Source organism: Glycine soja, chromosome 1, assembly GCF_004193775.1.
Source record: "Glycine soja cultivar W05 chromosome 1, ASM419377v2, whole genome shotgun sequence".
In the NCBI taxonomy this organism is placed as follows: domain Eukaryota; kingdom Viridiplantae; phylum Streptophyta; class Magnoliopsida; order Fabales; family Fabaceae; genus Glycine; species Glycine soja.
In genome coordinates this window covers 3,885,789-3,956,523 of record NC_041002.1, presented here as the reverse complement: position 1 = coordinate 3,956,523, position 70,735 = coordinate 3,885,789, and the positions used below count along the sequence as shown (strand labels likewise).

The 70,735-nt window shown below is 29.0% G+C and overlaps 4 protein-coding genes and 2 long non-coding RNA genes across 6 annotated transcripts; 5 read left to right on the top strand and 1 right to left on the bottom strand.

Annotated features, from left to right (window-relative positions):
- Positions 1-12,983: 12,983 nt before the first annotated feature.
- On the bottom strand, positions 12,984-14,146 carry LOC114410389 (metalloendoproteinase 5-MMP-like). The gene has a single exon (XM_028374324.1). It carries the CDS (start codon positions 14,083-14,085, stop codon positions 13,063-13,065), a length of 1,023 nt encoding a protein of 340 aa, XP_028230125.1. The 5' UTR covers positions 14,086-14,146; the 3' UTR covers positions 12,984-13,062.
- An 8,278-nt stretch (positions 14,147-22,424) lies between these two features.
- On the top strand, positions 22,425-23,836 carry LOC114410382 (metalloendoproteinase 5-MMP-like). The gene has a single exon (XM_028374311.1). The coding sequence runs from the start codon at positions 22,577-22,579 to the stop codon at positions 23,648-23,650; it is 1,074 nt and encodes a 357-aa protein (XP_028230112.1). The 5' UTR covers positions 22,425-22,576; the 3' UTR covers positions 23,651-23,836.
- A 4,379-nt stretch (positions 23,837-28,215) lies between these two features.
- LOC114410373 (protein JINGUBANG-like) lies at positions 28,216-29,772 on the top strand. The gene has a single exon (XM_028374300.1). It carries the CDS (start codon positions 28,273-28,275, stop codon positions 29,572-29,574), a length of 1,302 nt encoding a protein of 433 aa, XP_028230101.1. The 5' UTR covers positions 28,216-28,272; the 3' UTR covers positions 29,575-29,772.
- A 26,979-nt stretch (positions 29,773-56,751) lies between these two features.
- Positions 56,752-57,138, top strand: LOC114401353. The gene is made up of 3 exons (XR_003664261.1): positions 56,752-56,794; positions 56,939-56,983; positions 57,059-57,138. It is a non-coding gene; the product is annotated as an uncharacterized LOC114401353 (long non-coding RNA).
- Positions 57,139-63,663: 6,525 nt separating this feature from the next.
- On the top strand, positions 63,664-64,464 carry LOC114406513. The gene is made up of 3 exons (XM_028369232.1): positions 63,664-63,799; positions 63,891-63,965; positions 64,136-64,464. Exons 1-3 carry the CDS (start codon positions 63,664-63,666, stop codon positions 64,387-64,389), a joined length of 465 nt encoding a protein of 154 aa, XP_028225033.1. The 3' UTR covers positions 64,390-64,464.
- A 162-nt stretch (positions 64,465-64,626) lies between these two features.
- LOC114406073 lies at positions 64,627-65,050 on the top strand. Its single transcript, XR_003665357.1, has 3 exons — positions 64,627-64,698; positions 64,794-64,886; positions 64,962-65,050. It is a non-coding gene; the product is annotated as an uncharacterized LOC114406073 (long non-coding RNA).
- The last annotated feature ends 5,685 nt before the right edge of the window (positions 65,051-70,735 follow it).

The window sequence follows — 70,735 nt, the reverse complement described above, 5'->3', positions numbered from 1 at the left end:
TTCTTGATTGAAAAAAAAAGAAGGGAGAAAAAATAGATGCTTAAGATTTAGAGAATTATAAAAATGAATTGCAAAAACATGGTTTATGTTTTTATATAAAAGTGCATTTGTGTAATAAAAATATAAAAAGAGGTATATCTAGCAATTATGGGAGGCACAAATAACATTTGCCATAAAAATTATCCAAAACTAGGATGCATAAATCCAATTACAACGAGAAAATGAAAAAAAAAATAATCCAAAGGAAAACAAACACAAAGTTAATATTTGGATACTTTAATAGAATAATGATAGTAAATCACTCTTTATTTTAAACATTCTACCTACATTTTTCATTTTTTTTATCTCTTATATCATAAATTTTATCATACTTATATTTTCGTTCTATTATTTTCTCTGTCTAAGTATTGGATAGCACACATTCGTGTTTACAATATAAGGTCAATGTATTGTTGCCGATTGGTGAGCAGCTGGTCCTCATTCAAGTTATCATACGATTAAGTGACTAACATTTGTTGATAAAAAAAGCTACATTAAACCTATTGGAAGGAATTCCAAATAGCATGAAACTTATTTGAGGGGATGCTTCTTGATTGGGAAAAAAGGAGGGGAGAGAAAATAGGTGCAAAGGTTTAGAATTTAGAGAGCTATAAAAGTAAATTACAAAAGCAGGGTTTATGTTTTTATGTGAAAGTGCATTTGTGTAATAGAAATATAAAAAGAGGTATATCTAACAATTTGGGAAGTACAAATAGCATTAGCTATAAAAGTTATCCAAACTAGGCTGCATGAATCCAATTATGGGCTCATTATTATATGGCCCATGAGATACTTGAGCATTCGGAGTTGAACTCAGAAGTCAGAACATTGGGTTGGCGCTTATAAGATTATTAGTGTACGATCATGTGAGATTTTTTTTTTTAAGTGGAAAGGATTTTTGTTTGACTGTTGCAATATAATTAACAAACAAGGAAAATAGAATAAAATAGTAAAATAAAAATTTGATTGATAAAATAAAAAATAATAAACAAAAGAAATCAAAATATTTTAAATCTGTATACATAATCCAAATTTATGTTAAACGTACTAATTCTAAGATAATCCATATAAAAATGTAAAATAAAATATTTCACAATTGATCAAAACCCAATAATTAATAATAATGAAGAAATAAATTTTCAATAAAAGGGTCAACTAGGTCCGACGTTTTTTTATCTTTAAAACTTTTTGGGACAACTTATTAATATGATGATAAGCCCAAAACTTCTTTTAGTCATAAACAATAATAAAATGAAAATCATTTTTATGAATTTATTAATATTATTGAAAATAATAAAATAATAAAATTATATTAAAAATAATCCAAATTGTACATTTGGTTTTTTCTTATCTTATTTTTAGATTCAATGTGGTCCTTTATCTTTTTTAAAAAATAATTTAGTCCCATTTGTTGTAAATTTGGATCAATTTACGTGTACAGTATATAAATAACATTCATCAAGGTCTAATCAAATTTTAAGTATTTGATTATTTTCTTTAATGATTTTCTATATTATTGAACACTAATTTTATTTATTAAGAGACTTAATTATTTTAAATTATTTATTTGTATTGATTATTAGCTTTTCGATATGTGAGTGTTGACTGATTTTGATTTATGAAACATAAATAACTATATCAAATGCAAATATCCATATTAATCTTCAAGTTAAAAAAAAAAACTATTCAGTCGTATTATCGAGTTAGGGTATGGCCACTATTGCTTGTTAAAAAACAAGTTCAAGTTTTTTTCTTTTTTAAGTTCAAGTTTGTCAGAAGGGGAGATATTTAAATTTAAATTTACATAGTTTTGAAAAAAAATAAAAAATCTACAAAGCCATTAATTCAAAATAAATTTTATTTATGAAATACTTTAACTGAAATCGATAATAAAAACACTTATCTTTTTAATATTTTTTTTACTCATTCTCTCACTATAACTAAATCCTAAAAAGATAATTAAAAGATGATTCAAGTGTTCCATTCTAAGAAATTAAGCACCACAAATTTTTTTTCTCTGGCTGAAATGAAGTAATGAACAACAGAGTACTTGGTTAGCAGTTTATGACAAACCAGACCAAAAAAAAATAAAAATTAAGAAATAATAAATGATACGTCTCACCAATCTGATTCGAAATGCTTCCCACTATCACCTTTGATATTTCAAAACTAAGAAAGTTTCTACGTTTAATTATCTCTTCAATTTCTGATCATTTAATTCCAAATTTTAACTTTTTTAATCACCAGCGGCAATGTCGCTGTGAAGGAGGTCATGTTCAACTATCAAAGTATTTTTTTTTTTGTTTTAATATTCTGAAGAAAGAAAGATATTCTAATTAATTTAGTTTGATCGAAAAATAAATATATAAAATTCAATTAATAATTATTTTTGTCAAAAATTGAATTACTTTTTGCACATTAATCAGTATAAAATCACTTGAATAACTTCTAGTGTGTTTTTTAATAGCGAATCAACTATGCCCAATGATAATATTTTTTATATAAGCTAAAATAACTTTGCCAATAAGAAAATCAGGCTTAAATTTAAGTACAAGATATGCCCACTCAAAACCCAAATGAATGTTTTGATTCATACAAATTGCACCGGCCAACAGTAACATAAATAACCCACCCCATTTTTTTAATTTTCATGAATGCATGACTTTGCAAGTAGACAATGTTGAAATAAAACTCACAGAAATCCAAAGTGTAACATCAGCAACAAAACAAAAGTCCCACTCCCAACAAAATGGAATCTGTGTTTTTCCTATAGAAATTGCCAAATGAAATAGATGGAGGCACCTTATTGATGAATAGACAATCGATATTAGGTATACCGCAGCATCATTCTTCACTTTTTTTTTTTGGTAATGGAGAGAAAAACAAAGCAAGAAAAGCAAATTACAATCTCATTAAAGGGCCCTTCATAACATCCGCAAGAAGAAGCTGATGCATCTCTAGGTGGTTGCTGTAACTCGACAAACCAAACCATTCACCAGGAAATCTGTACAATTAAGTATATATTTCCCTCTCTAAAGGAGTGAACAAACTTCAGCTCTTCCAGCATGAAATCCCAGATGCTCCTAACAATGGAAGCATGCTTATGACAATCACTCACACCCTCCTTCACAAGCTTGATAGCATTGAGGGAATTTATATTAGTATGTCTCATTATCAGCTTTTCTTTTTTATTATTATTGTTGTTCAGTTTTCTCGATGATTATTGGAAAGTTTTAGGGCGGGGATGAGCCACGACGTATAATATCTCTCATTTTTAAGCTATATTTTGTTTCAAATTATTCTCATTTTAGATTATTAATAACATTAAACGTATTCATTATTACTCTAGCTATAATTTTACCTTACCGATTAATTTCGTCTCATCTTTAATATAAAATATGTTAAGTATTTTTTTCCTGAAAGATTTAATTAATTCAACATTTCAACCACATTAGTTCATTTATTTACAACCAAGGAGTTTGGATTTAATAAAAGAAATTAGTCTCCTAGAATATAACATATATCAAGATACAAATCTTCACTAAAATATATGTATTTACATATCTAATATGTGACAATACTCGTTAGAAGAAGTGTCCACATATTTAGTGTCTCACTTATATAATGTCTTGGATATGATTTTTTTTTTGTAAGGAAGGATTCCTGTGCTGAACCAAAAAACTTCATTTTTTACAATTTTTATTTCTTCCCTCATGTCACTTCTTAACCTATTGAATTTTCCCATTGCTTAAATGTCAATCCTAGCAACATGTACGTGTATGCTGCATGCTCCAAGGCAAGTGAAGTAACAAAAGGATCACCAGCTAAATATTTAATGGTAATCTGTTGCTATAAAAGCTAGAACAAATATTCAAACTGAACACTAGAAGGGTAGAGTATGCGTTAGTCGAGACAACTGGTAAAAACGTAAAATATGAAAGTTTAAACTGACTTTTAAGGTGTTAATACAATAAGTTTAAGCTATATTTTGAACTTATTATTACTTATTCTCTATTTCCTATAGAAAACCTTAAAAATTGATGGGTTTTTTTTTGAGTAATTTGAGTTTGTTTGAAAATATAAATTATTAAGACAAATTTCTTTTAAAAAAAATACGTGATTACTCTTAATTTTCATTACATGTTATACATATGCATAAACAATTTTTCTGTCGATCAAGCCGTAATTTTTTTATTGTTCTATATTTTATAAATATTAATTTTTTGCTTTACCCTTATTTTCTATTATAATTTTAAATAATATATGGTTTGAGCTTCTTGATATTTGATTATTTGTCATAATTTTTATTATTTTATGACTTGGATTTAATGTGTATGAATAATGATAAAGAGCAACACTAAACTATGATGTGTCATTCATATTTTGTGACAATTATTTTTTTGACCGTTCTAAAATTGTCAGAAATTGCTAAACTTAAATGTTTGATAAGTACTAAAAAAAATTTATGCATAGACATTCTTATTCTTTAAATTTCAATTGTTATTTTCTTCAACTTTAATATTTTTATTGTCTATGTGAGTTTCAAAAAATTTAGGAGTATATTTCATTAGGATTTCAAAGAATTTTAAAAGATTTTCTATAAAAGAATATTATTTTTTTAATAAAAAAAGAAATAAATTAATAAAGACCAAATGGCATATAAGTGTCGAAGTTTGACAAAAAAGATACAAGGGAACATATAAAGAAACATGAAAATCCATAGTAACAAAAATCCTCTCGTACATGAATCCACTTGTTTAATGTGCAATAAAAAAAAAACTACCACCTTATATGTGCCCATCATTCACACCATTAGTCTCGCTTCTTGTAAATTGTAGTCTTCATGTTATCTTCTTCAACATTCCTTCTTTTCATAATTTCTTTGAGTCTCCTAAACACTTTTTGTGCCAAACATTTATCCTAATAAACATTGACACAACATGTGTACTCTCAAAACATTCCTTGTGCCAAACATGTAGAGGTAGCCCTTCAATTTTAACCCAAACTAACCTATTGCTTGAAAATAAATCCAGTGACCACTGTTCAATGGAATCAAAGACTTCCTTAAACCACTCCTTAGAATAGTTGGAACCAAGCTGAGATCACGAATCCTTGCCACTCCATATTATATTGATTCACTTTTATCTCCTGGCCATTCCACCCCTCATCCCCACCCTTACCTTGTTCTTTTATCCACTATTTCCCCCTAGGAACATTTATACTCTTACCATGTGAGAATATGAAGAGTGTTGTCTCATTTCTTTACCTTCTGCATATTCGTTTGTTTGTCTCGTACCGACCTCATGGTGACTTCGTTGACTCCCTATAGCCCTATGATCTTCAAACTTTCTTGACCTTTGAAACCTAGGAAAATTGACGTGCAGCTTCATGAACCTATAAAAATGTTGTCCAGTTCCCTCTCCAACCATTCTGAGTCTTGTACTCTTGTAAATCTCACGAAGCCATATCTCACCCAACTCTTGCTCTTCCTTGGTGCAATAAAGACTTCATTTTTTTTCTCCATCTTGCAAAGATTCTCAATATATTCTGTTGTCACTACTAAAAATATTGGTTTTTACGACACACTAACCACATCGGTTCTCCTAAACTGATGTGGTATAATAAGCAGTGACAATTTGGTAATTATAAAGTTAGCAAACAAAGACAGTGGTTTGGATATCTGTCTTTGAATTTTGGAAACATTACTTCGATGACGTTGGTTTGGTGAACACCGTTGTCGTTGGTACAACATTATAGTCACGTGTCTCGAACAACACTCTCATAACCTCTGAAGACTGAGTTGCGTTTGTATTGTATCTGCTTCCGTTAGTCACTTGCTGAAGTTAATGTTGTGAAACCGTTATTCTAATATAGGTGAAGGCTTTAGAAGGGAAGTTTTCGAGTGAAACTGTGGCGGTTAAGTTGTCCTGGCATTTGAAACATAACATAAATGATGAGATCTTGCAGAGACTAAGGAGCTTGAATTCCAGTAGAACATATATTGCTAAGGAACGAGGTAAATGTGAATGCATGTTTGTGAATTTGCTGATAAGAATCTCTATGAGCATTGTTAAGCATCTTGTGTATTGACATTGTGTTTACATTCAAGCTAAGCTAACATAGGGTAAGATATGATTTGTATTGTTACTCTAGCATTTGGCTTTTCAGTAATAAAAATGTGTTATCCGTCACCTTACCATAATTTTTAGCTTTGCAACCAACTGCTAGTGTCAGCCTTTGGGTGCTCATCTCATTACTATCACAAAGTGCACCTACTGCTGGTTTTATAGTTGTGTCTAAGATTTTATTCCTGATTGAGTTTGATGATAAGGAATTTCGTTTAAGTTCTTGTTGTTTTCTCATTAATCTAGATCGGTCCATATCATGTGTTAGTATCCAATTGTAAGGTATGATGCTTGAGTCCCACCCTGGAAGTATGAGATTTTAGTGTGGGGTTTACAAGGTTTTGTGCTCTCCAACTACATCAAGTAATTTTTGTGGTGAAAGTTATGTGGAAAGTTGGAAAAATAAAATGTTGTAGTTTGTTCACAACTTGGATCCTGTCTATCCCTCTGTTTCCTAAACACCTTCCATCCCTCATCCTCACCATGTTTCTCCTTCTCTCTATCTAACTTTTTCTCTTCCCTCATCATCTAACCCCTTTGAAAGAGAATTTTTAATCTCTATATCATTTTTTTTTCAAGTGGAGTGACTATAAAAAATTAGGGCTAATTAAGTTTTTAATTCTTCAATTTTTTTATATTATGATTTTCAGTCTCTCATTTTTTTTTTATAAATTTTAGTCATTCATTAATTTTTCGTCATTATTTTTTGTTTTTCTAAATTTTTTTGTCCATTTTTACTTCCTTATTTGTTTTTATTGCTAAAAAACAGTTCCAAATATAAAATAAATAAGAAAATAAAAATTTATAAAATAATAAATAATTTTGAGCAATAAAAACAAAAAAAAGGAACTAAAAATTTTAGAATGACTAAAATTATTGACATAAAATTAATGAATGAATAAAAATTATATAAAAAAAATTTAGGGACTAAAATTTGAAATTTAGAAAAATTCAGGGTCTAAAAACTTAATTGACCCCAAAAAAATATTATGTTATTCATTCAAGACTTTTAATTGATAGACATAAGTCATTGGATTAAGATTTTCAGGATTTTTTTTTAAGGAGTACAATAAAATTTGTTGGTATTCCATTAAGATTTTTTTATAACTCATAAAAAGTCTTTTTAAATATATTAAAAAAGTTATAAGAGAACATAAAATTAGAATCAATTCATTATTAAAATATTAAAAAATTGCATTGATCTTGATTTTAAGTTTCTTTATTCAAACCTTATCATTTATTTGTTTTTTATTATTAATTCTTATAATTTTAAATGTTTACTAACAAAAGTTATGGAGTTATTTAAAATCTTGTAATCCTTCTAAATCTTATAAAATCCTTTAAAATATTATGAATTGATATGCTATAAATCAAAACTATAAAATCTTAATCATCAAAATCTTTTTGAAAAATCTTGTGGTTAGGATAAGATAAAATCAAGACCATTATGTTTGTCACGAGACTTTAGTATGTATTGTTATGTGTTCTTGTCTAGTTTACGATGGATATGTACTCTAGTTTTAGAATAATAATGATCAGTGTACGATGTTTATTTAGGGAATAAATGAGTAGTTTACGATGGATATGTACTCTAGTTTTAGAATAATAATTTTTGTTAAGAAATTAAAAGGTAATTTCATCAAATTAGTATTGTAATAAAAAATGAAAGGAATAAATGTGAGCTAAGATTGTAAGAGGATTTGTTATTGACCTATTTGATTGAAGTTCAAAAGATTTTCATAAATTGATTTTTGCAAGTGATTGAAATCAATAAAGTTTAAATACTAAAAAAATGATACTTTAATAATAAATTGTGCAACAAAATGTACAACTAGCTAGAGTAGAAAGAAATGTAAATACAAAATATAATATTATATATAAATTATTGTATGTGTATTACATCAACTAGCTAGAGTAGAAAGAAATGTAAATACAAAATATAATATTATATATAAATTATTGTATGTGTATTACATCTCTAAATATCATGCATTCTTTCGAATAAGCATATTCTTATTTACACTTGATGAAAACGAGACCTTTTAACCATTATGGTAATAAATAAAAACTAATTACCAAACTAAAATACAAAACAAAAAAAATTACTTGGAGTGGGTGCTTTTGGACAAGTAAGAATAGTAATTAAAGAGTCATTACATAATTTACATTTTACAAAAAAGACAAATTCGTTCCCTAACCATTTGAGGTTTGCATGTTTATTTATTTATTTTTTAAATAGTTAATGTATGACGTCAACGCTCTTAACTCTTTCAATCTTAAGAGAGTAACTTTTAGTATAACACACACATACACATGTATATAGGTTTCGATATAGGTTTTTCCTAGGACTTGGAAGACCTAAACATAATTATTCAAGTGTGTTATTGTTTGCAAACTCCTCCTTTAATCGACATATATTCATTCATGCCAAATGTGTGACTATGATATTATTGAAGTGTAGTTTCCCAATATTATCCCTTAGTCGACATCTCCAAAAATATGTACACCCTAGGCAATTGCACATGCAACATGTGATTTAATTGACCTTGTGGCACAACTAGAGCATTGTCTCAAGTTGACCATTATTATTCTAGAAAAGTTGGTAAATTATCGAGTGCCTAATTGGTCAACAATCAAACAACTCAGTAAATATATGATTGAGAAGGTACATAGTCTCTCGTCTTCAAGAGTGATAGTTTGAGGAGACTTAAAAGACTAATTAAATTCAATTGACACACGACCAAGTTGGTACATATATAGCTCCTCAACCTCAAGTGTGGTAGTGCAAAAAGGGTTAAAAGACTAAATTTGATTAGCACACAACCTAAAGGGTACAATATATAAGACAACCATTTATATGAACTAAACAAGTACAAGCACTCCTAGGAAAAGACAATTTAGCAACAAAAAGTATCAACCGAAAATATTCAATTGTTATTAGGGACCGAAAAGTTTGTCGCTAATTGCGACGTCATTTGCGATCGAATTGCTTCAGCGATCGCTTGCGCAACCAAAATGAAGCGTCACCGAAACACGATCGCTACTTCGATCGCGATACTTACATCAATGCAAAAGCACTGTAGACACGGATTTACCAACCGAAGTGGACTTGAAGTTAGCGATCGCATAGTATTCGGTCGCTATACTATACCAATAGCGACAAAATTTTTCGGTCGCTATTAGACATTTATTTTGAGACTAGCCACCGAATGTATTTTTCTAGAAAAATTAAGCTTAATTTTTAATTTTTTATAAATCATAATAAATATATAATATTCTTAAATATGTTTTATAATTGAAAAGTATTGAAATTAATATATTAGTAATATTTTTAAATTAACAAATCAATATTTTCATTATTTTGTAAATCATAATAATTATATAATATTTTAAATTATGCTTTGATGATTTATAATAAAATTAAAAGACCAATATTTACATTATTTGATTAAGATAAATAAATCATGGTTATCATTAGTCTTATAATTTGTGCTTTGTACAAAATAATTTTATTTTTTTATAATTATTTAATAATTATAATAAATATATATCCTTTATATTATGAAAATATGTCATAATCAAATTTTGTGAAATTAAGTATTTTAAATTACTAAGCATAAGTGTAGCACTAATAATTCATTAAGGTTCAATATGATGTAAGTGAAAATTTATGCATTAATGAAGACCTAATAAGATGCAATGGGTAATTTATGCATTCACTAAAAGTCCAAATTGACTTTAATTTAAGGCTAAATTACAAAAAAAATAGGTAAAGTTTGAAGAAGGACTAGAACCATAGTTCTTGAAGGACGAAACACACTCATTTACACTACACCCAAATACTTATTTGAATGTTTGGCACAAAATATAGTATTAATATAAGTTTTATGCGAAAATAATTCAAAATTTAAAGTTTATTCTTTTTAATTTATTATATTTTTACAGTCTTATATATTATCATTTAAAATATAATATAAAATAAAGCTTATATAAGTATACATATTTCAATTTATGTAAAAATAAAATTTAGTATTATATATCATATTTTAAAGATAATATATAAGAGTATAAAAATAGAATAAACTAAATTTTAAATTATTTTAGCATAAAACTTATATTAGTAATATATTTTACACCAAATATTCAAATGGTTACATGGTTCTAATGATAAAAGAGTGTGTCATTCACTCCAAGGACCATGGTTCTAGTCCTTTCAAGCATTTTTTTAAATTTCTTATTTTTTAAGAAAATATTTGTCAACTTTCTAGTATAGTCAACATTTAAGAGAATATTGGTCAACTTTCTAGTACAGTCAACGTTTAAAATTTAATAATGAATGGTTAATCAACAGTTAAAATGAGAACTAAGATAGTAAATTTTGAAATATAGGTAGGGGGACTAATTTGGTGAAATAAGGAATTTTGTAATTAAGTCTTCAATTAACATATTCATCAACCAATGTCCAATAATGATTTATTAAGGTTTAATGTGAGCAATTGCTTCGTGCATTCAACATTTTTCTTGTGCACCCAACAATTTTTTTAAATTCTAAAAGTACCCTTGCTAAAAAACATACGGATTACGAATCGATAAGCTTACTCTAATTAATTATTAGATCAAAATTAATTGTCAGCAAATTATATAGGTAAATAAATTAATTATTAGATAAAAAATTAATTGTCGCAAAATTTATTATGTAAATTTACATGTGCATTTAATATACATTAAAAATTTTAGTGTTATATATAGCGACATTAATTTTTTTATAACATGATTATCCTATTACCTTAGTTGGTTAGATTGTTGTGCTAATAATGTAAAAGTCATATGTTCGAATCCTGTATGGGCCATTAATTTTAAATTAATTTGTAAAATATTTTTTTAAAAAAATTTCTTTAAAAGAAACTATAATCCGTATGAACATACAGATTATCAATTCGTAAACGGATTACGTGTTATGGATTATGAATTTGTAAGTCTCTTTCGAATTACGAATCCGTAAGCTTACTCTGACGGATTACGAATTCGTATGTTTATTAGCAGTGGTGCTTTTGGACTTTACAATAATTTACTGGGTGCACAAGAAAAATGTTAGGTGCACGAAACAATTGCCTTCAATGTGTAACTTATGCATTCACCACTTTCCAATATGACTTTAGTGTAACATATGCACTAATGATTGATTGAAACCCAATAAGACTCAATCAAAGCCTAATATCACTTTAGTGTAATTGAAACTCAATAAGACCCAAGTATATTAGTGTAACATATCCATATGCACTAATGATGGTCCAATCAAGGCTCAGTATCACTTTAGTGTAACACATGCACTAATGATTGATTGAAACCTAATCTAGGCCCAATATATGTCATTAGGGTAACATATGCACTAATAATTGATTGAAACCTAATAAGGCCCAATCAAGGCCTAATATATGACTTTAGGCCAAAAAAATACAATAACCAAAGCTTAACAATTAATTAAAAGTTACTAGTGCATGTTTGATGCACAACTTAACCACTTATTTTTTCTTTTTTTGAGATACCACTCTCACTTGATTATTTAAAAGAGTCAAGTTTAATTTTTAATTTCATATAATACATTTTAAGCTCAATTTTTTAATTATCTTGTACAAAAATAATTATTAAATATTATATTGATAAAGTTATAAAAAATTTAAAAATTAATAAATATAATTGAGTTATAATTAAGTTAAGAAAATTTAATAAAAATAATTAAATTATAATTTTAGGTTAGGGGACTGAAATAACCTTAGGTTTTGTTTGGTCCAACTCAATCGGTGTTATATAATTGTTAAATTTTTTAGGTTCTAAATTCATAAAATAATATTTAGGATTCAATATTGGTTAATTATCGAGTACCTTATGGACCTGACTATCAAGCAACTCAATCGATATAAAAGCGAGATGATACAAAGCCCCTCATCTACAAACACAATTGCTTGTGAGGATACTTAAAAGACTAATTAAATTCAATCGACGCACAATGAAGATGATACATATATATCTCCTCATGATTAGCCTCAAGTGTCATAACACAAAAAACTTTAAAAGACTAAATTCGATTAACACACAAGCCAAAGGGTAATATATATATATATATATATATATCATGATTTTAAAAGTAGTAAAATAGTGTCAACCATCAATAATCTCCACAAAATTTAAAATATGAATATTTCTTTTAACAACTTAAACTTTCTAAATCAATAACACAACATTATTACCAATTAAGTTCAGTAATTACTTAAGGAGTGAGAGCATATAAAGAAACTCGTTTCTACGGGTTTTTTTTTAACCATTACGGTAATAAAAAAACTAATTGTCAAACTAAGAAAGCTATTTACTTAGTGTAACCAGGTGGTTTTGGACACAATCATTGTTAAAAAAAAGTTATATAAGAAACTTATTTTAAATTAATTATTTCAAAAGTTAACAAAAAAAACTAACATTTTTAATAAAAAACAAAAAAAAATATCAAAATAAAACTTTCAAAAACACAAAGAAATAAAATAAAACTTAAACTCAATGTTTCAAAACAAATAAATAAATAAAATATAAAAGATCAAAGGAGACATTTAACCAATAACTTAACATCCAACAATTTTTTACTACTATATAATTCATTTTTATGTGGAACAAGCCAAACATAAGAGTAGACTTGGTGTATATTTAGATTAAAGTTGATAATTTTAATTTTATAACTTCAAGAAGGACTTTGGCCTTGCTTCTTTTGGAAATTTGATTTCGGATAAAATATATAAGCATGCAAACATACTTTCAAAGATAATTATAACATACCATACGAAATGAAAATGAGTTTATGCTCCAAACTGAGTTTGAAACACCAAAACAAAATCCAAACATGTTGATGTTCCTAATAGCCTAATACAAAAAAAGCAAATCCAAGAGACAAAATGGTAAATAAAAGCACTCCCCAGCGCCCACCGTGGCCTGAGTTGCCATTAGCATACTGTTGTAGAATGTTGTCCTTGTCAGAAACCGAAAGCTCCACCTTCCGTTTCTGTGAGGGCAACATGTAAGGGTACATAACAGAGTCCTCTTTGTTAGAGTGGTCAAGCCCTAGAAGATGCCCTATCTGATGCATCGCCGCACTCTCCAAGTCCAAAACACCATCCTGTGACAGCATATCCTCCTCTCTAGGCAGGGCCCATAAATCGGTAAGGTCGAGACGAATCTCACCTGTGGTGACATTAGAATCAGGTTGATATCTGATAACGCTGCCACCAAACAACAAATTCTTAAAGCGGCCATCGAATCTATAGAACCCAACCTTGATGTCGGCGTTGTCATAGGTTGTCTCCGTGAGTTTCAAAACTCCAGCTGTGGCACGCACCCAGCGCGTGAAGGCATCTGTGAACACCTTCTTCATTTCGGCTGTCATTTCATTCATGGGTTGAAAACCGTAGGTGAGGAGGCTCTTGCCCATGGGGAACCACTGGTTCCCGGCTTTGGGCCACGACTTGAGGTCGGTGAAGTTGTAGTAGAAATTCATGTCGGGAACAGCACATCGTGGTAGTAAGATTTGATGAAGTGTCTCGTTGTTTATGTTACCAGTAGGTTGAAGATTGAAATATTGCTGGTAGGTCTTAATAGCTGTTATGGTTTCCTCGTCCAAATAATCGTTGAATGGCTCGGAGGATTGAAGGTAGCCGAAGTTAGATAAGTAGTCTTTCAAGAAAGATAGGCCTTCGATTTGCTTCGGTGGTGAGTTTGGCTGTTGGGGAGAGAACTTTTGTTTGGCATTGTCCAATGAATTCTCACCAATCTTCTTGAATATTACTTTGGTTGAAGAAGGAGGGACACGTGAAGAGATGGATTTATCAACAAGCTTAAGGAGGAGAAGGAATAATAGGAATGCAGAAAGGTATGATTTCATCTTAATTCTGAGAAATTGAGTCTAAGTATTGAGAAATAGTAATATATAGAGGAAAGTGAGGGTTAACTTGCGAGCAATATAATTCCAAGAGGGAGGAGAGTGCGGGTTGGTTGAGTATGTATTAACTTTCTGGGTTTATAAAGAGTCAATCTAATATTTAAGATACAATTAATTACAATGGTTATTGTGTCTTAACATGGTGATGAGAGTATTTCCTCGTTTCATGGCCGGCAATGGTAACGCCTACGTACCTAGCCCAATAATTAATACTCCCACTATGATACAATAAGGTATATGTGACTTTACAATATTATGGTTCATATATGCTCAAGGTTTTGGAGTTTTAAATTTTAACGGATATGCTCAATTAATTAGTTAAATTATTAGAATACAGTAGTACAATTCTACAGCCTTTGAAATGCCAATAAATATACTCAATTATGAACCACATTATTCCGAATAAGGTAAAAGACAAATGCATTGATTAATGGCGGTGCCCTCTATATGCAATATCTGAGTTCAAAATCTTACGGTATGTTTCGTTTGGAAGAGGATGGAAATAGAATTAATGAAAATAGAATATTTTTTTAAATTAAAATAGAGGATAAAGAGTGTGCGTTTCACATGCGAATTACAATTTTTTTTTTCCTATTTTTCTCCTTCTAAACACAACCAAACACACCCTTAGAGATGTTTAAAATCAGTAAATCTTGCCTGGTTGATCAAATTATAATAAAATTAAGGTTTAATTGTTGTTTTAGCCTTAAGTACTTCTTACATTTTGGTGAATTTTGCTATCAACAATTTATTTGACGTATTTTAGTCAACATTCTATAAAACTTGCTAATTTTCTCTCTTCATTGAGCTCACTTGACATGTTGATATAAGCATAAATATTAAACGTAAAATTCTCCAATTTTTTTTTTTAAAAAAAACCTTAAGATAAAACTCACTAAAAAGTGAAAAAAATTGGAATAAAATTCATCAAAAAAGTAAAAAGTTGAGTATAAAAAATTCAATTATTTTAGAGTGTCAGGTCAATTCAATGACAAAAGATAAAAAATTTCAAGTTTTTTTTTATAAAAAAATTAGTGATAAAATACGCAAAATTAATTATTAAGGATAAAATTTACCAAAAAAATAAAAGAACAATTAGGCCAAAAATTAAATGGTGTAATTAAAATTCTATTAACAATCATATATGGCAACAAAAAAAAATGAAATCAGATACCGTTAGAAATTTTAATACATTGATGTGTTTAAATTATGTATGCCAAATTCTGTTTCCAAAAATGTATGTAAAAATGGATTAGGACATGTTCGAATGAGCTTATCTAGAAATACTTTTACAAAAAAGAAAATAAGAATAAAAAATAAAATGAGTTTTTCTACAAGTTCAAATTAATTTATGCATAAAATAATTTATAGAAATATTTTTTTTATCTTTTAAAGGAAATTATACAAGAAATTTTTTATAAATTAATAAGTTAATATTAATTTAGAAGAAATTTCTTTCATTTTTCTTCTTATTTCTTTATCAAATTAAGTATTCCTAAATATGCTTACTCAAACAAGTTATTAGTCGGGCAACACTCTTCTCTGGTCCAAGTAATTATAATCTTTATATACAAATAGAATTTAATAAGATACATGCTAATGGCCTAATGTTATATATATATATATATATATATATATATATATATATATATATATATATATATATATATATATATATATATATATATATCTATCATCTTATAAAGAAAAACGTATATTACATGATAATGTAATTTCAAGTCGGTATATTATATATGAAGCATTAGTTTATTCAATTTGTAAAGATTTTTGGTTGATCACATATATCGTGAGGGTAATAATTGTGTAAACAATCTAGCCTCACATGATATTAGTTTTAATTATTCAGGATTTTGTTTGGTGCGGGATCTTGTTTTATTGAAGGAAGCTTTTGCTCACAATATATAGCTAATTTAAGGTTCAAATAGGCTCTTCTATCATGAGTTTTGTTTGGGCCCGTTGTAATTTATGTAACATCCTTTTCTTTCAATATATATTGGTGTGCGGTTGTTAATTAACATTTGTGATGTTCACTTTGTTGGAATCACTTCTATTTTCGTCATGCAGTAGCATATCTTTGGGCCTTCTAAAAGAATTGATAAATATTATTTTAATCATAATATATTGTTGGAGATAAGACATATTTTTACCACACAAATAAATCAGTGTTTGCACTCAACCTCACTGTATTTAACACTCAATAAAAAAAAAATCTCAATTTAAGAATCAAACTCTAGATACAGTTCGAAATATTTTATAAAATAAAATATAAAAATAGAAAGAACTTACAGAGAAAATAGCGAAATTAACAATGAAAAGAATAACCATTAAAATTCATAAAATGAGAAAGCCAATAGGCTTACGACCAATCTGAATATGCTAAACAACCGAATCTTTTATCTTTTTTATTTGAAATATAAATTAATTAATTAAAACAAAACATAGAAGATAAAATCCACAACAATAATAAAACTCTATGTAAAACTTGTTCTAAATTCAAAATTCAAGTAAGGCAAATATAATATCTCTTACAAGACAAAAAAGAAACTAGTAGGTGAACAAAAATTGAATAATTAACAAAATAAAAAAAGACAAAAATGACCAATTGGAAACAAATACCAGCACACCACTACTGACCCCGAATATCCCAATGACGTACGTGCATGAACTTCTATCAACAGCTGCAGCCTGCAAGTGGCAAATGACTCCAAGCCCAAAACGAAGCGAGCAACACAAAACCAGTCCCTAGCTAGTTATATAAGCAGTTTACAATAAGTTTTAATTTTAAAAGTTTTCATGGTTTTAATTTTCAAATATTGCTATTAGCTAGTTTTATTTTAATTATATACTTGTATCATATTACAAATATAATAATGAATAAATTACATTAATATGTCAATTTTGTATAAGTACACAAACTTTCTGTACTTTTTAACATTTAATTCATCCCGGACAGTGTAACAGAATGAACTTGTCTCCGCCGATAACTACAATCACACGGTACACGTGTAATCAATTTTCTACGTCCCACGTCATCAATTAATTCTAATTTTAATAATATAATATTATTATATTTTACCATTTGATTAAATAGTTTATTTGATAATGTCTTTAATTAAAATTAAAAACGTATCATTATAATAAAGATTATAATAATAAGAAATAAGTTTTTTTTTTAATTTTAATATAAATTATTCTTAATCATAGAACTATTATATATAAGACATCAATAACTCAAATATATTAATATTTATGTGATAGTATTTATTGGATAAATATTAATAGATCTCATTTATTAATTTATATATATAAATGAGTTACATATGAATGAATCATTGAACCGATTCAATTGAAATTTTTTAATGATTAAATTTACTATAAAGTTAATAGAAAATTCTCAAGAAGAGGTTTAATAGTTTTTTTTGACCTAAAATTGTCATAATAATTAATAGGTTATTTGTTATGTTTTGATTTCGGACATCTAATGTTTTAAAACACTTGTTGAATGAATATTGAATATGATTAAATACCTGTAAAATTAATGATTAATCAAACAGGAATCCATTAACCCTTGGTATTATGTTTGAGTTCTATGAATAAAATTATATCTTGTACAGGAAAATTAAATGAAAGAAGAAATAAGTTTCATGAGTCATTATAAGTTATCTCAAAAAGAGTTTGATATAATCAAATGATTAATTAATTTGATATGATCATATAAGTTATCTCAAAAAGAGTTTGATATGATCATTATAAGTTATGTCAAATTAGTGTTCTAATTTCTGTTAAGAAAATTATTTTAATATTTGATGATCGAGAATTTAATATGATCTTCTACAATGTAGTGTTACTGTTGTCTAATTTCTGCACTTTGGTTTTCAGTGACACTACCTCAGACTTAACATCTTGGTGAAGGTGACCAAAGTTGTTTCAAAAAGGAAAAGTAAGTATTAACATTTTTTCTTATTATTGGTCAACATCCTAAAATTGACTATTGAACCAGAATCCTTAATTTTAGAAAATAGAGACTTTTCTCACACTTTTAATACTTGCTTGGCCTTATTCTTCTTAGTAATAGAAACTTGAGGATGTTCATGTCGGGAACAGCACATCGTGGTAGTATGATTTAATGAAGTGTCTCGTTGTTTATGTCAACAGTAGGTTGAGGATTGAAATATTGCTGGTAGGTCTTAATAGCTGTTATGGTTTCCTCGTCCAAATAATCGTTGAATGGCTCGGAGGATTGGAGGTAGCCGAAGTTAGATAAGTACCCTTTGAAGAAAGATAGGCCTTCGATTTGCTTCGGTGGTGAGTTTGGCTGTTGGGGAGAGAACTTTTGTTTGACATTGTCCAATGAATTCTCACCAATCTTCTTGAATATTACTTTGGTTGAAGAAGGAGGAACACGTGCAGAGATGGATTTATCAACAAGCTTAAGGAGGAGAAGGAATAATAGGAATGCAGAAAGGTATGATTTCATCTTAATTAATATGGATATAATTTTTTGGTTCCTGAGAAATTGAGTCTAAGTATTGAGAAATAGTAATATATAGAGGAAAGTGAGGGTTAACTTGCGAGCAATATAATTCCAAGAGGGAGGAGAGTGCGGGTTGGCTTAGTATGTGTTAACTTTCTGGGTTTATAAAGAGTCAATCTGATATTTAAAGATACAATTAATTACAATGGTTACTGTGTCTTAACATGGTGATGAGAGTATTTCCTCGTTTCATGGCCGGCAATGGTAACGCCTATGTACGTAGCCCAATAATTAATACTCCTACTATGATACAATAAGGTATATATGAGTTTACAATATTATGGTTCATATATGCTCAAGGTTTTGCAGTTTTAAATTTTAACGGATATGCTCAATTAATTAGTTAAATTATTAGAATACAGTAGTACAATTCTACAGCCTTTGGAATGCCAATACATATTCCAAATTATGAACCACATTATTCCGAATAAGGCAAAAGACAAATGCATTGATTAATGAAAATGGAATTATTTTTTAATTAAAATAGAGGATAAAGAGTGTGGGTTTCACATGCCAAATACAATTTTTTTTCTTCCTATTTTTGTCCTTTCGAATCACAACCAAACACTGCTTAGAGATGTTTAAAATCAAGTACATCTTGCCTAGTTGATCAGATTATTAAAAAAGTTAAGGTTTAATTGTTCTAGTATTTTTATATTTTGATGAATTTTGCTATCAACAATTAATTTAGAGTGTTTAGATGAGAGAATCTAAATTTATGAAAAATTTAAAATTTTAAGAATTTTAAATACTTCAATTGAAATTCTTTTATTTTTAAAATTGTGTTTGGATAAAAAAAAATTAAAATTGTGAGAGGGAAAGAAAATGAATGCAAAAAGAAAAGATATGATTGGTATACTTCCAAAGAGAAAAATATTGATGCGGCATGGAGAGTCGAGACACAATGGTGTACACCACCACACCCGACCACAATATTTAGTTAACGGCACAAGGCATGGTCCAGGCTCTCCGTGCCGGCGAGCACTTTCGCCGCATGATGGGCAGCGACGACATGACAGATGCAGTTCAACTTGTCTCCCTATGCCTACACTCAATGGACGCTCCGGTAGCTCAGATAGTACTTCTTGAACTTTTAGGTAGAAGAGATGATGAAAGTGATAAAGAAAATATACGAACGCTTTGGAAGATTCTTCTATCGAGAAAAGAATTTTAATTTCTCATCTTTTAGAAAGAAATTAAAATTTTACATTTTTAGTTGTTTAAAATTCTATTTTAAAATTCTAAAAATTTAAATTCTTCATAAGAAACATCCAAATAATAAATTTTAGATTAAAAAAATTTAAATTCTTGGATAAATTATTTTCTTCACTTAAAATTCTTTATCCAAACACACTCTAAGCTATTTTACTCTTGTTATTGAGTTGAAGTACTATGTTGACATAAACATAAATATTAAAGGTTAAATTCTCCAAAAAAAATTTTAAAAAAAAACTTTAGATAAAACTCACTAAAATGTGAAAAATTTGAAATAAAATTTGACGATAAAAAATGGAATTATTTTAGTGTGACAAGTTAGCTCAATAAAAAAGATAAAAATTTACAAGTTTTTTTTCATAAAAAAATTGTAGTAAAATTCGCAAATTAATTATTAAGGATAAAATTTACAAAAAAAATAAAAAGTAAAATCAGGCCAAAAATTAAATAGTGTAATTAGGGTTGTATTAAAAATCTTATATTGCAAAAAAAAAAAAAAATCAGATTCCGTTAAAAATATTAATACGTTGATGTGTTTAAATTTTGTTTCCAAAAATTATGTAAAATTGAATTAGAGCATGTTCAAATGAACTTATCTAGAAACACTTAAAAAAATAAGTTTTTCTATAAGTTTAAATTAATGTATGCATAGGATAATTTGTAGAAGTATTCTTTTGTCTTTTAAGGAAATAATACAAGAAATTTTTTATAAATTAACTTGTGAATAAGTTAATATTAATTTAGAAGAAATATATTTTACTTTTTCTTCTTATTTCTTTATCAAATTAAGTATTCCTAAATTACTCAAACAAGTTATTAGTCGGGCAACACTCTTCTCTCGTGCAAGTAATTATAATCTTTATATACAAATAAAATTCAATAAGATACGTACAAATGGCCTAATATATATATATATATATATATATATATATATATATATATATATATATATATATATATATATATATATATATATATTTCTTTTTAAAAAAAGTATATTACATCATAACGTAATTTCAATTAGTCGGTATATTATATTAGAAGCATTAATAGTTTATTCAATTGGTAAAGTTTTTTGGTTGATCAAATATATCGTGAGGATAATAATTGTGCAAACAATCTAGCCTCATATGATCTTAGTTTTCAGTATTCTGGATTTTGTTTGGTGCGGGATCTTTTTTTTATTGAAGGAAGCTTTTGCTCACAATATGTAGCTAATTTAAGGTTCAAATATGCTCTTCTATTATGAGTTTGGTTTGGGCCCGTTGTAATTTTTGTAACGTCTTTATAAAATGAGAAAGGGTGTTGTTAGGTGCACCACCAGTATTATTGGTGCATCCAGTATTTCTCTTTTTTTTCAATTTTGTCCTTCACGCTTTTTTTGTAAGATCCTATGAAAGAAGTTTCTTCCATCCGTAAGACTTTTAAGGAAGAATTTATTTCGTAAAATTTTCATAACTCTTATGGAAAAATCTCTTTTATAACACTCTTACAGAAAAAACATGAAGGACAAAATTGAAAAAAAAAATGTTGGGTGCATCAGCAATATGCACCTAGCAACACCCAATGAGAAAGCCTATAGGCTTACGACCAATCTGAATATGCTAAACAACCGAATCTTCTATCATTTTTATTTGAAATTTAAATTAATTAATTAAAACAAAACATAAAAGATAAAATCCACAATAATAATAAAAATCTATGTAAAACTTGTTCTAAATTCAAAATTCAAGTAAGGCAAATCTAATATCTCTTACAAGACAAAAAAGAAACTAGTAGGTGAACAAAAATTGAATAATTAACACAAAAAAAAGAAGACAAAAATGACCACCAAATGGAAATAAATACCAGCACACCACTACTGACCCCGAATATCCCAATCACGTGCGTGCATGAACTTCTATCAACAAGTTGTCCCCACGACAAGTGGCAAATGACTCGAAGCCCCAAACGCATCGAGCAACTCAAAACCAGTCCCTAGTTATATATGCAGTTTACAAAAAGACGCACCACGGTTTATGGTCACCCACAGATCAGCAACAAATCGATGAAAAGTATAATAGTACATTTATGAATCACGATTTAAATAACTTTCTATCAATTAATTAATTTTAAAAGTTTTCATAGTTTTAATTTCCAAATGCTTTTAGCTAGCTTTATTTTAATTATACTTGTATCATATTACAAATATAATAATGAATAAATTACATTAATATATCATTTTTGTAAAAGTACACAAACTTTCTCTACTAGCTTTTTAACATTCATTCAATTGATCACAATGTAACAGAATGAACTTGTCCCCGCGGATAAGAATGACCACACAATACGCGTGTAGTCAATTTTCTGCATCAGATAATCTCTATCAATTAACTCCAACAGCTGCTGGAAAAGCCACTCATGAATCAGTGGTTTGAATTAATCAATTATCCCTAGTGATGGGCATGCAACTAGTGGATGAAGACCCTTCAACCCGTGTGTGCGCTACCTTACAAGTCACAAAACTTCATCAAACTCATGAACTTACTCAGTCCCTTCCAGCGAGGAATTTGCAACGACCCTCATCGATTTTCCTCTATATATATTACTCCTCAGCTCTTTTATTTAGACTCACACAAGCTCTAGGGAATAAACCAAGAAATTATATACGTATACCCATTAATTATGATGAAATCTTCTTCACATCTTTCTGCAATATTCCTATTGTTCTTTCTCCTTACTGCCCTATCCCCTTCGGATGGAGTTTCATTCTCTTCATTCCTAAAGCAATTAAAACAGAAGCTGGAGAAGAGTCCCACCCTAAAAGATTTCCTGAAACCCACCACTATAGGGGATATTTATTATACGTTGAATTTCACAGAAATCTTCTCTTCCGAAGAGAGAAGCGCACCACCGGTGTCTCTCATCAAAGATTACTTATCAAACTACGGCTACATTGAATCCTCTGGGCCATTGAGCAATTCGATGGACCAAGAAACAATAATATCAGCCATTAAGACCTACCAGCAATATTTCAGTTTGCAACCCACCGGCAAACTAAACAACGAGACTCTTCAGCAAATGTCGTTCCTACGATGTGGCGTCCCCGACATTAACATTGACTACAACTTCACCGACGACAACATGTCATATCCGAAAGCCGGTCACCGGTGGTTCCCCCACACAAACCTCACATACGGTTTTCTTCCTGAAAACCAAATCCCAGCCAACATGACCAAGGTGTTTAGAGATTCCTTCGCTCGGTGGGCCCAGGCCTCTGGGGTTTTGAATCTCACCGAGACAACCTACGACAACGCCGACATCCAAGTAGGGTTCTACAACTTCACTTACTTAGGAATTGATATCGAGGTGTATGGTGGCAGCCTTATATTTTTGCAACCCGATTCTACCAAGAAAGGGGTTATACTTCTCGACGGTACCAATAAGTTGTGGGCTCTTCCCAGTGAAAACGGTAGGTTGTCGTGGGAGGAAGGAGTTTTGGACTTGGAGAGTGCGGCAATGCACGAGATAGGGCATTTACTAGGGCTTGACCACTCTAACAAAGAGGACTCTGTTATGTACCCTTGCATATTGCCTTCACACCAACGAAAGGTGCAGCTCTCGAAATCTGATAAGACCAACGTTCAGCATCAGTTTGCTAACGTAGAGGACTCTGCAGGCCACGTAGGGCGTTTGGGAGTGAGTTTAATTACCACTTTGTCTCTTGGATTCGCTTACTTACTTCTCCTTTTGTATTAATTAGGTCTACTCGTGCGTCACGCTTTACCTTGGTTGTAATAATTTTATGATTGTTGAATGTGCATCAGTGCATGTTCCCCCGCGCATGATTTCTTTTTGTTTTACTCGTACGTGTCGTTGTTTCTTATTGGTCTTTGGACATCTTGTATATCTTAATAAATAAAAGATTGTTGTTTTTTTATTTCATTAATAATGTGTGAGATTTTACTTAATATATATATATAGGCAATATTTATTAATGAATGAGGTTAATAGATATGTGCACGGCGGATATAAAAAATTTTATGTGTCATCTAATTTGAAATTAAGATATAATTTTTAAAGTAGTTATTATTAAAATTAATAAATTTAATAATTTATAGTGGTAGTAGCTACCAGCTATACTATTGTCTATTGTTATAATATATTATTAATCCGTTGGGAAAATATATATATGTTGATTTGAAGTATAAATTAATTTCAAGTAATTTTATTTTATTTAATTATATCATTTTTAAAATACTTTTTATTTAACTGGAATTTTTTTTAATAATTATTCCCATTCCACAAAGTTTTAATGCATTGGCACGGTCCAGAGAACATGAACCTTTGTGTGGAGGTGATTCAGAAGTGATATATATAATGCCCTTGCCACAAAGTCATGCTCATCGTTGCCACAAAGTAGTTTGTTTAGGGGTACATGGGTGAGGCAGTGAAAATGACTGTCGGATATATTATTAAAAATAGTCGTCAGTGAAGATCTATGATGTGATATTGGTTGATTAATTATTCTGTCGTTTATGCTAAGTACTTTTGTATTGTTTGAAAGTGTTCTTATTTTATAATTTTTAATATTTAAAAATTAATATAAAAAAAAAGTGTGCCGCATACAGGTATTAGAGATATAAAACCTTGCCAAAAAAATATCAGAGACAAAGCTGAAATGACTTTTTAGGGATTTTTTTTTAATTATCAAATGAGATACATTTTAAATAAATATTAATTATACAGTAAATCTTACGACTTTTAAATTTAAAATCGTAAATCATTTTATAATTTTTATTTTTTTTCTTTTTCTATTAAAGTCTTGCAAAATTGACAACTTCTTAATTTTTTTAAATGTAATTTACGACTTGAAAGTTATAAATAATTTTATTTGAATTAATATTTTTAGTTTCAGTTTTATTTAATATTTCTATATTTTTATATATTATTTTATTTTATATTTTTGCATATTTTTTTTAATTGTAGTAGATTCTAATGAGTTCGAATTTAAATTGGTATATATAATTATAATTTTGTTTTATTTGTATTTCATTTATAGGAAATTTATTAAATAAAATAATATAAAAAAATATAAAAAGTATTAAGTAAAATAATATATAAAATATAAAAATATTAAATAAAACTAAAAATGGAAATATTAATTTAAATAAAATTATTTATGACTTTAAATTTGTGTTTAAAAATAATTAAAAATCATAAATTTTTTTACAATTTTAAAAAATTGTAAAATGATTTATAATTTTAAATTCAGACGTCATTAAATATCTTATGATTTACCTCACTTTTTATTTAGAATGTACTCCCATCTAATAATTTCGGAAAAAAAATTAATCCTAAAGGATTGTTTTGCCGCTTGAAGTATGCATATCACAGTCTAATTAACGATTCATGTACACCATACACTGTATACCATATAACAAATATCCACGTTGTCTACTGTAAAGTTTAATTGTGCAAGTGGTGGAGCCTCAATCATACGCGACTACGCGTCATGAAAAAGGTTTAAAAAATATATGAAACCCCTCTGGCTCTGGGTTCCCTACCAGATATAGATTTATAGAGAACCAATATATAAAAACATTGGTAATGAGTCGTGCACTAGCCCCATATAGCCTTTTATATCCATACATATATGATTGGTTTTTAGCAGCTACCATAATCCGTGTCACCAGAACCATAAATTACTAACTAAAAAGAAAAAGAAAGAGGGATAGAAAAGTGGGGAAATTTCCCAACTTGCATCGAAACCTCTTTAGTGGAATCATCTCGATTGATCATTTGATCTCATGAAAATCAGCTAGTGGCACCGCAAAGCCACACAGAAGGATCACCAATCTTGTGTGCTGGAAAGATAACCCAACTTGCTCCTGGGGCCAGCAGTGTGGAAGAATTGGTCCATTAATTCCCCTAAATTTTGGATAATATTCACATAGGGAAATGGAATAGGGATATCCCTAGCTGTTCATATGGTCCATACAGTCCACTTTGTCATAGTATTAATTAACTTGTTGACTCAATTAATGTATTTTTTTTTCCACAATTTGATTTGACTTTCTCTTCTTATTGATTATATGGTCGAGGAATCTAAACAGCCACTTGCACTGTTTCATGCTGAAATTTGTTGGAGGAAGACTAAAATCAAATACTCCTACTCCACTGTGCAAGAGAAATAATAATTCATGCATCAAAGTCTTAATGAAGCACATCCCTTTGAATTTAATGAAGTATGTCTCTTTTTTTAAATTTTGGATAAGCTAATAAAGTTATCTCTCTTTATCACTTCCTCTTTCCTTCGAATTAAATGGCCCATTGGCCATTAAATACTTTTTAATCCAAAATTTCGACTACGTACGTAAGCATATAATAAAAATGTGTCATGTCTCAACAACTTTTCATTCCTTACTTAATAATCGGATAAAAAGTATTTGATACTTTGCAATAAATTGTGTCTATACTTATATAATTAAAAGTTCTTATTTTCAGTCAAAAATATTTATGATTTAAAAAAAATGATACAACATATAGTTAAAATGTAAGGAATCCAAAGATAGAAATATATGTGAAAAAAGTAACATGTAAAACTCATTTGTAAGAAAAAAAAAGTTTGATGAATTTAAATATAAGTAAATAAAAAAATTAATAAAATTAGTTAATTTTGTTTATATTTAAGTTCGAGCCGAATATTTAAAAATGAATTTTATTACTCTAAGTATATTTAATTTATGACATTTTAAAAGAACAATCAACTTCAAAAAAATTACTTAGTACTTTACACTCAAATATAAGAAAAAAAATTGTCATGTATAATGAATTTAAAATATAAGTAAATCAAACTAATTAATTTCATCTTATTTAATAATATCATTTCTAAAATATGTATCATTCATTTAATTATGATTTTAATTTTAATGACTTCTTTTTCATTCATATCAAATTTCAAAGAAATACATTTTAAAAAATATTTATAAATTGATAATTAAAATTAAATGGTATTAACTAACTTTTTTTGCTACCATATTATTGATATGTAGTATTTATTGTCGATGACTAATTTTTGTTAGAAAAACTGGTGGGATCTACCCTCCCAACCATGTTTTCTTCATCCACAGAATTCAAACTTGAAACCTTGCTTTAAGAGAATTGAATTCAATACTACTTAGACTAACAACTTTGTGTGTTAACCAACTTAATTTCTTATAATTGATATGAAATTAGTCATTTTTATTTATGAGTCCCAAAATAATATCACATCAAAGTGTGAAAATGTGACAAGTTAAGTTTCTTTACATAAATTAATCATCAACAACATTACTAAAATACTTTGCACCTATATAAAATAAAAGACTTAAATATAATTTTGATTTCTTTTCATTTCGTTTAATCTACAATTTCGATTTTCTTATTTTAAAATAAAGAAATTTGGTCCTTTGATTTTAAAAAATCCATAATTTTGATCTTCGGTTTTAAAATAGAGATATTTGATCTCCATATTTTTAAAATATGTAATTTTGATCTCACATTTTAAAACATTCATAATTTTAATTTTTTTCCAATGTTTCATATCTTACATTGTAATTAATTAAATCATTTTTTTTACAATACCTTAAATGAAAATATTAAATATAAGGTTCAATATTGAATCAAAATAAAATAAATAAAACATTGACAAAATTAAAATTTTAACTAAAATAAACGAAACTGAATGTTTCAATTTTAAAATAAAAGATTATGATGATGAATTTTTTAAAATAGAAAGATAAAATATTTTTATTTAAAAATAAAGAAATTAAAATTATATATTAAGTCAAATAATAATAATAATAAAGAAGTTTAGTGTGAGGAGGACAATATGAAGTCTCAACTGCGACACCTTGGTCATGCCTAATTAATTGCAGATTGCTAACATGCTCCGTTCTCCAGCTTTAAATTGGCAACGTGTCTCTATAAAACCAACCACTTCTTAAACTATATCTTATATTAGTTTATTGAATTTTATGATGATTATTTTAAAAATTATATCAATAAAAAAATTATTGACGGAAAGTAGAATTGTTTTTTCACAGTATATATTATGAATTATTTTTTTTTAAAAAAAACTAATTATAAAAACAGTTATTTTCTATCCACAAAATTAAGTTGTAGCCAAACATGGATTAATAAACAAGTCATTAAATTGTGAAGGGGTCAACGGGGCGACACATTGGCCATTAGTCATGCCTAATTGCAAACTGCTAACATGCACCGTTTCCCACCTTAAAAATTGCTAACACGAACATGTCTCTATAAAACCCACCTCACCTCAAAACTCCCACACAAACAAGAGCCAAAAGCCAACACACAACAAAACTCAAACAAAAATGGGACTTCTTCAACGTCCCTTGTGTTGCCACACACAACAACCACAATCCCATCATCACCTTCATTCCGAGTCATCAACTTCATCCTCCCTCTCTTCACAACCAAGCCTCCCTTCTGTCCCCTCCCTCACCCCACAAAAACCGCATTTCCTCGAAGAACAACCCCAAACCACCCACCACAGACTCATCACCGCCGTCAAGGGCCACACCTCACCAATCTTCTCCCTCGCCCTCCACGGCAAGTCCCTCTATAGCGCCTCCTCCGGCGGCGAAATAAGAGCATGCAATAGAAATCCCACATCGGCTAATGATATAATCACATTAAAATATATAAGTAATGTCAACACCAACACTGTTGTCGCGACCAGCAACGCGCCAATCAAGTCCCTCATCGTATCCCACGACAAGTTATTCACTGCTCACCAAGACCACAAAATCCGTGTCTGGAAAACAACAACCGACCAACCCGGTAACAACAACAACAACAACCCGAACTACTACAAATGCGTCGCCACGCTTCCCACCCTCCACGACCGTATCTCCAAACTCTTCTCCTCCAAGAACTACGTCGAGATTCGCCGCCACAAGAAGCGCACGTGGGTGCATCACGTGGACACCGTCTCCGCCCTCGCGCTTTCCCGAGACGGGTCCCTCCTCTACTCCGCTTCATGGGACCGAACATTCAAGATCTGGCGAACCTCGGATTTCAAGTGTCTGGAGTCAGTTAAAAACGCGCACGAGGACGCAATTAATTCCTTAGTTTTGTCGAATAACGGTTTTGTCTACACAGGTTCCGCGGACACTAGAATAAAGATGTGGAAGAAGTTAGAGGGAGAGAAAAAGCATTCTCTAATAGGAACCTTGGAGAAGCATAAATCCGCTGTTAACGCTCTTGCTCTTAACTCCGATGGATCAGTGTTATATTCAGGTGCGTGTGATAGGTCAATTTTAGTGTGGGAGAGTGATCAAAATGAAAATAATAACACCATGGTGTTGGTGGGTGCTTTGAGGGGGCACACAAAAGCGATACTGTGTTTGGTGGTGGTGGCGGATTTGGTGTGTAGTGGATCTGCTGATAACAGTGTTAGGGTATGGAGGAGAGGTGCTGAGAAGAGTTATTCGTGTTTGGCGGTGTTTGAAGGTCATCGACGACCCGTGAAGTGTTTGGCTATGGCTGTTGACTCCAACAGTGGTGGTCCTCGTGAGGATGATCATAATAGTAGCTCTTATCTGGTTTACAGTGCAGGTTTAGATTGTGAGATTAAAGTGTGGCAAATACGCGTTCCTTCGCTGTCGTTGTGATTCTTTTTTTGTTACTACAATTTTTTGCTCCCTTCATTGGATTTGTAAATAGGATCAGAATTTTTTTTGTTATTTTGATGTGTAACTTGGCTTCTTTTTTTCGGTGTAGTGGTATTTTTACTACTAATTTGACTGAAAAAATAAAGAAGATTTGGAGATGGATTCATACCACCAAGTTTGATTTGGTTTTTCTGTGTACGTCATACGTACTTGGATTATTTGCTTTAGATAATTGGACACTGTGGGGATGAGAATGACTTTAGTTAAAATTTAGTTTTAGGAAACCTTTTATATCTCAGTATATTTTTAGTGTACAGTACAAGAAAATTATACGGTTTTTTTTATTTAATATTAAAATTAAGAAATGTTCGTAATATACTTTCTAAGGATTCTTTTTTTACCAAAAAGGGCTCGTATCATTATTATAACAATCAGGTAGATAATCAAAATGTTGTGAACTAGTATAGTATAGAATTTAAACATCCTTTCTAGAGAATGAGCTACGGATTAAACTCACTAATATTAAACACACTCTTAAATATTCTATGAATTTTATTAAAAAATATAAATTTTTTTGGATCTTATAATTTATGATTTTCAATCATGATTTTATAACTTTTAATTAATAAATTGTTATTGATAAGTAAAATTATGTTAAAAATAATGTGTACTAGTAGTACTACTCTAAAATATTACTATTTAAACATTTTATAATATTTAAATATATAACACCATATTTCATTATATTTCTTGGATAGATCAACCATCAATTATATTTTTTTAGATTTAAATTATTAATATTTTTAATAAAATTAAAAAAATAATATTTATTGATAAAAAAAAGTACCAAGTGCGCTTGTAGTATACGGTTTTGTAAATTTTCTAGCAATTTCCTTATTTCTTTCTTGAGATATGTTATTCTCCGTTCTTCTTTTGACTTGAAAAGGAGACAAAAATATGACGTTGGAGGTTATTCGCAAAAGAGAATGGTTACCTGTCCTTTCTTGTTGTACGGGAGACTTCAAAGCGCAAGTTGCATTATCTAGAAACTTATGACTAACTTTTTCATTCAAAATTCTTGAGATATGAAAATTACAGAAGAATTTAATACCAAACATAGCTTCAAAAGTAAGAAAACCTTAACGTGTAAAATATTTTCTGGGACCACAAATAATGGTATCTAAAAAACTTTCTGCTTTCATATATATATACCTAACGTCAGGGAAATGGACTTATCCAAGACGTTCCATACTTCCACTGCCTTACCCCCATTCTTTGATTTTGTTTATGTGTAGGCTGTAGCGCACTACAACAAGCTTTGAATAGTTCACAACTATTTATATCTACATGATTTGCCCACAAGTACAAACATTAAAAAAATCTCTCCTACTTTTTTTATCTGATCATATGATATTAAAATGAGACAATTTCTATCAAAAATAATAATTAATTTTTGTCGGAACTATTAATGTACACAGTTGGATACTAGATACTTTGTTCAAATTTAATTTCGTATATAGTTAATATATAAATTTCTAAGTGCTAATTAATTTTTTAACTTGCTGCTTGTTTATTAATTATGCATGAATCGGTCCGGTAACGTGGGACCAATATATCATTTTATTATCTCCAAGAGCAATATAACTAATGCAGAATATAATCAATTGGATAATTTAATTTGTTCTGGAGGATACCAGTCCACACGAACCCCATATAATCAGGATCTGGTTGGTTAAAGAGGATTCGCCTTATATACACGGCTAGCTTAACATCCTTGCCATAACACTCTTAATTTCAGAGATGAATACAGAAAACATACAAGGATAAAACAAAAGTAATTAAATTTTAACCTACAATTATATTAAAAATTGACAAGACTATATATATATATATATATTCACTGCAAAGAATTGATTATATATATTAATACAAGACTGAATTTGATATAAGAGATATCAAACTGAGGTTAAACTACAGTCATAAATAACAGCAGTTCAAATTATAGGAAAGCTATGGGGAATAATGCATCCTTCCCATTACCATACTACTCATATCACCCGTTGCCCTTGTCCCCACACATTTCGTGAATTGATTTACATAAATAAGTCACTTTGTTACCGTCTTTTTAAAAATAATTTAAATTTATAATTTTAAATCTTTAAAATATTGTTTAGATTTAAAAAAAGATATTATTTCTACAATGTTGTTTAGAATTAAAAAATACATTCTATAAATTAGATATTTATTTCCTCTTTTAAAATTATGATGATAATATGTTTATATATAGAGGTTCTATTAAGATGTGAAGAATTACTTAGCCTGCAGATGGGATTACCATTCTAGGTGAGAGAGAGGTCATGTTCAAGGAATATTTGCAAATTTATTTATTTTATCCTAAAAACTTATTGTGAGGAGATCGTGAATGTAAAGATGAAAGTTTAAATCACATTAAAGAAATTGAGGTTAAGGTTGTGAATGAAGGAGTGAGAACCCGAATTACATTAAACAAATTTGTGATCTTTTTTTATTTTGTTTATGGTGTTGTCTCTTGTTCTTAGTTATGTAATTTTTGAGTAATAAATATATGAATGCATTTTATTTCCTCCCAACAATTAGTTTCAGAGCTAGATGATCTTGCGACTTGGTCACCAAAGAGATAAGAGTATTGAAGAAGTTTGAGAAAACTAACGCGGGATCTGTGTAAGATCCTTGTGTCGAAAGTGTACTTGGCAATGTGATAGTCAAAGTGTCATGTTCCAATGGAGGATATTGTTTAAATTTTAAAAAAGGATATTGTTTTATTTCTATAATATTGTTTAGAATTAAAGATATATTCTGTAAATTAGATATTTATTTTCTCTTTTAAGATTATAATGTTAGATCTATATATAGAGGTTCTTAAGATGAGAAGAATAACCCAGCTTGAAGAGGGGGTCATCACCCTAAGTGAGAGAGGGGGTCATGTTAAGGAAAGTTTACAAGTCTGTCCAGCTTGTCCTAAAAACTTGTTGTGAGGAGATCGTAGATGTAAGGATGAAAGTTCAAACTATGTTAAATAAATTTGTGATCTTTTTCTATTTTGTTTATAATATTGTCTCTTATTTTTTGTTGTGTGATTTTTTTAATAATAAAAATGAGTGTGTCCCCCCTACAAATCAACAAATGCAAGAAGATCCATCTACTAGCACAGTTAGATTTAATGTGCAAAATGAAATTGGCTTAAGTGACACTGATAAATTACAAACTACATTTGAAAAGAGATTGCAAGCTCCTGCAGTCACCATTCAAAGAGTTCAAAATTCTTTTACTTAAACTTCATTTTTTTATTCTTAGAGTTCAAATAGTTCTAAGATTTATCCACATATTAACATACTCAAACATCCTAATCCCTATGTTTCTAGAGATAAATACAGCTAATATACATTATCCATGTATCCAACACCATATGATGGGATTAGAAAAATATCTTTAATTATCAGGAGCAAAGAAAAATCTTCTACTTGAACAAGCTTTAAGAATAATTTATAAGTGTTCATAAGCTTTGATTTAGAAATCTATTTGTCGAAAAGGTGTTTTGGGAAGCTATCAAAAGTTGAATTCCTTGTACAGAAAACTTCAAATTTGCGTTTGAATAAGTAATTCAGTTTTGCTTCAAATGAAAATTTTCAACCGTTATAAATAACTTAAATGAAACTTGTTGGAATAAGGCAAGCAAGTCACGGCTTCAAATATGTCTTGAATTACAGGTTGGGAAAGAACAAGTTCCCTTGATACTCTCTCTCCATGACGACACCAAAATGTGTAACTTTTAGGAAATAGTTTACAGACCGAGTGGTCATACACTTCTTGACAAGTTCTCCACTTCCTAAAGCCACGTTGATCGCATGGACGTATTATTGTACCTACACTAGCGCTATGTTGAAAGGTAAAATCTAAAAAGTTATTCAATCACCAAATATTTTGGTGTATTGCGTGGAAACTTGATCCAAGATTTATCCATATCTACATGCAAGCAAGTGCACAAACTTCAGTATATAAAACATAAACGGAGGAAAAGGCAACTATGAAGTTAACATTCATCTACCTTATAATTAACATAAGAAAATAAATTTAAACAACATTACATGTGGAAGACATAGTCACAACAAAATTGGATTTCCTTTACTTGTCTAAAATGAGAGAGAAAACATGACATAAATTATGTATTTTGATACTTTATCAATATGATGTTGTAAAAGAAAAGGCAGAATATGTGAAAGGCGTTACCTTGCCTGACTAAGGAGAAGGAGCTAGAGCTAGAGTCTCAATGGTAATAACAAGAATCTCAACCTGAAGGCTGCAACAAAAATGAATTTAAACATATACTAGTGACATAAATCTGATTTGTTGTTACCTATAATATGAGTATTTACAAATTTAACTTCCTAGGGCAATTCAAATCGAGTTCAGAACATGGTCAATATGGTCTAACAAAATCTCTTGTACTCTATTTCCAACCTAGTATTTTCTATTGGGTCAACATACCTATGTGTGTATTTCGATATTAACTTGTGTGAATTACTAATAGAGTAGATTAATGATAGGTTGTAAATGCATGACAGATCTTGAGCAAACATCACATATTAGTTATTTTGGAGGGGGTTCAAAAGCTGCCACTAATTTTTATTTGAATTGGGAAAAGATTTAAAAAGAAAATTTTAGTGAAAATCTTGTCTTGTCTATAAAACAACATTAGATTTAGAGCTCTAACTAAGTATAGGGAAAACTAGAAAGTTCTGGGCTAACATGGTTAACGTAGAGTTAGTGGTGCAAGCATTTAACTATTTTTATCATTATCGAATTCATTCCATATGAAGGAAATAAATAAATGATGGTGAAAAAATCATGTTAATGATAGAATGAACTGGATATATCATGTTTAATTAAGTTCCATTAGTAAGATTCTCTTATAATATCCTACAAGCAATTCTATACTTTCTTAATTGTCTACTCCTTTACAAATTCTAGATATATATCCTAAAAAATTTGAAATTTATTTATCAATCTGATTTTAAGTAAATCATTTTCCAATGAGAAACTATTCGTTCAAAGAAATGACTATTGTACTTTAAAAAATTAGGTTGTGATTATGTGATAGGAAAGGAACTGAATTTCTTGTGGACAATGATCTGATTACAAAGGTAATACATAGAAAGTTTGGAAATTGAGAATGAAAAAGAAACAGATCAGAGAAGGAAAACTTCTTTGCCCTGTGGCAATAACCACCCAAAAAATTATTACCAACCTATCTCATTTCCTCTTTCCCCTTGTATCTCGCACAACCTTTAACTTAGCCACAATGCTTTTCACACTTGTTGCCCTATATTCAGTTTGTGATAGCTAGCTTACATGAATCCCTGCTTTGCTTGCCCTTACCCATATAGCCATATAGGAGTGCCTAACAATAACACAATAGAATTTGTTGGTAATCCTTTTGCTGTCACAGAGTTAATTTCCATTAAACAAATTTATTGACAGATTTCCATAAAGGTTTAATTAGTTATTTGGTTCTTGTCTTTTTTATTATTAGGAGAGTGAAGGTGATTAAATTGAGCTCTCAATTAGATTTGTTATCTTAGACAAGCACAATTTCCCTATCCAATTTCACAATCCTAAGATATTTACACTTACACTACCCTAATGGCCAAGGAAACCTGAAGTTAATATTCATTCAAAATTTATGTTTGGAGACAGTCTAGATCAAAACTCTGCATAATAAGTGTAGAGGAACAAAGATCTTGTATCACTCACAAGTCACACCACTAAAATACAAATTCAAGCAAGAGGATGCAAACATTTACATGCCAAAAAAAAAAGGAAAAAAAACAATGAATGCTCTTTGTTTAGCCAACAAAATTACATTTAACCTGAATACATCATACCTGTGAGGGATGTACTTAAGGCACCTCCAAACAACCTGGCAACTAGAATTATGACAAACCCAAATGGATGAGTATCAAAGCCAAGATGTTCTTTTGCATACAAATCAGCAAATGCAAGAAGATCCATCTACTAGCACAGTTAGATTTAATGTGCAAAATGAAATTGGCTTAAGTGACACTGATAAATTACAAACTACATTTGAAAAGAGATTGCAAGCTCCTGCAGTCACCATTCAAAGAGTTCAAAATTCTTTTACTTAAACTTCATTTTTTTATTCTAAGAGTGCAAATAGTTCTAAGATTTACCCACATATTAACATACTCAAACATCCTAATCCCTATGTTTCTAGAGATAAATACAGCTAATATACATTATCCATGTATCCAACATCATATGATGGGATTAGAAAAATATCTTTAACTATCAGGAGCAAAGAAAAATCTTCTACTTGAACAAGCTTTAAGAATAATTTATAAGTGTTCATAAGCTTTGATTTAGAAATCTATTTGTCGAAAAGGTGTTTTGGGAAGCTATCAAAAGTTGAATTCCTGGTATAGAAAACTTCAAATTTGCGTTTGAATAAGTAATTCAGTTTTGCTTCAAATGAAACTTTTCAACTGTTATAAATAACTTAAATGAAACTTGTTGGAATAAGGCAAGCAAGTCACGGCTTCTGATATAGTGGAGCATGTGCAAATTTTGTCCCCCTTCTTATCTTTATCTCGCTAAAATTTAAAACTTCTATTAATTATACCTTGTACTATTATTCATTTAAAGCTTTTCATAGCATATTTCCTAACCACTAGCCAAATTCATTTTGAAAATGTAAAATAATCAAAACATTGAGCAAAACAATACGTAATGCAGTGCAGTTCTTACTCTGAAGTTCACTATATGAGGTTCAATTAGAAATTTCACAAATCCATGAAAATTTAAGTGAAATTACTATTAGAAAAACAACCAGAGATAGCAAGGGAATTTCGTTCCACGCATCACCAGATTGAGTAGCACACTGTATTAGAAATAAAAATCAGAGCAAAGCAAAACAGCAATTGCATTGTTAGAATGAGAATGGCCAATAACTTTAGAAACCAACGTTAAAAACCGACACTAAATACAATTTTTAAATGAATTTAACGGCGATTTTAAAAACGGACGTTAAAAAACTGATGTTAAGTAGCATTTTTTGCATAGTGCCAACTCATCACAACACAACGATTATTTTTTTATAGGCAAGAGTTAATTTCATATGTGTTGCTATGTGATAGGCAAAACCTATGATGTCACGTCACCAACTACTTACAGTTTTTTAAAATACCCTCTTAACACACTTGTATCGAAGAGAAATCCGATTTAATTATAAATTAGAATTTTTACACAATGAATACAATTCTTAATTACTACACAGAATTTTACATTCTCATCCTCCTTTCATAGAATAAAACCAATATAAAATCAATGTAAGCATGAGAGTCTTATTTTCTTATAAAATAAAACATACTTGAGAATCTTTTTAAGTTACCTTCTAACAAACATGAAAATATATATATATTTTCATCTCCATAATTTCAGGAAACCAATAAGATTCTATAAAACAAACGCTTCCTTTGGGTTAGTAGGAGCTTGTTTGATTTACTTTTCATTTTTTTGTTTCAAAAACTGTTTTGTTTGATTTACTTTTCATTTTTTGTTTCAAAAACTGTTTTCAAAACAATTTTCCTTTACTTCTCAATACGTTTATCATCTAAAATCTATTGAATTTTAAAATCTATTTTAAAAAAAAGGTCTTCTAAAAACAGAAACAGCTTAAAGAAGTTTTCCTTTTCGATTATCAATAGCAACATATAGGTTAATACATTTACTGGTTAAAATAGCAAACACGTTATGTTCTCAAGGCAAAAGTAGGAGATAAAAGTACATACAAAGAAAGAAAAATGGTATTGACAGGAAGGTTGTTCAAACAAAGGGTTATACAGGTATAAGCTGTGGAGGCCACAATTGAAAACCAGTAGCTATTTCCATTCTAACTTAACTAAAAAGCTTAAGTCACCAATCAAACAACTTTTTCTGTTTTTTAGTTTTTGAAAACTAAAAACAATTTTTAAAAATGATATGCAAACACACCCTAAGACTATCCTCCAATTGTTTAGGGTGGTGTTAGACTTTGAAGGTGAATTTCACAAGGGCAACTTGGTAAGTATCCATATGAATTTCCTGTGGTTGTTTGAGGAAGCATGTATTGAGTTGTAGGCTTGATGAGATTCCCTTTTTATCTTTCTCAGATTATTATATATTTATGAAAATATATTTAATTAAAAATAATTTTTTCGTGAACTTCATTTTAAATAATCCAAGCTAACATGTTAATTGGTTGCACAGGGTTGGTCCAGGCAGAACCCAATTAGATAAGAGTAGATATCAACATAACAAAAGGAAGCACATGTGTAGCATAAGTCAACTAAAGTGCATTGACTTATCATACTTGCGCTACGTTTTCGTCTTACTAACCTTAACCAACATTCTCGTCCCTGCGTAAATTCCTCGTTATGAATATAGGGACCCATTCCCCCAAATAACGCAACGGGTCCACATGATTGCAAGAATTTCCTTTTTCTTTTCCTACAATCTTTCCCGTCTTTGCCAGTATTATTATTGTTTATATGTTACATGTAAAGTTTTGTGAGTTGGACTTTATTAAAATCGTATTTATCATCGATTAGTTAAGTTTTGCAAAAGCATAGCTTAATAAGGGTGAAAAACACTAATGTATTTATCATCATTGATAGTGTTTCTGAGAATGATGGATGCGTAGGTGATTCTGATAAGGATTCCAGCAAGCCACGGTGGTCTCTGATGAGGAGTGAAAACTTCATAAACACTTTGATTAGGGATGTTTGCGGCATAGTTTGATTCAATTTTTTTTATTAGAAAATCATCAACATCAAATATAAAAATTAATGTGTGGTACGCTTTGATTTGGTTTGAATATAATATTAAATTCAAGCCAGTCTTTTGTGATTTAGTTTGGATCTATTTTTACTTTAAAATATTTTTAATTTTATAATTATATGGTTTTAAAAATATTTAATTTAATTATAAAAAATTGACACCAACCTTGTCAAACATTCAAATTCTTATTTAGATAATATGGTCCAAGAGCAGCTCATAGGTTCATATACATTTAAAAATATAATGTGTTTTGACGTCTTGTATATAAATTTTATGAAATAGAAGCTAGAAACTAATACTCTAATCAATACTCACAAGTATAATTAAGCTCAAATTATACTTAAAATGAATTTTATATAATTCAATGGTATATATTTATGTTGTACATGTAAAAAAAAAAATGAATTAAGGGCAATCCGAATCAAACCGATCGACTTATTCAAAAATCAATCCAACAAATAAAAAAATATTGATTTGATTTGTTTTTTTAATTTTTTAAGTGTTTTTAATTTTTATTGTGGATCAGCTTGAATTTTAGACACTCTTAAGACCGATGTTAAAGTTAGTGAGTATAAAAAATATATAAGTGAGCTTAGATTTATATATACTTGTAGGCATAAAATATACAAGTGAAGTAGTTGTGTAGTTATTGTGGGTCATGCAAAAAAAAACAAGTAAAAACAGGAGATCATGATGCATAACTTTGATTAAATAATGTTGACTCTTGACAAATAAAGCGAATATTATCTCTATACATAATTTTTTTTATTCTTCTAAGACTCCTTAAACCTTCAAAATAGTGATGACACTTGAAAAATAATAAAATTTATATGGTGGTGATCTGCCATGAAATAAGAGGAGGAAGACTTTTATCAACAGCTAGAGAATCTATATTAAACCCTAATAAGATATCGTATTATTTGCGATATTCTCACTCTATTGACTGTTTCTGCCTAGAAAAAAAAATAATAATTAGGGTGGAGCCATATAGGGTGGTGGCAGTTGGCCCTGTCGTGGTTGCTCTGTTACAGAGATGATGACTTTCTTGTTTGCTCCCGGAAACGTTACCACAATAATTGTGGCCATATGAAATTTGGTTGACATTACCCTTTCGCCCCACATTGTAACAAGGCATATAAATGAGCATGCTGAGATTGAGAAAAACGATACCAGCTCCTGCTTTAAACAACCTAGTATCTATTCTGCATAAAATAAAATAAAAAATCTTCAACTTTACTTATTTGTGAATTTATTTTGTTAATTGTATCTATAGACATTTTTTTCTTTTTTAAAATGATCTAATCATGTCTTTTGTACATTAAATTTAATAAAATGAGTAGACATAACAATGGGTGGGACGGGTACGGTTATTGTCTCTTGAATCACTTATTCCGACTCCCCAACATATTTGCATACCCGTATCCGATACCCAACAGGTTAAAGTTTATTATCTCATCCCGTACCCGTCGGATACCTGTTGGGTATCGGGTATCCTCGACCCCGTTCCATACCCGATTCAAATTAGAAAAATAATTTTTTTGTAAAAGAAAAACTAAAAATTTAATTTTATAAAAAATAAATTGATTGCTAAACATTTATTTTTAACTACTTATATATCAATAAATTTATTATAGCGCATGTGTCTACAAAAATCGTTAAAAAAATAATATTAAATTATGTAAAAATTATAAAATAAAATTAACTAGTAATAAAAATTCTATGTCTTTTGATTAAATTATGCAAAAAATTTAAAGATTTTAAGTGACGGAGCGGGTTCGAGGTCGGGGTTGGGATGGATCTAGTAATCTCATATTCGTACTCATACCTGACTTTTGGTTATCGGTAAAACTCGAATCCAAACTCATACCCGATCAACTCGAATATTACCTATCAAAATCGGGACGGATTCAAACGGGTACCCACGGATAGAGTTCCTTGCCATATCTAAAAATGAGTATATGAGTGAGACACTATTGTTTCTAAACTTTACAGAAAATGGGGATATTTCATTTTTCTGATGATATTATCTTTTAAGAAAGCAACAATTTAACCAATAGTTTGGAGTTTGAGTATTATGTAATTTTGTTAAATACTAATATAGAAATTTTGTTGTTGTTTATAATAGTTGAATGTATTCAAATCGAACAAAACTAAGATAAGTACATATGATCTCTAAAAAATTTATAATTTTTTATTTTAAAAAAATTAAAATTAATTAAACGTTTTTTCGTTTAAAAAAGCGATTGAAAGGGCGTGGTGGTAAAACGAGCCTAATTATGAAATTGAATCATTGTTTTTGTCAAATCTTCTAGACTTGCCTTAACTTTCATTTCTTTGAAATTTAGATAATTACTATTTCCAGATTCTCCAATTAATGCGGGCCCTTTCAAACGTGGAAGTGGGAAATAATTAACTTTTTATGGCATCATCGATCTTTTGTAATTCGTTTCTTGGACTGCTCATCAAAACCACTGCATTGCATTAGCACCAAAAGAATCAAAAGGACAAAGGGGAAAAACCTAGCTCCACTCAGCTGAAAAGACGATGGAAGGCTGATCCTTGTGTTCTCCCTTTTGTGTAGCTTTTTATTTATCAAATGTCAGAGGCACTCCTTAGGAGGCAAAGATATGCCTTTTAATTGGCCACCAGATATAAATTTATAGACCTTTTTTCATAAAAAGAGGTGCACCCAAAACGAATTGGAAAAGGATCGATCCTTACAAAGTAGTAATATACCTTCATTATATATGGTCAAAATACAGAGATACTAGTAGTGTTTTCTAGCTAGTTTAAGTACTTCATTCTTTTATTTGTTATGAAAGCGCTCAATCTACAATATTATGTTTTGAGATACAGTACCATCTTAGAATTCTTAATAAAAAGTGTACGCAATCACTATGTAAAGTCAAATCCAAATAATAATAATTTATACCAATAGATAAAAAAGAAATATCTATTTTGATAACCACTTTTTGGTCTTAATTTTTACAAGAATTATTTTATCTTTTAAAACATGTCTTTTTTTCTATTCATGTAATCACCCATGGTATATAAATGGTTTATGAAAGCATTTGTTTTATGTAAACGGTTCGCTTTCTTCAAAACAAAATAACTACCTATATTTTTATTTTTTATGAACAAAACCACAACAAATATTTTACACTACAATTTGGAGCAAGTTTTGATGCAACATGGCGGAATGGCGGCGGTAGAGAAAGATTATGACAACACAGAGATGGATGACACGGAACCTTATTGCATGAGCACCGATGAGAACGGCAAAGAAATGTATATAAATATTATCTTTATAATTTTTGGTGGTTTTCAAGTAAAAATATTTTGTGTTAATACTATTAAACAAAAGTAATTAATAGAAAAAAGGGAAAAGGATTGAACATTGATTGGTGGTTCAATAGTTCTCCACTTCTTTCTCACTCTATGCCTGGACGGTAAGACAAATAACATTTAATTTGTGTTAATATCCATTTTATATAATTTTTTATTGTTTACATATTTTTCTTTTAACAATGTACAACCATCTCTCTCTAAAGTTAATAAATTCAATCATCTCTATTAAATTAAATTTAAAACTATCTATTTTTATTTTAAAATTTATTTTCATTTTGTTATTTATTAATTTTAAAATTGGTCATTTTTTAATATGTTCATATACCATCATGGTAACATAATTATCCATTTTAAAACTTTTCCTAAATCAAATTTGCAAATAACTAATTCTTTTTAATCTCTAACTTCATTTCAATTTTTTAAATCTACCAACTAATAATAAATGAATTTTTAAAACTTTCCATTTTTTAATTTAAAACTCATTTTATAGATATTTTTGCAAATTTTAAAACTACACATTTTTGTTTTTTTTTTTTGGTATTTTTTATAGAACTCTTTTTTGTTAAACTGCTCATTTAAAAAATTAAGAATTCATTTAATTTTAGATATTTTTTAGTTTTAAAACTGGTTTTGATTTTAGATTTGCCTACCTAAAAATTTCTCATATTAGTGTTTTATTACTAACATTTATTAGGGATTTTTTTAATTTATTTTTTTTGGTTTACATAGTTTGCAGTTTTTTTTTAAGTAGTTTGTAGTTTTTTTAATACTTTGGTTTCCTTTTCTAGATCAAAGAAAAATAAAACGAAGATCATGCATGTGTCATGTGTCATATCACATAGGTTCTGATAATGCTATAACAAAGATTTATTGTATTATAAATATGGAAACAATAGGTGTAAAAGTTTTGCAATTAGAAAAAGAAAAAAGAAGATAGATGATAAATATGATAAAAGAATTTCTTGTTGATTTGGATCACTTATCTTATTTAACAATTTGTAGTATGTATATCTTGTTTGTAATATTCACTTAATCAAGTTCACACATATTGTCACAATGATATTGTAGTTAAATTTAAATTGTTATATTCATATATGTTATCTTATTTTGTTTGAATTTGAATTGCTACGTTATCTTATCAGTTTAGGATAATAAATATAAGCATATAAGAAGGATCATGTCTTTAAATTAGAAACAAACATAATATTGATCAATAGTCAATAAATATTTTGCAACATATCTAGCAAATTTATGAAAAAAATGATAGTTAAAATGTGAATTGAATAAGGGGAATTATAAAAGACTTCACGATCCAATATTCTTCTTTAAAACATTAATCACGTTCAAATTCATCCAAGGGTTCAATGTGTCCTAAACTAATTTAGTAATTTATGCTATTTTGTTAAAAGTATGTGGAAAAAAAATGAGGTTTTTAAATATAAAAAAGAACAAGAAGTACCAAAAATTAAATAATGAAATAAAGAAAAAAATTAACAATTGAGAAACAATTTTTGAAAAGTTATATGAAATATCTGTGAGAGAATTTATTGAGTTAGAAAAAATATATACATACAATTATATTATTTATTTAAATTTTTTATTATAAATGATGATAAATAGTAGAAGTATAAAAATATATTCTTTTCGTTCCTATTATAACATTCAAGTTCTCATTGCAATTTAATAATTAATTTTTAATAATTTCTTTTATTAAATAGTTCTACTAATGTATAATAAGAAAAATCGTTACAATATATTAAATTTAACACAACAAAAAATACAATAGCATAATAAAAATGGGTTAAATTAGAAAAAAAATTTACCTCAAACTAATATTTACATTCATTAGAATGTGAGATATAACAAACTCGAGAATTTACGTAGACTCATAAGAGTTTCATGGACTTGACTCATAAACTCGTAAGAATCCACTTCATACAAAAATAATAATAAAATATCTATAAATAACATACCAATTAAACATTTCAACAATATAATAAAGCAAAATAATAAATCATAAACTTCATAATACTTAAATAACCAAGTCTAGTAATGCATCAATACTAGATAATAATTTGTGGATGTTATAGTAGTGGTAGATCATTCTCATCGAGGGTTTGATATTATTAGAGAACAATGGTTTGATACTATTAAAGGTGAAAATTTTTGTATTTGAGAATAACACACAAAATTAAGATATGTTAAACACTAAACAGATAGAAAATAATCCAAAATAACTTATATTTGGTCTAATTTTTTTTAAGTTGTTGACTTGTTGACTTTGTGATAAACTTAAGAGAGTCTATCGAGTTTACTTAGAGTTTACCCAGAATCTACTAAAAAAGAATTTATTCAATAGTCAACTAAGTAGACTCGTAAGCTTGTAAGAGTTAACGAATTAACTCGAGAGTTTGACAAATGAGAGATATATTAATTTTAGCACAATAAAACTACACCAAATATTAAATTTAACGTAATAGAAATGCAGATGGCGTGACAACGCCTTTGTTTCCGTTGTTGTTGTTAATGAAATTGTGAGATAAAGCCTAAAATATATTGTGTAAAAATGGAAATTCCCCAATCTCAACGGTGCCTGGGAATTCATTGTACGTCGATATTCACAAAGTACTTTGAAGTTCAAATTAATTAATATGTGAGAAAATTCATATTCATGCATGTGTTACCTCTCCTAGTTTTTCTTCACGATGACTCATGACGACGACGACAAAAAAAAAAGACAATATTTTGCTAAATCCAGTAAAAATTTAATCTCTAAAAAATACAGTGTTATGCTAGTATAATGCCACTTCAACTGCAAGTTAGATGGTTATTTGACAGTAAAGGTCTTCTTCATGATTTTTAAAATTAATTGAACTGTATTGGTTAAATTAATTATCGGTATAGACAATCTATAAAATTAGTAAAGAAAGAAATCAGCGAAAAACCAGTTAAAACTAAAAACAAGTGTACAAAAAATTGGTTGGAAAAATTAAAATATGTGGTATTATAAAATATTTCTAATACCACATGTTAATGTTGTATTATAAACATTTTTTTTGCTGACAGGTATTATAAACTATTTAATCCTACATGAGATACATATATATAAATTTTTATTACTTAGCTATTTGTTATAATTTTTTATCTTATAAGAAATGTTGTAATATGATCTTTAATTTTATATTTATTCAAAATTTTATAAAAATATTTTCTTATCATTTTGTATCAATGTATAGTATAACAATATATATATATATATATATATATATATATATATATATATATATATATATATATAATTATTACCAATAATTCAAATTCAAATACCACGCCAAAAAAAACTTCAATTAAATTATGGTTAAATTAATTAATGAACTGTGAAGTAATACATTTACTAATTCAGTAATCATGAATCAATCCAATTTTAAAAACAATGCTCTTCTCGGTCATATACAAGTAAATACAAAATTAATAACAATAAATGTTCATTACGAATTTGATATATTCTTATTTAGTGCTACCAAAAAGTAGTGACAATATATCATCGGTTTTTTTTGGGGGTAAGTACAATGTTCGAATAATACATGTAACACAGCAGCAAGCCCTTGACCTTACATATTGTTAAAAAAAATTACAATTAAAATTGAAATGAATGAGCACATAAGTAGTACTGTAATATTTGATAGAATATATATATATATATTACTTAATTTACATGAGATGGCTGGTATAACCACCGGCGAAAGAGAGATCAGGAAGTGATGAGAATGTGACCTTAGTCCGCATTAACTAATCATAGTTTAAATTCAACTCATTAATCGAAACGGCAAGGGCTTTATAAATTTCATCAACGTAATCATATTTGCAAATGAGTCATTTTCTTAATCATTACAAATTTACAATGAGATTATCTTTACTTCACATCATTCGCATGTATGTATCACCATTTTCGTAATACAACTTTAATTCACAGGGGCAACAGTGCAGTTCATGCAATTTTCTTAGTTTACGACTTTTTTTTTATTAGTCTTAGTTTACCTCTTTTAATATGTTTAACGACTGCCTATGATATACATATATATATATATATATATATATATATATATATGTGTGTGTGTGTGTGTGTGTGTTTTTAACAACTATATTTAAATATATCGTCAATGAATTACTTCATAAACATTTAATTTTCAAGGATAAGAATTCATCAACCTATATTGTTTATCTGAATAAAAAAAACTATTGTTTAATTATGCGTGTCCTTTTTTTTTCTTTTTGGTGCAAAATTTATTTATTTATTTATGTGTGTCTGATAATATATGTTTTTTTAATAAATAAAACAGTTTTTTTGTACAATAAATAAAGCAGTTTAATTTCGAACAAACTTTAAAGGGGCATACAAAATATTCAAAAATCCAATAGAAAATACTCCTTTTACTTTTATACCTCTCCAATTGGTGTCTTCTATAAAGAGAAATCATGTTTATACGACAAATTTCTACAATTTGTTAACAAAGAGAGAAGAGAAATAAAATGTAAAAAGAGAAAAATATATGAATCCAGTGGAGGAGGAGGAACCCAAGATCTGATCTGAGTAGTTCTGGTAGCCATGCCAATGAGGGCTTGTCTGGTATCGAATGAGCTCACAAACGTTTTATGTGGTAAAAAAAAAAAAGGAACAAGATAAACTTATAATAGAATGGCAAATTAACTACCATATTTTTTGAAGGTGTTGACATAATTTTGTTTGACAAAACAGTCTTCCTCCTTTTTTTCCTTTTTTTTTTCTTTTGACAGTACAAACCTTCATTTAATGAGCAAATTTGTGCACAAACTCAGCGTACAAAATTAATTTCTCTTGCCATCTTATCGAAAAATAGTGTTAGCCCACGTTAAGAACATAATGATTAAATATGGGAAGAAGGAAAATCAGCACTAATTATATAAGAGTAGTTGAAGAAAGAAAAATTAAAACATGATCGATACATAGCGTAACATTGGGTTACCCTTGGTGATTATTTCATATTAACGGGGTTGTTAACATGGTTTGCCTTTCATCATTTCATGTCAAGTGTAGACATCTATTTTGTCTTTTGTCGCCCTTTTCCATGAGATTCTAGATACAACATCACAGTGTAGACATCTATATAAGTGTACCACCAGATGGCAACCTTCATATGGTAACTTTTCACAGGCAAAAGGCATCCCAGCTGACCTCCATTACCACCTTTTTTTCTTTCTTATAGTCAAACCTTACCCTGCCTCCTTATGAAGTATAGAACAAGTGCTGTGCTAGCTATGGCCTCAACCTTTCTTTGGTGTGTTAGGAGAGTGAAAAAGATAGTACCAACATGGTGGCTTCAAAAGGATTTTAACTCCAACATGTGAACATAGTGTAACATGTTGATAAATAATTTTGTTTCTATGAGTGGTTGAAATTTATTAAAAAATTATCAATTTTAATTAATTTTATTTATAAATCTAGAGGGATAGTCGTCAATGATAATTATTAAAACTCATCAAAATTATTAATTTTTTTATAAATTTTAGTTAATCATAAAAAAAATATTATAAAGCAAATTAATAAAAAAAATATTATAAAGCAAATTAGAAATATATTATTAATATTCCTCTTGTTTAAATAGATTTAATTATGTCAAAATATTAGTTTTTAATTCTCCAACAAGAGATGTTGGTCATAAAAAAAAAGTTTTAGCTCCATGTGAAAGAAGTAAAAAGAAATAAACAAAATACCACCATCTATATATTTCTCTCTCTCTGAATTTAGGGTATGTATCTAGCATACCCCAACACTTTAGGATTTTTATTTTCTCTTCCTTCAACGCAAAAACACACAACTCTTAGTAATCATCATGTCCTCTCCTCTCTTCTTCCCCTCATTATTAGACCCTCGCTTTCATCATCCCCACCGCATCTTTTACCTCCCACCAACCGCACCAAAGCCATCATCCTCCTCTGCCTCTAACATCACCACCACAAGAAGAAGAAGAAGAAGAAGAAGAAGAAGAAAGAGAAGCAAGGAGAAAGAGAAGGGTTAGAAGGCGAAGAAGCATGGCTTCACTCAAGAAGAAGAAACCCTATTACCCGCTTCCGTTAATTCCTATCTATTACTACTTCTTATTCAAAGGGTGATATGATCTTCTTCTTCCAAGAGTCTCATGCATGCTACTTTCTTCTCTCTTCTCGGGGAATTGAAGCGTTGTGGTCCGATTGTTTGCTAGATCAAGCAAATTAACCTGTATACTGGTTTATATATCTTCACCTTGCACCTTTCTCTCTCTCTCTCTATCTCTCTCTCTCTATATATATATATGGGTTTAATCTCTTACTTTCTTTATCTTTTCACTTTTTTTCAGTTTTGGTTTGATTTAATTACGTGATTAAAATTTACATATATGGATTTGAATATATAGTACGTGGTTTTCGAGCTTGGTGTTTTAGATATAATAACATGATGATGAAAAACAAAACTAGTCTCTTTTTTTCTTTTGTTGTTGTGTTGTTGAGAAGTGAGCACTGTCACTTTGTGCCTTCTTTTACTTGTATATGTGAGTTGGAGATTGAGCTTTGTTATTGCTTCAATTTATGTTTCTGAATACAGTTGGAAGTATAGATCTGGATTTCCATATATATGTATGTTAATAAATGTTGTTCTTCATGAGAATAACACAGTTGGATTGTTCAAAACTACGTTATTTTGTGTACTATAGGTTAGAGACTTTAATGTTCATGACCCCAGTCATCATCATGCTATCTGTGTGATTTCTTGATGTAGGGCTCCATTTATTTATTTCTTTTTTCAGGAAGTTCACATGTCATTTCTTTTTGTAAAATTAATCAATGGTCACACCGAACCTAGTTTTCCTTGATAATTAATTATCGAGCAAAACATGCAAATAGCTAGATATACAGTAAGTGATATGTATGCACACAAAACAACTATCCCGAATCCTAATTCTTTATTTCTTAATGATTTCAATTGCTAAATTTTCTTTTGATGAATATATGTTCATCTTTCATCCCACTAATTACTAGAACAGTTTAAAATCATACTCTCTTCCTTTTCTTCCTAATTATAAGATTATTTTTTAAAATTTTATAAAACTTTTTTTAATTTCTAAATATAGTAATTATTTTTTTCCTATATACTCTTACTTAATTATTTTTTCTTCATATATTAATCAGAAACAATTAAGTGGATAGAGAAATATAAAAAAAATTAGAATGATAATATAAATAATTAATAAATTTAATATGATAAACTAAATTATTTTTCTTTAGTGATATAAATTAATTAAAATGATCTTATAAGTAGAAATAGAGGAAGTACAATGGAGCTACCAAGCTAAGTTTTGTGTTTTACGTATTTAAATCCGGATAACTGATCGTAGAAGATATTTAAAAAGCTACATGCTACGAATTTAAGAATTCTAATTAAGGATGCTTTTCTCAGATGGTATATTGCTTTGATTAATTAACTTACTAAAACAAATCTCCCATCTTTGGGTTGTTTTAATAAGAAAGAGAGGTATAGATGCCATGCATAGCTTTCTGGTTTATAACATTTTCAAATTAATATCAATCATCAGTCCAAGCTAGTGTGTGATTGTCATGGGTTGCGATAGTCTACAGATCATGCCTCTTTGGCCAGCTTTCAAATATGTCTTTTGAAATTTAGCTACCTTGGATTGCATGCTCGATTCGGTTGATCATGACTTTTTTCAATTATGTATGTATATAACAAATGTATAGGATTTTAAGTAATTTTGTTATTGTTTTGTGATTAAAATTAGGTTTTTATTTTGGTAATTAATTATATTGACTTTTAATATCGATATTTATTAGGTGAGTTACAGAAATAAATTCTAATTTTAATTGACAATATATAAAGAAATACTTAAGTACATTTGTCCTTATCTATATTATTGCCCTTCTACTACAGATTACATATTGTAGGTACAGTTTCATAGAAAAACCATGAAGTCATGAACTAGCTGTTGATTAAGGACCAAGGGATTGTGATATTTGTACAACATCATTAGATTTTTGTTTTTTTATACACTAGTCACAGTGGGATTTAAATCTACGACCTTATGTATACTATTTAAAACTCCCACCACTATGGTGACCCTAGTGGTTCAATTTTCATTTTCTTGTGATGCATATATTAAAGATAATGATAAAAAAAAAATTTATCTCTCCCATCTGTACTTTGAAAATTAAGATTGAACTCTTCTAAAGTAAAAATATATTTTAAAAGATAAAATATTATAGTATCTACTAATTAAAACATTACATTTAATTAAAATTTAGATTATATTACAAATTTGTTATAGTTTTAATCATTAATTTTTTTCAATAAGTCAACGAGAATTAAAAGTATATATTAAATGGTGCATGAGAATATTTTCCCCATGATTATGTACATCTTACTGTATATGTACATACTCACGGCGCAAGACTATTACAGTGCCCATCGATCTCTTGAATATTTATCGATTTTACTTCATTAAACAAAAGTTCAATGGAGCCTTAAAACCATAAATGGATTTCCTTAGCACAACGAAATTAGGATAAATTATACAAATTTAATCCAAGTAGAGAGAAACATATGCTGCACCGCACGTACAAAGTCTCAATTTAGAACCATATATCATATGTTGTTTGCTATACTCATGCATCTAGTTATGGCAGCGATCCGTGGCATGCAGTGACAAAGCTGGAAAGGACCTGCTAACGTAATTATAATTAGCACTAATCGTTGTAGATATAACAAATTACGAACAATATTTTCAGTCAATATGAATAAGTACATGTAATAATTAACCAGAAAATGATTTATTCCTAAGATGCATGCATGGCATTAGTGAATGTTAAACGAAGTATATGCAAGGCCTTCCTGTGAGAAAGTCATTGGATGGGATGTTACGTTATAAATTTAGCAGTTTCGCTTATCTATGTGTTTATCATCCGTATCCATATAATTAAAAACACTTTGCATATATGCTTAATGAGCAAATTAGGTTCCAATAATTACTTGTGCGTCCTCATGATTTCCTATTAAAACTTGTTATTACTTTTAACGAAAATAACTTCGTATCAATATCATAATAAACATATAAAAAAATAGGTTCTAATAGCCAGAAAGGCAAAGACAGTGTTTATGGCTAATAATTATGAGAAAGGGAACACAAATACTTATGACTAGCCTGATCTTGATAGCTCTTTCGTGTGCTCCGTTTGTTTGTTTTTGTATAGTTCAAATTCAAAACACAAGCAATGAATCAGCATCTATTGTTCTTGCGAATTATTTCACTTTTCATTTTCAGTTTGAAGGCAAACCATATAAAGTATGATTTGACTTAAATTCTGGCATAATACCATTATTGAAATGAGGCCCATATATATTGCGCAAAACTGAATATTGCGTATAACTCTTACGGCCCGCTGGGATGGATTTGAAAGCAATGGGTCCTGTCCTGAGATATTTGCTAAGCGTCAAACTTATATATATGTGAGATTTAAAAAAATGTAATTTTTTCTTACCTCCCTTCTATTTTATATTTTTTGTATAAAATTCTTCTATTTCTAAAATTTACACAAAATTCTTCTTATTTTATAAATATACTGCATTGAAATCATATCCCAAACTTTTATTTTTATTTTATAAAATTGATAAAAATATCTTATTTTTAAAAAAAAATTAAGGTAATTCTCAAGTACAAGACTTCATTATAAAATATGTTAATTTATTAAAAAAAAAACTAGAAAGTTTGTGTTTTATTTCATAACAAATTTAGTTAAATTAAATTTAAAAAATAAAAAATATGAAGTCGTGTTTCAAAACACGACTTGCACAATTATGTAAATATGTTAGAATATATACAGAGTGATCAAATCACACTGATGTAATTTTGACAACTATTACATCATTTTTACAACTTGATATAAAATGTGATTTTTATTGATCCAACTGTTGAATTATATTTACATATTAATAAAATCGTTTGTGTCAAATTTTATCGAAATTGAACAACGACAAGAAACTAATCAAATGAATCATATTTTAATATATTTTGAAATGTTTGTATTGTGTTGATTTTAGTCTATATGAACGAGATAGTAAATGATTTTCAATTTATATGAAATTTTGCATATGAGATCAAAGAAACTTTCAAACTAAAAATGAGTTTTAAGAAAACATTATCCAATTAAAAATTATAAAATAATGTAATAGTTGTCAAAGTTGTGTATGTGTGTGTGTAAAAAAAATGAGAATCTTTGAACTCTTTAACTAGTGTCTCAAGACCCTTAAAAAACTAAAAAAAAATATGAGAATCTTTGAACGAGGAGGAGAATATGAAAAATGGAGAAAGAACAAAAATATGAGTGCACTACTAAAATAAAATATAATGGATTTTGTAGAATTGTTGTATTAAGAATCAATATAGAAAGTGACTTTTCAATAAATTATTTATACAATTTTTTTCTTGAAAGTTTTGTCAAGAGTTTCAACTTTTACAAGGATATTCACATTTTAGATTGGTTGATGAAGATATGACGTAGAAACATCAACTATTAGTACGACTAATTCAAAAATTCTTTATTCCAAGATTACAAAAATGTCACAACCTCATATTAATTTTCTAGAAACTTTTGTAAATTTTCAATTTTAAAAATTTTATTTGTATTGGTGAAAAAATTACAAATAGTACTTTTACTCATATAAAAAGAACTAAAGAACAACAATCTTAGCAACAAAGCTTAATACAATCCATATGACTTGAACACTAATAAAAAAAACTCCAAGCACTTAGTTTACACGATCACATTTTCCATTGGTTTGTGCCATATGATATTTGGTAGAAGGTAACAATAATTTTGTCATGAGTTTCAAGATAATATTTTTTTTATAACTTTCTTGTATCAGTTAGATAGAAATTTAGGAATTTTTTATTTTCTTGCGTTGTGAATAACCCTTTTGTTTTGGTAGTTTTGTGATGAAACTAAGGTATTGAACAATTGTTCTTTAATTTCTAAATTTTGATTATGGGTTTGATTTAATTTTGGCTCATGACACAACAACTGCAATGGCACAACACCTCAATCAATGTGACCATTCTTTTTTATCCAAATTAAAGTTTAAGTTTGATTGATCTTCTTTTTTTTCCCATTTGATTCTATAAAACAACCCAAAATGAAAAAAAATAAATGAAAAGGATAATGGGAAAAGGTACATAAGAATGAGAATGTGTTTGTTTTCTTATAGAAAAAAGTGACAATCACAAAGTTATTGTCTTTTCCCAATTTTGAATAAAAATATTCCTAAATTTTGCAAAAATCATTAAGCTAAAAAGGTTTCTACTTTTTTCATCGTACAAATTAGTGTTTTCCAGAGTGAATACGAGTGTGTAGTGTGTGCCTGCATAACTTTCAAAGTAGAGACTCTATTTTATTTTAACATTTGTCCATACTTGTATCATGAGGGGGCATGTCATGATTAACACCTATTATCTTTTTTTTTTCTTCTTTTTTTTGCGAATTACCTAAGTATATTGTTCAAATTTGTTTCTCTTTTTTCCTTCTCTCTCACCACTCAAATCATTTGTGTTTGCTTTATTCATACTTCAAAAACCCTAAATCGCATCTTCGACGAGATCGAGATCGAGATCGAGGATGAATGAAAAACATGAGGATGCATTCTTAGTAGTCTTCTCTTCGTTGATGTCTCAAGGTATCCACATAATCACTTTCTTTTCAATCAATCCAAGCATATGCTAATTTGTTTGATCCAGGCTCTTCACCTAATCAAAAATGATTGTTTCAATTCAATTTGCAACCATTATTTGTTATATTTTGTTCTTTAGCTCTATTTTGACTTCTCCTTTCATTTCTTTCTCTTTTGCATCGATTGACTTGGATCATGCTTTTAATCTATATTTAATTATTCTTGTGTTGTATTATTTTCTAGTGACCAACATGGTGTGCAATCTAGCCCAATACATTATGATGAAAGAGTCCGGACAGTGAAATTTCACTTTTATAGGATGTTATGTTGACTTCTCTTCAGCTTACCACTAACTTGAAGCCAAATTTACTAAGTATACTCTCTCCTACACACTCAACGTAAATATGCTTCTAAGAGGTTGATATCATACTTGATGTGTTATGCATCTATTGCTTTTTGGAAAATTTTCAAATGAATAATAAATACTTGCAAGAGTAAAACTCCATATTTTTTTATGTTCTTATCTAACTGTGATCTGTTGCCTCAATTGTACTTAATATGTCCAAGGTAAATGCCTACAATCTTCATCTGATTGTTGTTGTGCGGTGTTGGAGATAAATATGTATGTCTAAGATCCAATCAATTGTTATCAATTTTATCAAAGAATTGTTCTTTATTTTATTATCATATTTATTGTTTTATTAGATTGTTAATTTGATAAGTCCTTGATTAGAATTAAAGACTTGTTTTCATGATAAAGATTATGAATATCAGATCCTTTATAATTTTAATATAAATTGTTCTTGATCTTAGGATTATTGTGAATAGGACATCAATAATCCGGATAAAATCAATATATATGTAATGGTCTTTATTGGATAAAGATTAATGAATCTCATTTATTAAATTGTTTATATAGATGATGATATTTATGTTATAAATATGAAAGTTATCCATGCAATAAGAATAAGATTTTATTATTACATATCAGGATAAGATCATGTGATGAGTTATGTAATTAGTCATGTGATTATTTTTTTGTCTTATATTAGGAAGCTTATCGAGATCCACTACAACAAAAATGACATATGCCTACGGAAGCCTTTTGCCTACACACATAAATTAGTGTAGGTAAAAGTCAAAAATACTTATACCTATAATTGTTTGTCATAGGTAAAATTTAAAAATTTATACTTACTATTATTTTGTGTAGGTAAAACTCAAAATAACTTCTACTTACAAATGCTTAGTGTTGGTAAAATTTCAAAAAACTTATACTTACGATTACTTGGTGTTGGTAAAATCCTATAAAACTTGTACCTACATTTTATGTAGATAAAATTTTAAAAAAATTTACCTACAAATAATAGTGCAATTTCTTGTTAGTCAAATTCACCACACTCCAATAAGAGAAAGAGTAATATATAAATATTTTAAAAGTGAAAAATAGTAAAAACAAAAAAAATCAAATCCAACTAAAATGAAAAAAATGTGATTTTTAATTTTTTTAAATTATCAATTTGATGAACTTTTGATGTCCGAAAGAAAGAAACAAGAAACCTGGAACGAATTTAACCAGAGCTAGCTAGTTTTTGGTTGCTTTCTTTCACCTAATTTAATGCTAAAGTAGTGCTTGCATGATTTAATCAGCTTAAATTTTTCATTATTAGTTGCAAATATATTTGTTTCTTTGAAAGCCCATAAAACGTGACCAGCTACAACTCCGTTTTCATTTCACACAAGTTTGGCTCCAACACAAAGTAAAAGGGACCATAAATTCTGGCGTAAGCTTCTGTTGTGTTATCTGGATCAAAATTCTTTTGACTTCATTTGCTCTTGCTGATGTGGATCTACTTCGTAGCTGCATCTTGTGTGTTTAGGTTTTGGTTTTTGCTTAATATTTTACTTGAATACGCAATAGATCATTTATTCGCTTGGATTGGAATTTTCCTAGCCTGCAATGTTCACACGAACGGTAGGAATAAGGGTGAACCATATGCCTATTAATTTATATTTAGTTATGTCCTTTTCTTTTCTGGAAGTCTTTTTTTTTTACTAGGATTGAGTGAAGGGAATGTGCTAGTCGAGTTGTAGCAGTGGATTGGATTGTTGGCTCTGTTTCTTGCTTCTGTTTCTTTGGTGGCTTACCTCTCTCTGGAGTTTCATTTAGATGGGGTTGCTTTAGTTATTAGTTCCTCTTCTTTGGATTTTAGCCCCTCAATTACAATATTACAGTTAACAAAATTACTTATTCAAAAAATTGCCAACAAAAACTTTTGTAGAAATTTCAGTGGCAAGAATTTTGAACTCATTCCCTCCTCCTTTTTTCTACTTTCACGCTCAAACCTCTCTTCCCAAGCCAATCTTATATTTCCACAAGTGTTTTGTTTTGTTTTATTTTGTTAATTAAATTACATAAATAAATCAGAGTTTGGATTGCGGTCGTGGATTTATCGTGTACATGTATTGTTGATGTATTTTCAGCAAAAGAAAAGATAGTGTTTTCTTCTTTGTTCTTATCAGTGATGATATTTCATTATAAAATTCATTGTTGATGTTAATTCCAACCAAGCAGCACATGGGGTTTGTGTCAAATATCTGATAAAGAGTTGAAAGTACTTGGGGGCAGTGGAAATTTGGCAATGCTCTATAGATTGTTTAGTGCCCATGTCTGCCACGAAATTTCCTTCGGGGCCATCTATATGCGATGGAGGCAACTTGTAAGTGACACATGTCAGACAAAGAATCTTAAGCCTCAAATGTTATTATATAATATATATATATATATAAAATAAAATTTGGGTGACTAGTCAAATTATTTTAGATCAGCAAGGTATTAGCAATTATTTTAGGGATAATATGCAGCCTGTTGTTATATGTTAGCCACGTGTGATTATACAGGCTGCCCACCCTGCCTTCAACAGTAAAATAAAAATCAATAGAAAGTGGAAAATGGAAACAAAAATTTAAAGTTGTTAGACTGGTATTGCCTTTGTGCTAATCTATTCTAGGCTAGCTGAATTGTATGTAAAATGTACCATAAGTAGCTTTTGAGTTTGTTTCTGGTGCTACTGATTCTAAATCCAACATTCTGATAAAAACTTGCATTTGTTTGGCAAAACTTCTAGGGTTGCCTTTGCTCTCTCCTGTGAAGGTTTAGTTACAGAAGTGCAACAAGTGTTCTCGAGAATTTTGCTCTCTCATTAACTATAAAGACATGTACGCATACAACATCGATTGAAAAAGCTTGATAAGGTTATCTTTATATCTTTTAAGTAGAAGTGATTATTTAACACATTGATGCTCTTGGTTCATGCCTTTTCCCCTCAAGAGTATTTTCTGGTTTTCTCTTTTCCAAATGTTCCTCATTTTTTGCCTTATGCTTCTTATACATTGTAGGATTCTGATAAAAATAGGGATCTTTTAGGGGCATATTGGGATAAGGTAACCTTTCATCGTTGTGAATTTTAGTTATATTCAGAATATATATTGTGTGCTAATATTCAATAATATGTGTAGCTCTCCGTAGAAGAGGCCAAGGAAGTTGTGTCATTCAAGAATGTGATGTTAGAGGTAATATCTCTTTTGCTCCTTATGTGACTAGTTTATTTCTATGTGAAGTTATGTTGATGTGATTTGCCTTACTCAAGTACTGGTTAGGTCAATATGTTAGACTATGATTGGTAGAAATGAAAGTGGGGGGCAGTTAAGTACATTAGCCTCTACATTCCATTTCACACTCTCACTTCAATTAAGATAAGCTTTTGTTAGTTTTCCATATTATAAGGTTTTGTAGATATGAAATCCTTTCAGAAATGTGCTCTTCTGTTTATGCTATAGTTCTGTGTGTTGTATTTGTGATTATTAAAGTTCTTTTTCTTTGCCATATTGGATTAGGAAACTTTCCTGCGTTTGATGAAGGTTGTAGGTGCCTTTTCAAACGTGAATATGATTTATAAAACCTCTTCTCTATCCTTCTTGTCTGGAAATATGATTAATTATGTGTTTTTTAAATTGAGAGTTGATTCTTATTGTAGACGACACTATGCTTTCTATGCTAGATGGATAAGAAACAGAACTACAAATACAATTACTATATATTTCTTATAGTAATTAATATCCTTCTCTTACACCGATAAGATTTAACTCAGTTATTTAAATAAGGTATGTTGATAATATGTAGCCTATTGTTATATTTTGTTGCTAATATGCAGCTTGTATAATTGCTTAATATTTTTTTCTAATTATTTAATAAAATATAAAAAAATATATTGATGACATATCAAAATTAAGTTCAAAATATAAATAGATTTATTTTTATAAAATTATCTTTTTATTTCAAAATAATAAATAAATAATTTTAAATTTATTAATATTTTTACATTTATATTTAAACATATCTATAATTTAAAAAATACAAAGAATTGTGTGATTTGATAGAAAATATTAAAATATCATCTAGTTATAATTATATTTTTTACATTATTATTGAATTACATATTCTTATAGTTATATGATGATAAGCTTTTGGTACAAATTACATTAATTCTAAAATAATAATCTTACTCAAATTAAATAATTGAATAATAAATTATTATAAATAATAATTTTTTTATTATCACTATTTTTATTTGTAAGAGTTAAAATTAGTATTTTTTTGGGCCAGCTTAATTGGAATTTAATCTAATAGGAAATTGGCAAATTGGATTTGTTTTTGGTATTTTTTATTTTATAAACCTCGTATATTCTCGAGCATTATCAAAACTCAAACTTAGGATTACTTATTAACTAGAACAATCCTGTGCCAATTGATCCTAATACTAAGTGATAACTATATGAAATTGGAAAAGTCCTATTGAAGGCCTTGTTTTCAAATGGAGTCTACAGTTTGCTACACACTTCATTTTCACCCTTTTTTTTGCCAAGTTTTTAATGAGTGGCAGAGAAGTTTAGCTAACTTAACAGTTATTTCCATAACATTTTTTATTTTGGAGGATTGTCGTCTTCTAGCCGATGATGGTATTAGAGGTTTTGATTACCTTTTGTAAAGCGTATATGCATTAGGGTAGCTGACAGTTTAGCTTCTTTTTCCTTTACTTGTTTAGATATATGGAAAGAGAATTTGTCATACCAGATTCATCTTCTTGTAAAGGATGATGTATCTCATATTTTTTTTTTACCAAATGGTTTTTTCAGTTTAAGAGGATTGTGGGCTAGGTGAGTTCAATGTATTTCTGGAGAGTTTGAGTAGGTTAGGTCGATGTTCTGGTAACGTGATTCTACTTTCACCTTTGCCATTAATTCCTAATAAGGATTAAGCATGTTTTAAATTTTTGGACCCCCAAACCCAACCATATTCGTTCAATGAGCAATCTTAATATAGTATTACTATTCCCAATTTATTGGCCAAGTGGACTTTTAGTTTAGGTGGATTGCAGGTTCAAAATATTTCAGGTGAATTCAAGTGGATTAGAGTAATGTTTGAGTCATGTGATTTTGTTATTATTTTCTTATAAGTTCGTGGTCGATTTGATTTAATTTTTAGATAAAAAATTATTCAAATCAAATATGAAATAAAATATAATTCAATTTGATTCGATTTAAATATAATATCAAATCCAAACAAATCAAACCGCTTAAAATAAGTGTTTGATCGATAATATGTGATGATATTAATGAAATGAAAGTGGATGAAAAAGAGATTAGAGATTTTAAAAATGATTAAAATAAGACCAACAAATTAATTAATGACTAAAAACTATTTTTTTAGGGATTGAAATCGAAAGATGGCAATATCATCAGGATTAAATCTTAGAAGCCTTATTCTTAAATTCTTCAATTTCTTAATATATGACCTTCGATCATAATTCAATATTCCTGGTAAGATTAAGAATAAGGCTACTAAGCCAAGACTACTAAGCTAGGCTAGTTCTTTAAAAGTGATAACTATGATTTTGTATGGAAATAAGGTCAAATCAAACATGGCATATTATTTTTATTAATACTTCTGAGTTCTGACACTATCATAATATAGTCCAAATGCATATTCGTGATATGACATCATTTCCAATCAAAAGGAACCTTGCTTTGTAAATTTGTGACCAAGGATTTTCTTTTCCATTTTTTAACCTTGCTTTGTTGCTTCACTGTCAGCATTTCATGATATGACATCATTAATGATGGTATTACTTGTTCCTTTTCTTGATTGAACGAAAAGTGAAATAATTGTGAGTAGTAGTTGATGTAGTTTTGCATAATTGAGTGATAGTGAAAAATGTCATTCTACTTTATACTTGCTAACACGATTGTGATTGACTTATACCTGGATATTTTAGTTATACTAAGCACTAATTTATTATGTCTATTTCATTCTACTTTTTCAGTTTATTTTATCAAATGGATAAGAGTTGGATAAACTACAATTCTCTTAATAAAGAGAAGTATATTAGAGGAGCTTTAAATTTTCTAGATTTTGCATTTGCGAAATCGTCAAAGGATGGAAAAATTTTATGCCCTTGTACCAAATGTGTCAATTGCAAGTGGCACTCTCGGATGAATGTTTATGAGCACATCATTAGTAATGGGTTTCTAAAAGGATATGTTACTTGGATCTTTCATGGTGAACAAGTTGGCCCATCTAGTTCTTTAGATACATCCCAAGTGGAAGGGGAGTTTGATCATGACATGGATACATTGGTTCATGATGCATTCACAATGCATGCAACTAATGAGAGTAATGACACATATATAAATATGGAGGATGGAGGTTCAAGAGAATTCATGAATGGACCTAGTGTTCAACAATCTGAAGACAATAATAATTCAGATAAGTTCTATCAAATGTTAAGGTAGGCAGAGCAAAGTCTTTATAAAGGTTGTAAGAAGTTTACAAAATTGTCATTCCTTGTACATTTGTATCACTTAAAGTGTCTAAATGGGTGGACTGATAAAAGTTTTTCGATGTTGTTAGAGTTGTTAAGTGATGCATTACCAGAGGAAAATATTTTGCCCAAATCATTTTGATACAAAGAAGATTATTTCAGGGTTGGGTCTATCTTATGAAAAAATTCATGTTTGTCCCAATGAATGCATATTGTATAGGAAGGATTTGGCTGATGCTGAAATTTGCCCTAAATGCAATTTGTCAAGATGGAAATACAACTCTGATGATGTTGAATGTAGAAAAAAGATATCAGCAAAGATTCTTCGTTGGTTCCCTCATATACCTAGATTGCAAAGACTTTTTGTATCACCAAAAACAGCTTGTTCTATGATATGGCATGAGGTTGGTCGAACTAAATATGGACTCCTGAGGCATCCAGCTGATTTATTTGCTTGGAAGGATTTTGATTGTCAGTATCTTGATTTTGCTTGTGACGCTCGTAATGTTCGACTAGGTTTGGCTACTGATGGCTTTAATCCTTTCAAAACTATGTCAATTTTCCAAAGCACTTGGCCTGTTATCTTGATTCCATACAATCTACCTCTATGGATGTGTATGAAGCAACCTAATTTTATACTTTCATTGCTTATTCCTGGTCCAAAAGGTCCAGGTATGAACCTTGATGTTTATATGCAGCCTCTTGTGGAAGAATTAAAGGAATTATGGGAAATTGGGGTAAAAACATTTGATGCATGTAAAAAAGAGTCATTCCAAATGCGTGCTGCAATTATATGGACTATTAATGATTTTTTTATTTATGCAAATTTGTCTGGTTGGAGCACTAGAGGCCAATATGCTTGTCCATGTTGTGGTTTTGAGATTGGCTCAAAGTGGTTGCGTTATGGTAGAAAGTTTTGCTATATGTGTCATCGTCGTTGGTTAGAGCTCGATCATAAGTGGAGATACAATAAAAGAGATTTTGATGGAACCCAGGAGTTTAGAGCTCCACCTGATCTACCTAGTGGAGCTTTTTCTTTGAGACAGATGGAATATCATGGAGTTGGGGATTGGTCACCATGGAAAAAGAGAAGAATTTTGTTCACATTGCCTTATTGGCAACATAGTGTGCTCCGTCATAATCTTGATGTTATGCACATAGAAAAGAACGTGTGTAATAACATTATTGGGATGTTGTTGCAATTAGAAGGTAAGTCAAAGGACAATGATAAGGCATGCTATGATCTTGTTGATATGAATATTAGAAGCCAATTACATCTAAAGATGCACCCAAGTAAAAGGCAAACAATATTTTCCTAGAGCTTGTTACCAAATGACTTCAAAAGAGAAAAAAACATTTTTGGAAGTTCTCAAAACAATAAAAGCTCCTGATGAATATTTGTCTAATATTTCAAGATGTGTGCAAGTGAAGGAACACAAAATATCCGGTCTCAAAAGTTATGATTGTCATCTTTTAATGCAAGAGTTTCTTCCTATAGCTATGAAAGGTTGTTTGCCAGACAAAGTGAGTTTAGCTATATCCGATCTTTGTTGTTTCTTCAAGGAGTTGTGTGGAAAGGTGCTTAATGAGCGTAATTTAGAGCACCTAGAACATCAAGTAGCTCTAACATTATGCCAATTAGAACAGATTTTTCCTCCATCTTTTTTCATCATAATGGTACATTTGGTAATCCATTTGGCACATGAAGCAAGAGTTGGAGGTCCTGTACATTACCGATGGATGTATCCTATTGAAAAGTATGAATACTTTTTAATCATTTTAAAACATTCTAGAGTTATAAAGTAAAATGATATTATCTTAATTTGTAACCTAAAATTTTCTTTTTAGGTTCCTTTTGACTTTAAAGTCATTTGTTCGTAATCGAGCACATCCAGAAGGATCTATTGCAGAAGGATATTTAGCTCATGAATGCTTGATATTTTGTTCAAGATATATATCTAGGGTGGAGACTCGTTTTAATCAATCTAATCGAAATGATGACTCATGTTTTGTGGAAAATGTAAGTGTTTTAAATCCTAGAGGTAGACTATTGGGGAGAAAGAAGCAAGTTGGATTCAATGTGAAGAAGAGAAAAAGAGCTTCTCGAATTTCTCTTGATAAGAAAGCATTGGTTCAAGCACATAGATATGTGCTTTTCAATAGCAACAATGTTGACCACTTTCGAAAGTAATACAATTTTTTTCATGTTCATTTAGTTATTCAATATTTGTATAATATCTTTCTATCAATGATAATGCTTACTTTTTCTAACCTTTTTTACATAGAGCTCATACTAATCTTATCAAGAGACAAAATCGTCGATTATCTCCATATGAAGTTGACAAAATTCATAATAAAGAATTTCCAGATTGGTTTCGTGAAAGAGTAAGTTTAGGAAGCATCAATAATATTAAATTTTGCATTCATTTAAAATTTTAATCATTTGAAATAAAATTGTGGTAGGTTGCTTGACTGGAAGACCAAGACAACACTCTAGTTTTTGCAACATACAAGGAATGATATATGTGATGATCCATTTGTTTTTGCATCTCAAGCTAAGAAAGTATTCTATGAGGAGAATAAAACACAAAATGGTTGGCTTGTTGTTGTGCATGCTAAAATCAGAGATGTATATGATATGGGTGATGAGCAATCCAATGACACGGATCAAGGGAATGAACAAGTCTTACAAGAGATAAATCATAATGATTTGATCAGAGCAGAAGCCGATGATAGTGATGATATCATTGAAGTTACAATACCTATGGAGAACATTTTACCACATGACAAGGATGATAATTATATAGATGATTATGAGAGCGATGCAGACTTCTTTTGATTTGTTTTTATTTGTTCTATTTGAACATTTAGTTATATTTTGAGTATACATGTATTGAACATTTTGTCACATTTATATACTCTTATTCCTTTCTTTAGTTTTTTGTTCTTATTATTGATTACTCTTGTGTTTATTTTTTGTTATGTATAAAAATCACTCACAATATAATGATTTTATCCGTTTTTTTATCAAAATTTTTTTCGTTGTTTCCTCAATAGTTTGATTCTTGGTGATTGGAGATTGGTGAAAAAATAGCTTACAAGCAATCTAAATTCGCATTTTAGGTAATTACATTATTCTTCTTTTATTTTTTGGCATGGTGTTTAAAAAAATCATAGTCAATAATGTAGTTATATCTAATTTTTATTTTATTTTATTTTTTGGATTGGTTTATTCAGCATACTATGGGAAATCGCAGAAAGTTGAATATCATTCAAAATGATGGTCAATCACAAGCAAAAGAGCAATCAATTGAAAGCTCTACTGAAGTGAACCAAAATAACAACTATATACTTGAAGAAAATGCACAATTTGAAGGAGGTATAAAGATTTTATTAACTTAATTTCTTTATTTTATATTAAATTATTTATAACACAATTGTTTATTAACTAAATCAACAATCACAAACAGAACAACACATACAAGAAGATAGTCATGTTCAGTCTCATACTTCTCTTGAAAGTGCAAGTGAAAGTTCAACTAAAGGTATTTATACACATATGCTTTTTTGGGTTAGAATTATATGTACAATTCTATTTGAGTTGAATATCTTTTAGAATATGATAAGATTAAATTTACTAGTGAGTTTCTTTTTTCCATATAGTTCAAATCTGTGTGTGTGTGTTTGATAAATGTCATATCCAAGAATGATTTAGGTAAAAAGAAAACTAGAGGTTATACACATATGCTAGATGTGTGGGACTTGCCAGATGGAGAATTCATACTTGTTGAAGTAAATCATTGGGGCAATCCTATGGGTTGGGAAGGGAAAACTCTACTGAATGTAATTGGGAGCTTGGTAAGGAGACACCAATGTGCTCCTATCAATTTTCTTAGCTGGAAAGACATGCCTAAGGACTATATTACTGACATGGTTGAATTAATTCAGGTCTGGTATAAAACTTTATAAGTGTTGTTTCATCTTGCTTCTTGTAAAATTTTATGTCTTCTAATGTCTAACAAAATGATCTTTTTTGTTTGTTAATGATACTCATAAGAGAGTAAGTTTCAATTTGTTCCTGAATTAACTGAACAAATAAAGAAAATATTGATTGATGACATGAGTCTAAAATGGAGGCAATTTAAATATGAACTGAAATCAAAAGGATATGATGAGAGCAAAACTAAGGAGGAAATGGTTGCTCATATCCCAGATCCAAGGGTTGATCCTTCTCAATATCGTGATTTAGTACATTATTGGTGTTCTGAGAAAGGACAGGTATACATGACAATGTCACCAACCTTTTGCTAACATAAAAATTATATATTATATGTTTATTTTTATTATTGACTTTTTATATTTGTTGGTTATAGAAAATAAGCAACATCAACAAAAGGAGCTGCTCAAAATATGAGGACTTGCGTTGCATGGGAACCAATAATCTTCCAAGACGGATTCATGAGATGGTTTGTCTTTTTTATATTTTTATTATTAAATTGCTTAATACAAATAGGATGATTGATTTTTTTAACTAATGTTAGACAACAAAGGCTAAGGGAGTGCAACCTTCTAGGGCAAAAATTTATATTGACACTCGAACTTGAAAAGATGGAAGCATTGTTACTGAAAAGACTGTTATTGTAATTGTAAGAATTTTAATTTTTATTTCAATACTTTTTTTTTTGTTTTGCTCAATTTTCTAATAGAAGGTTATGGGGTGAGGGGGAGTAACTAATGTGGAGATGAGTTTTGTTTAGTGATATTGAAGTATTCAGGATATTGATGTATGATAATAATTTATAAGGTGTATTTATATGGGATGAACTAAAAAAGAAAATGGTTGAAGCAGAGAGTTTGCAAAATTTACAAAGCACCCAAGATTTTACTAATTGGACAAATGATATATATTCAAAAGTCAAAGGACCTGAAAAAAGAGGACGTGTGTGTTGTCTTGGCAAGCTTCCACATCAAGCAAGTTCATCTCAAAGCTCTTATGCAAACAATAGAATTCAAAAGTTGGAGAATTTGCTTGGAAACCTTGTAGCTGTGCTTAAAGTACGATTTGCAGAAGATCCACAAATTAATCAAGTCTTAGAAGCTATAGATCAAGAGGTATGAATTTATAATTCTACTTATTCAACGATTTAACTATGATATGATACTTTACAAAGAAAAAACATTCTTTTAATTTAGGTACCTACAAATGGTTCTACCAGTAAAGATCATCAAACTACAAACAATCTTAACTAGAGGTGAGTTGAAATTTAGATGGTAATGAAGATGCGAGCCGGCGACAAAATGTTATTTCAGGAACATGATTTAGATGGTAATGAAGATGTGAGCCGGCGACAAAATGTTCAAGTGTTTGGTTTTTACTTTGTCTATTTGTCTGACAACTCGAATTAACTCTTTTATATATTTAGAAATTTAGAAACTTGTTACATTTTAGTGATGATTCCCTCCATGTAAAGAGGGTCATGGTGCACCAAAAATATACACTTAGGAAGGACTATGCACATGGTACTAAAAAACAAGGCAAAGTGAATTGGAAAATTTTCTATAGCATTACTAATGCTAGATCATTTCACAATGACAATGGATCAAGGGCTGCAATATGTTAAAAAGCACACAATCTAGTTACCATAATCACAAATTAGGTTAACAAAAATTTAATTGTATGTAGCAGGTTGTTGTAACTTTTCAAAGGCCATGTTGCAGCAGATCTCTAACTTTGTGCAGCATAATAATAAACTCATGTATATTTAATTAAAAATTATAATGAACAAAGAGTGTAATTAGGAACTAGTTTTATTGTTATTATATGACATTTACCTACAGAAGATCGTAGGTACAAGTAAATTGACTTTTACCTACAGTTAGAGATTATAGGTATAAATTAATATTTTTTACCTACACATTTGAAATAGTAGGTGTTACCTATAGTGATAGTTAAATTTGACTGTATGTAAAAATATATCCGTAGGTAAAGCCTATAGTGACAGATTATTAGTTGTCACTGTATACCCTTCAAAGTTGATGCAAAACATCTATAGGACAAAGTCCTTTATACATCTACCTACGGATTTTGGACTTCTACTGATAGATTTTGACTTTAGGTAAAAGTCATTTTCCTTGTAGTGAGACAAAAAGATATGATATAATTTTTTATTTTTAAATATAAAGATAAAAAGATATAAAATTATTTTAAATAAAATCTCTCTTTCTAGGAAGACCCAAATTCAAAAGCATATACCTAAGAGTAAGAGTAAAATACACCTGACACAAGCTTCAAAAGTTCAACCCTAATAGAAAAAAAGGTTTCACTTTAGAGGTCCACTCGATAGTAGGGTGATTGGTCTCGGTGTGGATACATACGTACAGTTTTCAACTTATTTGAAGAATTTTTGTTGCTTCAAGAATGCGTGCTCGATATATAAATATATTTTTTTCTATTTATTATTGTTGTATATTTTGAATGCAAAATGAATCCTAATTTGTTTCACTCTGTTGAGAACACTCCTATGCAACTATCATGCAATTCTTGTGGGGTGCTCTTATTCTCCTTCAAATTTATCATATAAGCTACACTCACACAAAGGTAGGGAATTTCAAAACTTGGGAAATACTAGTATTATTGTCTACCTCAAATTCTAACATTAGAATCAAAAGAGACTCATTTCTAACTTTAACCTTTTTATATTTATTTTTTCATTCCAAGGAAGAAGATAAAAAAGGAATTGTCTAAAATCAATAAAGTCTAACCTTTAGGTTTTGATTACAAGAAAGACATGTTATTGTTTACCTTAATGAAATATTTTACAACAGAATTGAGTTATAATATAATTTCATTAGCTATTGTCAATTTACATAATAAATGAATGTGTGCCATAAGATAAAAACATATCGGAGCTAACTATATTATTTTACTTTTTTAGTTAAGATCTCATGTGTATGCAATATAACTTGTTGTGTCTATTCTTCTTTTTCCTAGCTATCTTGCTTGGATTTTCGATCTCATTAGTAGTATGTTTCCTATTATCATTATAAAATAGAAGAAACCTAGTAAATTCCAACAAATGTGTAGGTAGAATTTATTGTATAGTTTGACGTACTATGTAGTTAGTTCTACATTTATGCATTGTTTGAACTTCATATATGCATATTGTATTCAATAGAGCATATAATAACATGTTAGTACTTGGTGAGATCCAATTGTGTTGGATTCATGCTAGATTGCATTTAGTTTAACAATACAAGTACTTTGTTTTGTCAATATGATGTTTTTTTAGAGATTATTTTTTAGTATAAGAGCATATGATTGTATTCTTTATTTTTTTAGATAATGATATACAATTCTAAACTAAATCATGTGAACATGATCAAATGTTTTGGTGATACTTTTGTGCGTAAATATAATATTTAAATCAATTAATATTGAAACTTGTGGGGTTTCTAAATCCTAGAGAATGCAAGTTAGTAATAAAAAATGTATATTATGGCGGATATTAGCCACCAACAAATTTTCTGGTAACAATCCTTGCTGTTTAAAATATGTCAAAACCAATTTTTTGGCATAGGTAAGAGTGACAGATATTTTAGCTTCCAAAAAAATATTAGTGGTGATTTTTGGCCAATAGAAATCGCATTTTAAGCTACTACAAATCACATGTTTTCGTAGTGTTTAGAGACACTCAGATGTACATTGGATTTCTTAATAGTTTTCTAGCTCGTTTCCTTTGTGAAGATCTATGGACATAATTATTTATTGTTGCTACCTATCCTCTACCCAAACATGTGAATGTTGGTTATTCTAGTGAATGTAATATACATGTTTTGTTACAATTCATGTGAACTTTGTTTAGCCATGAAGTTTTGTTTTTATTATTCCTACTCATTGTTTATATGTTTACTCGCCGGTATGGTTGCATGTTCATTTCCATTTGTTCATTATATTTGTATTACAAGTTATCAATTATATGTTGGTTTAATTACTCAATTGGTCTTTTTATTTGCACAATCTTTATGTTTTAACCCCACATCTAAAACTATTTATTTTAGTCCCTACACATATATTAATATCATTTATCTTAAAATATATATTATAAAATATATTTTTAATCTAGTTTATTTTTCTTAAATTCTACATTTTAGTTTATTGTGATTTATTTAGTTGTTGTGTTCTTCCTCACTTCCACCACCAGTTGTTAAGCCCCTAAAACTTACAATAAATACACTATTTTTTTTATTAAAGAATACACAACAATATTATTAAAGCTGAATTTTGTAAAAAAATATAAATGTGATATCAGTAAATAATTAATATTTAAACAAAAAAGCTAAATTGAGTCACCAACATTAGAGCTAAATTTTGTGAAAACACCATTTTTTTAATGCTTTAAATTAGAAAATACCTCATTTTAATTTAATGTCACATGATAAACTAAATTGAGTCATCAAAACCCCTAATAAATCTTACAAAGAACATAGAAGCAAGAGTCACCGCTACAATTACAATCATTAAAACAAGTTGTCAAAGCAAGCTAACTAGAAGGGTAACATTTAGAGAGTGGTTGTTTGATATTTATGAGTGAAGTGTAGAGGGTGTGAGAGAGAATCCAAATGTGTGAATTATGAACAAAGATTTTAATGAAAGAAAATAAAACCTGAATAATGTGTGTTATTGTGTGTCATTGTAGGTTGAGAAAAAAAATGTATGGATGAATTAGTTATTTGTCTTTTGGTTAATTGTTCATGGTGTGAGAGAGAAGGTGTGCAAGTGGGCAATGAATAAGAGGAGAAAGTTAGAGTGATAAGACTATTTTATTTTATACTATTTATATAATAATTTATCATTTTTCTTTTTAAAACTTTTATTTTTATTTGATTGTCCAGACGAAATTGGGTATTAACAAACTTAAAGGCGCCTTGTGTTGATCTATACTATTTGAGAATGGCATGTCATTTTTTTTATCAAAAAAATAATAAATAAAGGCACAAATTGCCACTCATCAATAATAAAAACCAAAAATAAGAAATAAATAAAAAGAAAGAAAGAGAACTTGGGAGCCTTAATGCCAAGAGTTTGAAGTGGTGGTAAATTAGTATACCTAATCAAGATGATCTAAAAAAACATATAATGATAAATTGAACAACATACAAAATAAAATAATAAATATATTTTAATTATCAAATGAAAATCAAAGTCATATATTGTTATATATAGACAAAAAAATTATTAATTGAGTCCAATCTATTAACCAATTTGGTCATGTCCTTTTTAAATTCGTGAAACAAATGTGTTTTTAAATCATATTCATCATTTATACCCCCTTACGTATCCAAAATCCATCTTATATAATATGGACTTTTAAGAGGAACACAAAGTCCAAACTGCAAAGTCCAATATATCGATTCGTTTTCTTCATTGCTCTCAAATTCAATTAATGAACCCCAAGCTCATTGTTTAACCTTAGTTCTCAATTCATCTTCATCTCCAAATTGTTAAGATGTAACTCGTAGCTCCAAACCCTAGTTTGTAGCTTTTGATTTTTGCATTGATTGACATCTCAAAATTGAAGTTGAATTACGTAATAGCTTCTTTCAATTTTTCTTTAATGTTTCATTTTTCTTCAATTTGGTTTATGATTCTTAGATTTGCTTAATGTTTTCTCAAGTTGCTCTCAACTTATGATTCTCAATTCTCCTTCAATTTGGTCTACTATTCTCACTTAGGTGTAACCCTAAGCTTGATTATGTTGTTTGTTATTTTAAGCAAATGAATGGATTCTTATTCTATTTTTTTGTTAAATTATTGATTAATTTATTAATATTATGAGTTATATCCATTTTGCACCCTCACATGATAAACTAGACAATGTACAAAATATTAGCAAACAAAATAAAATGAAAAGTATCTTTCAATTATCAAATGAAAATGAAAATTATATATTGTTACTTGTTAGATAATACATCATTAAATAGAAGATAAATTACAATATGTCATTGTATTCACTTCTAGCCAAATCATTTTACTTGCTAGCATCAACATTGACTATGACTATTTCTTCCTCTAGTTTAAATGTTGTACAACATTTTTAAAAGCAAAAAAAAAAAATAGAAAAAATATTTTATCAATATAAACCATGCATGCCATTAACCATAACCACAAATAAAAACTTAGTGAGCTACAATAATCATAACCATAAACTTGTTTTTCAAAATAATATTTGTTCTTGTCCTAACATTAACATTGACCCATGGAGGAAAGGGAATTTCTCTCTTACTTGAGATAATATTAATTTCAATTACTCACATA

What these genes read in the sequence shown, in the direction of transcription:
- LOC114410389 (XM_028374324.1), bottom strand. Translation starts at nt 14,085, where the DNA reads ATGAAATCATACCTTTCTGCATTCCTATTATTCCTTCTCCTCCTTAAG.
- LOC114410382 (XM_028374311.1), top strand. Translation starts at nt 22,577, where the DNA reads ATGATGAAATCTTCTTCACATCTTTCTGCAATATTCCTATTGTTCTTT.
- LOC114410373 (XM_028374300.1), top strand. Translation starts at nt 28,273, where the DNA reads ATGGGACTTCTTCAACGTCCCTTGTGTTGCCACACACAACAACCACAA.
- LOC114406513 (XM_028369232.1), top strand. Translation starts at nt 63,664, where the DNA reads ATGGGAAATCGCAGAAAGTTGAATATCATTCAAAATGATGGTCAATCA. An exon ending in AAATGCACAATTTGAAGGAG is followed by an intron (nt 63,800 to 63,890) that starts GTATAAAGATTT and finishes AATCACAAACAG; the next exon opens with AACAACACATACAAGAAGAT. An exon ending in AAGTGAAAGTTCAACTAAAG is followed by an intron (nt 63,966 to 64,135) that starts GTATTTATACAC and finishes AGAATGATTTAG; the next exon opens with GTAAAAAGAAAACTAGAGGT.